The sequence below is a fragment of the Stenella coeruleoalba genome, assembly GCF_951394435.1.
Source record: "Stenella coeruleoalba genome assembly, chromosome: 6".
Classification (NCBI taxonomy): domain Eukaryota; kingdom Metazoa; phylum Chordata; class Mammalia; order Artiodactyla; family Delphinidae; genus Stenella; species Stenella coeruleoalba.
Window position 1 is genome coordinate 44,529,927 of NC_137151.1, and position 72,089 is coordinate 44,602,015.

At 35.4% G+C, this 72,089-nt stretch overlaps 1 long non-coding RNA gene across 1 annotated transcript; it reads left to right on the forward strand.

The window, feature by feature from the left end:
* The first annotated feature begins 28,049 nt into the window (after positions 1-28,049).
* Positions 28,050-44,680, forward strand: LOC307187499. The gene is made up of 3 exons (XR_013828625.1): positions 28,050-28,481; positions 30,815-30,922; positions 44,043-44,680. It is a non-coding gene; the product is annotated as an uncharacterized lncRNA (long non-coding RNA).
* Positions 44,681-72,089: the final 27,409 nt, after the last annotated feature.

A 72,089-nucleotide genomic window follows, 5' to 3' on the forward strand; every position in this document is an offset into this window, starting at 1 on the left:
CACTAATTTGAAAAGTTACATGCACCCCAATGTTTATTGCTGCATAATTTACAATAGCCAAGATATGGAAGTGCCCATCAATAGACAAATGGATAAAGAAAATGTGATATATATACACACACAATAGAATACTACTCAGCCATAAAAAAGAATGAAATCTTGCCATTTGCAACAATGTAGATGGACCTAGAGGGTATTATGCAAAGTGAAATAAGTCAGACAGAGAAAGACAAAATAGTGTGTGTTTTCACTCATATACAGCATCTAAAAAAACAAAACACAGGAAAAAAAAAATAACAAAACTGATACAGAGAACACACTAGTGGTTGCCAGAGGAGGGGTATGAGAGAATGGGCAAAATAGGTGAAAGGGATTAAGAGGTACAAATGACAGTTATAAAACAAATAAGTCACAGGGATGTAATGTGCAGCCAGATAATGTAATCAATAATATTGTAATAACTTTGTACAGTGCCTAATGTATAAAACAATTGAGTCACTATGTTGTATTCCTAAAACTAATCTAATATCATAAGTCAACTATATTTCAATAATAGAAAAAAAAAAGACTGGGTTAGCTAACATATTTTACATTCCCATCGTACCTCTACTTTTCCTTTGTAGGATATACCACTTCAGTAATTATACAATCAAGTTTATGTTGCTTGGTTATCTAACCTCTCACCACACAGCTTCATAAGGCCAGAGATTGGGCCTATTTTATTAATTTATTCCCAGCATTTGCTGGAAGCTCAATCAAGCTTTACAGAAGGAAAGAAAGGAAGAAGCCTCTGCTGGAAACATCAGGACCATATTCTAGTCTAATCAACCAAGATAACTAGATTATCTGGGGAACTGGCAGGTTGTCCCCCTGTCATCAGCAAATTTATCTGCTGTACAGTAGCCTCTCTCCTCAGTGTTCCACTAGAGTTCGAGATCCTCATAATAGATTCTTACACTCTAAAGAGACAAGATTAGCATGTATGGTAAATGAATATAATTTACTCTAATATTGTGTGTTTATTTTTTTCCCAAAGTTTCCTGTAAATTCTTATATTTATTTCTGTGGGGAATGTCAGAAAGGAAAAAAGAGAAAATACATTGAAAATTGAATTCTGTGCATGCACACACACGTAGGTAAATTGAATCCTACTTCCCATTTCCACTATATTACATAGAATAGTATTTAAAAGATGTGTAGTCAAACTACCTGGTTTCAAATTATAGTGCCATTATTTACAAACTGTATTACCTTGGGCAAGTTACTAATGATTTCTTTGTCTCAGTTTTCTCTAATGTTATCAGTTAAATTGGGGTAATATTATTCACCTCCAAATAACAGAAGAGTCAATGTTTGTTAAGTCCACAGACCATTGCCTGGAAAACTATAAATGCTTAATAAGCCCTGACTATTATAGTGATTATTTTGAAGAAAAACTTGAAATAGAATAAGTGATGATTTGAAGAAATCTAGAGCATCTTAGCTCCAAAGACTGTAAAAATACCCTGATATCATCTTCACTATACAAGTAAAAATATCTAACTTTAAACTGAATCATAGTGTGGAATGCAGAGACAAAGTAGGATCAGGAGTAAAAATACATCTCAATATGTGAGAAATGCCTTTTTATTCCCTTTCCTTTTTCAAAACTCATCCTAAAACTACAAGAAGAACAAGAAAGAGAAATAAAAACTTGACTTTGTCAAAGATAGGAGACATCTTTAACTATTCAACCAATACTATCTCATGCCAGAGAACATGGAAAATAACAAATGACTTAGCAGAGTGGGAGAAAGTCATACCTAAGGGCTGCGAAGGGGGTTCCACATGGGAAAGTCTTCTCAGGTTGCAGATCCCTATACAGTCCTTGGAAGTAATTGGGAGGAATTAGTCACCAAGTTAAGTTCTTGGAGTAAGCTAGATCCTTTTGAAACTTCATTTTAAGTTTTTAGGGCAGACACGGAAAAGCCTTTTGTCCATGGTTAATTTTGCCCCACCACCAAAGTGACATTCTGAGGACTCTATTTGTCTCATTTATTACAAGATTTTTGCCATGATGGTTTGTGAGATTATGACCCATTCCTTGACCAGAGTATGTCTACTCCATTCTAGTGGTTCTTTTCCTGTGGATTCTTCTCACAGTTATAGATCAATACTCAGTCAAAGGCACAAGGGGACCCTTCTGTAGAACATGATGATTTGAGAAATTCACTAGAATAAGGAATTAGACAAAAAGTGTCTCCTAATGGGAAAAGAGATACACAACATTCCTTTTGATGCTAATTTAAAATATATACTTAACCTCCAAGAATAATTTTCTGGTTATTATTCAAAGGCCATGATACCATATAAAGATGAAGAATCAGCTAGCATTTTAATTTTTTATCAATAATAAATTGTTCCTCCATCAGAAAGCTAAGCAAATAGTTACTTCCAACTTAATACTTATTTAGATTTGATTTTTTAAAGTTAACTATTGTGCTAGAATACCAGGATGCAATTGTGCTAAAAACTGTTTTTTTCTGTATATGAATGAATAATTTTTCTCATTATATTTAGGGAAAAAATTTCCTCTTTCCCAATAGGAGATATGAAATCATTCAGTAAGCTACAGGAATTTCTCAATATCTACCAAATAATTCTGACAATGCTAGCTGACATTTATTGAGCTCTTAGTATGTGCCAAGAACTTTGCACACATTATTGTGTTGTGATGCAAAGAACCTTGGAGTTGATGCAAAGTACTTGGTTTTATTTCTCAGCCTGTCCATTTCTAAGTGTCAGTGGGAAAACTCACAAAGTTTTCCGAGCATTTGTTTACTTATCTATAAAGTGAGGAGAATGAGACCCAGAGAATCTGACCAGAAACAAGGTGTGAAAACCCTTCTAAAACCCTATGATACAATATTATCTTTGAAAACATGCCATCATGACTTGTATATTCCCTTTGATATTCATATTATATGCAATGATATTTTTCTTTATTTCATAATACATGCTCCATAACATAATATGTGTATTTGCATATGGGTATGTATGTATATGTATTTCTTGTGTTTATATATATATGTATGTGTGTATAAATATGTTTACACAATATATACATATATGTGTGCACACATACACACACACACACATATTTCTTAACATATACTTCCAACTGGTTTTCAAGAATAGAAAACAATGACCAGTCTCTTCACTAAGACTGACCTATATGTAAACTCCTCTTTTCATATATAAACAACCTGCATATTATCCATAATTGTAACAGAATTTATTAATTCAATAAATGGGAGAGTAGGTCCCACTTTAATGTGACACAGTCCTAATTTGTCCTTTTTCACTTACCAGTTTCCTCTTGTTCTAGTCTTCCGAACTTATACTAAAAAACATTGCTTATCTGAATTAAAAAGAATTCACAATTTTTCATACATCTCGAGTGCCAGCAGTAGAATGACAGAGTCTCTTGTGTTGCTCAAGAAATTACCTTAAATTCCAAGATCAACCCCCACGAGTTTAATTTTATCAAAGAATAGATGTCTTGTCAAATACACCCCAACCAACATAATCAGAAGCTTTCGAAGTATGTTTGACATTGAGAAGGACTGAAAAATAACATAGGAGTCAGAGAAACAGACATCGATGGCCTGTCAAATTTTTTGTAGACATCATGCTATTATCAAGGCACATCAGGATAAAATAAAATGACCTAGCTGACCACAAGCTTACAAATGTCTTGGGAAGGAAGGAAAAACGGTGAATCAAAAGGTAGCTTTGTTGCATGTCCCCCCAGGCCTTCTTATTGACAGGAATGACAATGGTCCCAAGATGCACCATTATCTATGACCAGCAAGCAGACATCAAATGCTCCTGAGCTGTATCTGTCAGAATAGAAAATTCTGCTCAAAACAGACAAGCTTGTTACATTTTGTTCAGCTAAGGTTTGTCAAAAGCCAGGGTCAGTCGGATGTGCCCTGCCCTGAAGGGGAATTGAAAAGCGAGAGAAGTACATTATTCCTCAATGTTTCTTCTGTGAGGAGACTTTGAGTCTGCTTGACCAAAATGTTTTGAAAGTCAAGTCATGACTCAAAGGAAGTGAAAGACAAAGTTAATAGTTTGTCTTTTAACTACTTAGGAATGAAGTTCACATGCAAAAGAGGCAGAGTTTAAAAAGATTCCTCCATTTAGAGAACTTCTGTGCTAAGTGTGATTTGTTATTTCAAACTCAAAAGAGAAAATTCTACTGTTACTGAAATTAGAGAGAACAAGTTAATGTGTTCTGGCCAAGCATTTTTATGCCATGGCATTATGGAGCTTATTACAGTCTGAAATATTTACACTGGTAAGAGGTTCCTCTAATTTGCTTCTTTTTGACTAAAGAGAGATTTTATATACAAACGTCCAGCCTCTGACACTTAAGTAAACTCACAAACTTGGGGAAACATCTGTTAACCACTCATAAGAAAATGCAAGTTGAGAGTATTTCTTTAATTGACTCCTTAAAAAATTAACCCAAACTTTTTTCCCCTTTTAACAAATTTGAGGGTGAAAATGTAGCCACCACACAGACTCTGAACAAAGGGATTTTTTTCCTCCCCTCCCCTCCCTTATCTTTTTCTTCCCTTCCCTTCTCAAATCCTTCTTTCCCTCTCCTCCCCTCTTCTCTTCTTTTTATTGTTTTCCTTCTCAATTTATAGTTTAGCACTTTTCCTAGGTCCAAAAACAAGTTCAATTATCATCAAATTTGTAAGTGGTCTGGTTAAAAAATGTTATCACATGTTATAATTCCTAAACTTAGGTAAATTTAAAAAAATAGTTTGCAAACCGAGGCCATGATTATTCTATTTTAATAATCTTGATCTTTTCCAAAAGTCTGATTTGTCATCTTTAAAAATTGAGATATTTCACACAATAACTTTAATTTTCAGATACTTAGAAAAGTTGGTAATTTGACAGTACTGAGCTTGAATTTCTGCATAGCAATGCTCTGCAACGCAGGAGGGTGAGGAACATGGCCAGACAGGACCTATGATCTCTAGTGCATCATAATTCTCACTAGGTTTAATTCTCTCACTTATCCAGAGAGGTTTGAGCTGTGAATTCTGCTCAAATTCAATTAACAAATTAAACTGATCAGTTATATTCCATATTCTACATGACTGTACAGTTCTACTTAGAAACTCACAGGTCAGAATGTAATTATCTAATTCTTTAATAAATGGACATTCTATCTCTATCACTAGACTGTAAGCTTTGTCAGGGGCGAGATCATATTTTAGACCTGGTTTACTATTTAGATTCATACAATGAATGCCTGTGGAAAGAAGAGAGGAAGGAAGGAAAGACAGAAGGAAGGGAGGGAGGGAGGGAAGAAATAATTTTTAATAGAGAAAATCCATCTTTCATTCTTTTTTCATCTCCAAAAGTACCAATCATGCTGTAGGTACTTTAATTGATACTCTTGTTCAACTGGTTAAATAGGAAAAAATATGGGCCTTAGAAGTCTGTATCACCCAACTAATATTATAGGGAAGCTCACATGAGATCTTATATTTCTCTAATTAATTTTAGAGAAGTTTCATGATAATAATTTATGACACATTTTTTGATGGTACCTTATTTCTAATATTATTGTGCAAGGTCATCTATCTGCCTTAAGTGTTTCTCAACTGTAAAGCTGGAAGAATTACCCCACTCTAACAATTAAGGCAAGAAAATGTTTCCGTGTTTAAAATAACAATGTTTTATGAATTGGAATATCTTTTAATTATTGGTGGCTCTAAAACTCTCCACACAACATTCCATTCCTTTGCACTAATTAGAGAAAAGCAATACTAGATTTGGAGTCAGTAGTCCTTCAGTTCAACTCCTAGATATGTCACTTATTAGTAGTACTACAGTCAAAATTTACTTAATCCCAATGTGCCTTAATCTTTCCATCAGTAAAGTGGAGTCAAAGACACCTTCCTCACTTACATAACTACTCAATTGAAAGTGCTATGTAAAAATGTAAACATTTTATGTTTTTCCAATATCAACAGTCCTACCATAAGAAACATAAAATTTAAGAACAAGTTTTTGCCTTTAAAATAAAACATACAATTTGATCTTTTCTATTTACCACTCAACCTGATAATTGATCTAACCAGTCAATTAATCTGATGGCCAGTTTGACTGAATTAACCAATTAATTGTGAAACAGAGCCAAACAGTTGATCAGTTCATCCTAGCAGAGGAATGCAATGTATCAAAAGTTGTGTTTTAGGATAACCTAGAGTAATTTGCTCATTGATTTATTTTTGATTCTGAGATTTCTAACACTAAAGTAAAATGTGTGAGTCTCTGATAAGGCACAAAAAGTCCTATGGGAGCACAGAAATTCTAGTCAGACAGTAGTAACCTTGTCCAATAATCTCTAAAATAATTTCGCTCACTTTACCTTGATACACCTTTGAAATTCCTATTGAGTTCTCTTGAGCATGATCAAATGACCAATTCCATGAAGCTTTTATGGAATTCTCTAGACTAAGTTGAACACTCTATTCATACTATTCTATTCATTGTTATGGCCTTCAATCTATTACACTCTAGTTATCTGTTATCTGGCTGCCTTTAATAAAATTGTGAGGATCTTGAACACAGAGACTGTGTGATCTTCATGTTGAAACCAAAAAAAATCTAGCATAGCATCTGGACTTTTCAAGTGTTCAGTGAACATTTCTTTAAAGAGAAATGTAAGAGTTATTATACTACTAATCAACATGTAAAATAAATGTCTAAACAATAAGAAGGAACAGACTGTATGAAAGGGAATAATATACAGGGGCTTTAATTGAGGGATCTTCTCTTATCTCCATTCTCTGTCCTCTTGTAGCATCTTTTGGTCCACTGTACTTCCTTCTAACTTAGAGAGAGCCAATTTTTGTATTCTTACAGGTTGGTAGACACACTCTTGAATGGAGAATTATCTTGAGAGCCATGGCTTTTGATTGCAGGTGTGAGAGAATAATCTTTTCTGAAACTCTCTGACTAATGATCAAAACTGAAAGCATATGACTGAGGGACTGGATTACAAACCATAAACTCTGTAATATGTGACAAATGAAAAGTTATTTTCCTTTCCAAAGAGAGAGAAGATTCTGACTAACCCGAAAGAAGCAAAGCATTGTAGGGAATATGACTGTAATTTAGGTACTTGTCAGTACCTGAGAAAGGGTCAGCCTCTCAAGAGGGTAGATCTTTTTGTTTTAAAAGATTAACTAAGCTTAGAGGGATATAGCAAGCTAAAGTAACCTTGGTTCAATTCTCAAGTTGAACTCAGAAATACTGGCCAACTAGAAGAGGAATTTGGATGATATTGTAAATGTAGACTGACAGAGCAGAGGCTATCAAAGAATGGAGGATATTATTAATGGATGCCAACACATGAGGATAACCAAAATCAAGACAGCCAAGCCACCAGGAAGCTGAAGGCAGCATGGCTAGAGAAAGTCATATAAAGCCATGGCCCTTTGCTCAATGCAAGAGATAGGTAAGCTTCTAGAAATTTACACTGTTCATAGGGAGAAGGGAGGAAGAAGATAGGAGAAAGAAAAATATTGTATTGATTGAGTTAAAATCTGAATACACTGAGCCTAATGCTAGCAGTGACTTTGTAATCTTGAATTAAAAATGGAAAATTTTCATATGCTAATTGAAAAAGTAATATCAAGAAAACTTTGGTTGTATTTTAAAAAAAGTGACAAGGGGGAAAGGGGAGGGGGAGGGATAAATTGGGAGATTGGGACTGACATAAATACACTACTATATATAAAATAGAAAACTAATAAGAACCTACTGTATAGCACAGGGGACTCTACTCAATACTCTGTAATGACCTATATGGGAATAGAATCTAAAAGAGAGTGGATATATGTATATGTATAACTGATTCACTTTGCTGTACAGCAGAAACTAACACAACGTTGTAAATCAACTATACTCCAATAAAAATTAATTAAAAATATAAAGCATGAGGATAATAAAAAATAAATTAAATACACGGGATACTTCTTTTTATACTCAAGTGTGTGTACTGTTGCAACTACACAATTTAAAGTGGCTACATACACTTCTGCGTATAGTTAGGAGTTTAAAGTGTTCTAGTGGGTCATTTAGAATGATAATAGTAATAAATATTTGGTAGGAAAAACAATAGTTTTTACTAACTTGGATTATTAACTACTATTAACTACATTATTTTCATTTAATTAACAGTTTGTGCTACGTTTTGTCATTATTCATGATTATAAAGTTATAATGTTATAATAATGACTATTAATATGTTCTATTTTTATTTTAAATGTTTTATGGGAAACAAAACCTGGGCTTCCACTAAGAAAACAGCTATCCCTTCATTCTTTTTGTTTGGTTTATTTACAAATTTAAAATTAACCTGAGCCTAAGCTTAGACTCAGTCACTTACAAACTGTGCCTTGAGCAAGCTGATTAAAAGGTCAGGACGGCCTTGATTCTTTAGTTTGTGTGATAGGGATAAATCCTTTTGCCCTAGCTTTGGACAGTTCAAAACCATTGATATATGGGAAAGTGTACTGAAAGCAAAAGAGCTGTGCAATACAGTTTATTGTTTTATCAATGTGTTATAAAATATTGCTAAATATTTCAAAGGTACTATTTCATTTTTCATTACAACAGACTACTTCTTAATCATTCATGAAATAAAGTCACCTGACCATATAAGTTGGTTGGTTCCCTTGTAACACCTAATTTTATCTTCATGATTGACAAGATACTTTAATAGGACGTCATTAGACATACTTGACTTAAGAACTACTTTAGTTAAAGATAAATATAATTTTAACATTTGCTGCTCTCTTAATCCTTATAAAAACAAACAAACCCCCCTAAACTTTTACTGGATATCTAGGATTAGAAAAACCCCAGAATGGAAAATTAACTTTCTAAGTCTTGGTCGATTCAAATATGTTTTGAGAATCCCCAGAGGAGGCTACAGAAAGACTTGTGCACTGAGGATCTTTAGTAATTACCTTCAATTTTAGCCCAGGTTTGTACCCACCCATTTTGCCTGTTTATACTCAGTCTATGAGAAGGTAACAGCTAAGACTTTCATAGATAATGGAAGAGTTCGTCATAGAACTGTCACCAAAATAAAAAATTAAATGTAAAACATTCAGCAGAATGACAGTAACATTTTCAGGTAGGAATCTGAACTGAGACTTCAGTCATTATCATTGTGTATCCAGAAGAGTAACTTTTTTCTCTCTCCCATTTCCGCCCTCAATAAGCCAAAAGAAGACACTTACTATTGCAGAAATTCATTTGCATACCAGAAAGCTGAATCTGTTATCTTTTATCATGCACAGATCTTACAAACTTATAGGAGGATGTGCATAAGAAACTGATGAAGTTGCAGGTGTGACAAGATGGGTTAGAGAAAACGTTGGGTTGTATGAAGGGTCATTTGCTGACTGTTCTGTGCACTTAATCATTGTGCCTATATTTCTAGGTCTCTACTATAAGCCTCATTTAACCAAACTAGAACCAGGAAATGGTGATCCTCATGTCAGCTGCTACCAGCCAGAAGTACTCTGGGAAATAATTTTACTTTTTATCACTGGGAAAAGAAAATAAATGTGGAATTAGAATCACTACAAGCCACTCTAACTGTGGTCCTTTACCTTACTTTTGCCAAGATGTATGAAGTCCTTTATCTCTCATTTTTACTGTTTGGTTTGAATTTTACCCATTGAGTAGCATGTAGAAATTCAATGACTATAAACATTGTTCTGAAGGAAGACAATTTTTTTAAAGTGCAAATTAAAAGAGTTTCTTGAGGTTTAGAGTTAAAATGCAAGATGCCATTAATCTTCCAATGGAGTAGGTTTTAGTAGAAGGCACTAATGAAATTTTTCATACTGTAATTCATCTCTTTTTTCCATTAAAATGGAAGGTATTCTAAAGCTTAGATTTAAACATCCCATCATCCTCTTAGTTAATTTGGAAAAAAAAAAATTGAAAACATTATTGACTCCTGGGACATTGTGTGCCTGGTATTTGTTATACAGTTATAAGTGAAGCATTAGGAGATGACATAAATAACACAAACTTGATCTCGTAAGACATCTAAAAATGTGTAATAAATGTTCTTGCCTTTAAAATGGATTCTACAATTCATTTATTCTGAAAGTGTTTATTAAGTGCCTGTTATATACCAGGGAATACTTTGGAACTCAGAAAAATTGTATTAGCCTAGGTTCTGTCCAGAAAGCAGAACCTGAGACAAGGGTTTGAGTGCAGCCAGTTTATTTCAGAAAGAGATCCCCAGGAAGAAAGTAGAGTGAATACAAGATTGCATCACCAATAAGTTACCATCATTGGCAAATGGTTTGCTCATGCTGTGGACAGTTTGAGGCACTGTGTGAAATATGATTTAGATGGTTCATGGAATGGAAGCAGGGGCATTTACACATCAGCAACCATCCCTATTGGTCAGCTGTTGCCCTCTCAAGTGTTAATTCTCCCAGAATCCTAGGTTTGCCCAGGGATCAGAATATTCAAGTCAGTTTCCACACCAGTCTATCATGAAACCAGGGCAGGAAGTAAGATTTAACCAGTGTTGTTGAGGAAGTGCTGTCAGTAAAAGGGAGGCCAAGAAGCTATTGGTTAGGTAAGTATATCACAAAAAATGGGGGAATGTATCATATTCTTATTAATAGACTTATTTGCTTATTTACTCAAGGTGTTTACTGAGTATTTATTATGTGCCAGGCACTGTTTTAGGCATGGAGATACAGCAGTAAAGAAAACAGACTCTAACCCCTGTTTTCATAGAGTTAAATAGAGTGGGAGAGAAGGTAGAAAAATGAGAAAATTGTGTTTAATCAGATGATAATAAAGCAGAGTGGGATAGGAAGCCCTGCAGGTATCTGGAGGTCTAGCTGACAGGATTTGCTGATGGATCCAATAAAGGGTATGAGAACGTTAAGAGGACTCATGGATAACAGTAAGAATTTCTGTTTTGTTTTGCTTTGTTTTTGCTGGAAGAATGGAGTTGTCATGTACTAAGGGGAGAGAGGCTAAGAAGAGCAGGTTAAAACAGAATTCTGTTTTGGACATGTTTAATGTGAGAAACATATTAGTCAGCCACATGTAGACGTTTTGATATACATGAGTCTGATGTTAAGCGGGAATGACTGGTCTGCAAATAAACATTTGAGTATCTTCACAGTCATAGTGGATTAGGACCCATCCTAAAGACCTCATTTTAATGTAATTACCTCTTTAAAGAGGTAATGAGGTTAGGGCTTCAACATATGAATTTGGGGAAAGAACACAATTCAACCTATAACAAATGGTGTGTTTTGGTAAGTGAGAGGGAATGAAATTTAAAGAACAGGTGGAGGAACTGGCCTTATGGTGACACAGACAAATTAAAGAAAGGCAGAGAATAAGATGTGCTTGCTGGTAGGAAGGTAGATATGATGAAGAAGTGTGTAGATATTTCCTGGTTATTCATATTTTCTCAATGAAATTAGAAGCAGCAACTAATAATCTCACTGAGAGTGAAGGGAAGAAGATGGAGGTTTGAGAAACGAGGACACAGTATAGTTACCTAGGAGAATAGGAAAATAAGAAGAATTAAAAAATACAGTGTGGTTACTGGCTCCCCACTTGAATATAGTCATCATGAATTTGAAGTAAAATTGGTCATAATGTTTTCCCCAAATCTGCTCAGTTGCCAAAGAGCAGGCATGAGATTGGTGATGACTTTGATTTCACCGAGGTTTAGATTTTGCCAGGTGAATACAATGAATGGAGAGGGGGCAAGGAATTATTTTAATAAATGATAGACCATGAAATCCAAGCTGGTAAAAGAGGAAATTGAGGAATGAAGTCAGAGAGAAAGAGTGAAAAAGTAGTAGAATCAACAGAATGTAAGTTAGAAGGGTAGAAGAGCTGTCGGAGGTGGGTGATTAGAGGAAGTGGTGCTATGCTGGAAACTGAAATTTGGAGAAAATACAGTTGTTGTTAATGTCAATCTCTCAGTCAAAAGTGGAAGAGTGAAAGGATAAAGTAGGATGAAAGACTGTATGTATTATGGAGGAGTGAAAGTCAAGGAACTTTGAAGCCAAGGAATTACTGAGAGAATCATCTGCATGGATAATTTTAAAGAATTACAACAGCAGGACTTCCCTGGTGGCACAGTAGTTAACACTCCACACTCCCAATGCAGGGGGCTCAGTTCCATCTCTGGTCAGGGAACTAGATCTCACATGCATGTCGCAACTAAGAGTTCCCATGCCACAAGTAAGGAGCCCGCGAGCTGCAACTAAGGAGTCTGCGAGCCGCAACTAAGGAGCCTGACTGCCGCAACTAAGACCCAGCACAACCAAATAAATAAATAAATATTAAAAAAAAAGAAAAAAGAATTACAATAGCACTGGAAAGAGTGACAATAAACCAGAGGTTAAAATATTACATGGATGGGGCTTCCCTGGTGGCACAGTGGTTAAGAATCCATCTGCCAATGCAGGGGACATGGGTTCAAGCCCTGGTCCAGGAAGATCCCACATGCTGCAGAGCAACTAAGCCAGTGCACCACAACTACTGAAGCCCACGTGCCTAGAGCCCGTGCTCCGCAACAAGAGAAGCCACCACAATAAGCCCGTGCACTGAAGCGAAGAGTAGCCCCTGCTCGCCGCAACCAGAGAAAAGCCCACACGCAGCAACAAAGACCCATCACAGCCAAAATAAAGAAATCCATTAAATTAAATAATAAAATAAATAAATCTATAAAATATATTAGATGGATGAGGAAAAGTGATCAGGGTCCTGTAAATAACTGCTCTAAGAGGAAGGGAGTATAGTATTTTTTGATGGCATAAGCTTTAAAACTCTCTTTTTAAGTAAAAGAGAAGAAACAACAGTCAAAAGTGGCAATGAGCAACAAGGAAAATACCTAACTCACCGCTAAGCCCAAGAGTATGATGAATTTAGGAGAAGAATATGAAGACATGGATTCTCTCCCTGTACCTGGAATTGTGAAGGCTGAGGAAGGAGTAGGGTTTGTATAGTTACATTGGATAAATATGGATAGTTATGAAAGTGATCTATCAAAGCGTGAGCAGCACATTTAGAATGGATTCACCCTTACACTATTTTTTTTTTAAAGGGTTTTTTTTGCGGTACGCGGGCCTCTTGCTGTTGTGGCCTCTCCCGTTGCGGAGCACAGGCTCCGGACGCACAGGCTCAGCGGCCATGGCTCACGGGCCCAGCCGCTCTGTGGCATGTGGGATCTTCCCGGACCGGGGCACGAACCCGTGTCCCCTGCATCGGCAGGCGGACTCTCAACCACTAGCGCCACCAGGGAAGCCCCCACCCTTACACTCTTTAGAGCTCATATTACTTTCTCAGAAATCTCTGTTGAGGAATGACTTGTTTGTTCATTTATTTAGTACTCATTTAACAAATACTGGTAAAGGGATTACTTTATCTGGAGACTGTTCAAAGAGCTTTGAAAACATTAACCAGTTAATTTTCATAAGAACCCTAGGAAGTAGAAACTGTTTTCTCCACTTTAAAAATGAAAAACAACTGGGGCACAGAGAGGTTAAAGAAAATGTTCAAGGTTATATTTTAATGGTAATAAAAATATTTCATAATCTCAGATTTAAGTAAAGGAATTAGATATGAGAAGTAAACGCTCCATCAGGGTTTATACCAAAAGCATTAACTATTTAGTTATTGTAATAATTAATTAGTAATGAAAAAAATCATACTTCTTAAAGTAACCAGTTTTTAATTGATTTGAATCAACAATTCAGGCCAACATTATTCCTCCTAAGTGATCAGAATGAGGCCTGAAAGACTGAAATGATTCTTTAGTTTGGCAAGAAATGTTCATTGAGTACCAGGATTTTTCAGACACTTATCCTTGTACACAAAAGAGGGAGAAGGGATCCAGGATTCTGAGGAGCTCACTGTCTCTTGGAATGCATTGTACACAGAGCTGTGGAGAAAGGAGCCAAAGGAAGTGGTGCAAGCCCAGAGGTGAAGATTCTCTGCTGTAGGAGTTACCAGTGGCTCAACTAGAGTGAAGTTTTGAAATGCAGCAGGACCCTATGGTCCTTCCCCCCATGTCCTCCACCTGCCTTTTGTCTGTGGAAAAACTTTAGCCAAAGAATAAGTTTAATCAGAGAAGTGAGAAAATGCAGAAACAAAGGAAAATAGTCTAACAAGACTAAATAATAATAAGTTTACTCAATAAGTGTAGTCAAGGACCTTTAATTCCTCCTCAAGGGCTAGAGATAATCTTCTGAGCCGTATCCTGTGAGCTGTCTGGTAGATACTGAAACCCCCGCCAGATGGAAGAAGTTAACTACATGATGACCAGACTGTAGTCATGACCTAAGCTGCCACAATTCCGAGAACTGGCTTCAAAGAAACGGGAGCAAACTGACCCTGGCACTGAAGATTAACTGTACTTAAAACAATCAAGATGACACTGGTCAGACCACTGCATGCCCAATTTCAAGATGACTGTCGAGCTGACTGCTGTTTCTGCATGTAGCCCCTTCCCTCCATCTATAAAAGCTCTTGCCCACTGGTTGTCAGGGTGGCAGAGTCAGCCTTGGGACAGAAGTCTGCCCTCCCCCGCAGCTGCTGGCATCCGAAATAAAGCAAACTTCCCTTTCCACCAACCTTGCCTCTTTCTTGGCTTTAGAGCAGCGAGCAGCTGGACCTCACTACCGAGTAGAGGACTAGATTGTCAGGCTGGTAGCAGAACAATCCAGGGTCAAGAGGGTATTTAAAGGCAGGATGTGTTTTGTCAATGGTGTGACCCACACTGTGCCTGAGTGCAAGCTGTCTCCATGGGGGGTGCTGGAAGGGGTTTACCATGGGGGGAGAGGATCATGTTTACTTTAGTAAAATACAGATGCCAGGACTGAATTGGAACGAGACTAGTGTTATGCTGAACTGGAGCATGTCCAGCAATAATCCAGGAGAGAAATAATCAACCTCACCTAGCACCAAACTCCTCCTTGCTTTCCTTGATCTACCTGTTGGGAAAGAATAGTCTTTCACTGCCAGGTACCAAATGCCCAAGCTCAATGCAGTATAAGTCTGAAAAGAGCATACATTATATTTATCAGCAGGCATATCAGGATTAATACAAAATTGTTGGTTTGGAAAGGAGTTTAAGCTCTAAGTGAAAAAACCTAGCTAACGTTGAACAAGCCAGGTAGTTAACTTGCATACTTTTAATTTCTTTAGCTAAAGGTTACGCATACTTCTCTCTAGAGACGTGAGAAGTATGATGGCTTCCGTGTTAGTTTTCTTATTTATTTGTTTTTCCTATCTGTCCCTAGTCACTTTGTAGAAAGCTAGAAAACAGTGGGTTGTACACAGTGCAGCTCTTTGTAAAAGTGGTTTATTTTGGTCTCTGGAGAAAGAGGGGATTGCAAAGTCAATTTCTTGCCCCACAGAAAACACCGTTCCTATAGTAAAATAGTATAATGCTATGAGGAGCTTGGCTCCTAACAGTGAGGACCAGAGCTTTGTACAGGAACTCCCAAGAACTGAAAGTTTTCATTCTGGTTTATCAGAGGGCATAAAGTTCCTATTTCAGAAAAGGTAAAACAGCCACTTACAAAAGAAAGTCAATCTGTATCCTAAGCATTTGAATAAAAAGTTAAAGCAAAAACAAAATCCAAGAAACCAACACCTGTCATAGGATGCTAGCAGTAGGCTGTATCAAGAATTGCAACGTCCTGAGGCTGTTTTTCAGGAGAAATACTTGAGGAATAGGCAGGGATGCTCTCCTGGGACATATTCTAGACATCTTGCTGCTGCCAGGAAGAACAACCACCCTGAGGAGAATGGAAAAGCAGGTTTGGGTTGCTGTAGCCTTGGATCTTGGCAGACTGAAACCAAGCAGGAACCTGTGGAGCTCCTGGACACAGAAACCTTTCTGTCCACCTGTTTCTTGACTTCAGCCTCCATGACCTTTCTTGAGTTCCAAAGGGCAGATTTGAACAGTTGCTAATCCAGGAAGGGAAGGGAAGGGATGCAAAGACAAGGGAAGGGCAGCCAAGAAACAGCAGTACAGCCTTGCGACAGGGTCCTGGTTCCACCTCAAGGGATACACATAACAAAGTCTTTAAGCTCTTTAAGATGTCAGCATTCTTCATACCAGAGAAAGACCACCTAAGGTTACATTAAAGGACGCAGAGAATCTCAACAAGAAGATTACCTGAGACCAGATTAGAGGAGTACAGGCCCTGAACACACCCTAATCTTATCAGCAATACCACCCTTGAACCATTGCTGCAAAACTCCTCAACAAATCAAGCTTGCAGTGTCCCCCTTTGCGTGACAAAGCAATAAAGCCATTCTTTTCTACTTCACTCAAAACTCTTGTCTCTGAGATTCAATTCGGCACCAGAGGCCGAGGTTTCTGCATTAAGATTTTGGATTAGGACTTCAGTTTCTGGACCAAATGCTCAGGTCACTGCCCCCAAGCCTCTGACTACTTGGCCTGAAGGCAATATGTTTTTGGCCCTTGTTCACACCTACCCCACCCTATTCTGACCTCAAGTCATCTTGTCTCTGCACAGCTTTAGGGCCAGAGCCAGGTCCCCCACACCTGGCTCCCCCACACCTCTTACTACAAACTTTTGCATATGGTTTGCCTTTCATATGTAATGCTTTTCCCTTTCTAGTTAATCTCTTCTCCTCCTTCAGATTGAAATTCAATTTTCAGTTCCCCAAAGAAGCCTTAACTTCCCTAACTAGGTCAATTCCCCCCTTCATATGCTCTGACAACACCACACACATCTTATTCTAGCACTAAATGCAAATATGGATTTACAGTAGTCCCTCCAGTCTGTGTTTTTTTCTTTCCACAGTTTTAGTTATTCACCGTCAACCTTGGTCTGAAAATATTAAATGAAAAATTCCAGAAATAAGCAATTCATAAGTTTTAAATTCTGGGCCATTTTGACTAGCGTGATGAAATCTTGCACCATCCTGCTCCGACCTGCCTGGGATCCCCAACTATTGACACTGTCTTCTCCTGACATCCAACCACGGACACCGTCATGGGTCAGTGATCAAGGATTACCCAAAGCAGATGACCCTTCTTCTGATGTATCATCAAAAGGTCAACAGTAGCCTAGCGCTAAGTGACAATGTCTAAGTCATTCACCTCACTTCATCTCATCACATAGACAGTTTATCATCTCACATCATCCCACGAAGCCAAAGGGTGAGTACAGTATAATAAGATATTTTGAGAGAGAGAGACCGAATTTACATAACTTTTATTACAGTATATTGTTAGGATTGTTCTATTTTATTATTAGTTATTATTGTTACTCTCTTACTGTGCCTAATTTATAAACTAAACTTTATCGTAGGTATGTATATATAGGAAAAACATAGTATATATAAGGCTTGGAACTATCCAAGGTTTCAGGCATCCAACTGGGGTTCTTGGAATGTATCCCCTGAGAATAAGGGGGGACTACTGTACATCTATTAATAGAATCATTTAATTAATTTCTGCCTCCACTATTATACTATAAGCTTCCTGAAATCAGGGATTCCTGTCAGGTTTTACTCATTCTTATATTCCCAGCACAGTGCCAGGCACATAATAGATACACGGAAATATTGGTTGAATAAAGGAAAGTATGGACTAAGGGAGTGGAAATGGGAAGTGAGATGTGGGTAGGAATTTTGAATTAAATGAAGGTATGACTGAGTACTCCTTGATGCTATTTTAAGATTAACTCACATTTTAAAAGTAACTCTTCAAAATTATATATTAGCATGTTTTCATATTTATAACATTTGCTGGAATGAGAAAAGAAGGCAGGTATATTCAGTTTTTTGATTCTGAAAAAAAATGAGTAGACATACAGTTTTCGACGGTGAATAAGGAAATTATGGAAATGTCATCTTTCCTTTAGCTGAAATTTTTCTTGTATCCTTGTCTCACCCCATTGTCTTCTTGCCCTTCCCACCTTATGCATATTACAAGACAGAGCTAAAACCCATCTCCTTCATGATGCTTATTATAATATTCAATCAATATTGATTAATAGATTGCTATGCTCAAACCCCTAGGTCTGGTTAATGTGTGTTTAATTACCTTTTCGCCCTGATTTCACAGGTGATATGTTCACAACAGTAATGGATCTACACAACTACCAGCAGGAAGCTAACTGGATGATTGATTAACAACACATGGAGTCATTTTTCCACTCCCAACAAATATTTTTCTGAGTGGCAGAATATCTGAATTTCAAATATAATAATAACTGTGTACCTTGCCTACACTGTTTCAGTGACAAAAAATTATTGCCACAGTGACCAATTATTTTACTATTTTTATATTGCTGACTTTTACTCTATGCTACCTTGGATTTTTTTTTCCTCAAATTTCTATGCAAGAATCAAAATTTGAAATCCTAAGTTCAACTTTAAGAGCTGGTAGTCGTATCATGAAGTCAATAAAGAAAAAAAAAACAGTTTGATTAAATTAACTAAATTGACTAAATCTGTGAATTGTTACGAACAGTAGCTTTGTTTTTTCAAACCTGTGTCTTATAAATTTTAACAGGACAGGGCTTCCCTGGCGGCAGGGTAGTTAAGAAACCGCCTGCCAATGCAGGAGACACGGGTTCAAAACCCTGGTCCGGGAAGATCCCACATGCCGTGGAGCAACTATAGCCCAGGAACCACAACTACTGAGCCTGCGCTCTAGAGCCCACATGCCACAACAACTGAAGCCTGCGTACCTAGAGACTGTGCTCCGCAACAAGAAAAGCCACTGCAGTAAGAAGCCCACGCACCGCAACAAAGAGTAGTCCCCGCTCACCTCAACTACAGAAAGCCTGCGAGCAGCAACGAAGACCCAATGCAGACAAAAATTAATTTAAAAAATTTAAACAGGATATAAGAACTTAATCTCATGTCATATTTCACCTACTCTGCCTCTGCTGCTTTTTTGTGTGTCCGATATTTTTCTCTGCCAGGTATCTAAGACGTAGCATTGAACAATACTTCTCTCTCTCTCATTAGTCAAGGAGCATGGATATTTTTTTAAAAGAATAAATAAAAGGCTTTTTGTTTTTAAAGGCAAATAAGACATGACAGATCAGTAACAGAATATTCTTGTTGTTATTAATATTTCTTTTATCTTTATGTCCTTATCAATGGAATTGAGTATAAAGTCTCAAGTTTAGAGTTCAAAGTTATTTTGCTATTTTTCCTCTTGTGATATCTGACAAATATTTTTAATGTAATGAAACACACCCAATTAAAATGTAAAAAACTGGAAAAGTGGACTTTGCCAGACTAAAAGAAGTTCAAATCAATCAAGAGCTTTTGTCAAGAACCATAGGCTACGTGATAGATTGAAAATAAACAGGGGTTTTATGAGTGTGTGTGGTGTGTGTGTGTGAATACATGTTATGTTTTAGGTAGCATTGCACAGCGTATCAAGGAAAATTTATGAGTACAACATCATAGTAAAAATTAAGAAAATCTTTTCAGTCTGAGATAATAAAATGAATACAGGCTTTGGTGAGAAATATGTGAATCTTTATATAGACTGAGACATTTACTTTCTTCTTGTTTCTCTTATCTGTAAGTTGAAGACAATAAAATCTTCCATTCTAACTTGGATAATTACTGAGGATGCAGTAAAAGAAAAAGAATCACATGTGAAACACTTTATAAATAGGAGGGACATCTGGCACAGTAATGACATGATGTATTAAATAGTAGAACTAAGTACTACTACTACTACTATAATTGGCATTTATCTATAGAAATTTAGATTTATCTACTCACTAAGCAAGTCACATGTATTATTTCATTTAATCCTTACAAGAACCTTATGGTATACTTACTATTATGTTCCATATTTCAAGATAAGGAAACTGTGCATAAAGAATTAAATTATTTCCTCAAGGTCACTCAAGGAGGAAGTCAGAGTTGACCCATCACCCTGTGACCTGCAAGCCTAAACCTTTTAACTTCAGGCTTACTGCTTTTTTTTTTTAAACCCATGATATTCGTAAATTTATTCATGACATGCATATCAGAAACAAATGCTGTGTTTGGTACAGCTTATGCATAGCTCTTCAAACGAGATTTTTTTGTTGTTGCTGTAAAATAAATATTGTATTTTAAAATCACCATACAAGAAGACAAAAGTCAATACAGATTCTGAAAATGAACTGGACAGAGACTAGAGGGTGGCATAAATGAAAAACTCAAGGATTGCTGGTGAGATTGTGAAATATTATTTTTCTTATTTAGATTTTTCTAATGTGCTGTACTGTGGCATGTGATTAAGAAGCCAGACCTTCAGGCAGCAGCTTTTAAAGCAGGCAAGTATACATAGTCCTATGGGACTGCAAGCGTATGCCCCACTGGCCACCATCTCCGGGTGTCCCCTGGGCAGCAGTCCCCAAAATTGGGGCTCCAGATGAGTGTGCAAGCTCCTGTCTGGGAGACACCTTCGAGCTTATAGTGAGGCAGAGGGAGAGCGCAAAGACGACATGCACTAGCCTACCTGCCCCGAGAGCACATCCACGTCCATAGCGCCCTAGACATGCCTGCCCCTCCGGCCAAAGCTCCAGGGCCAGCAAAGAGGCTGCCCTCGCAGAGAGCCTGGGAGGCGCCTCAGACCGCTGTCTGCGCCCTGCCCTGGGTGGCAGTCGGCACAGAACCATCTCACAGATTGCCACACTCCCATGGGACCCAGGAACGCAAGCCCTGCTGGCCATAGAGGAAGTAGCCCCCGGGCAGCAGCTGCAAAGATGGGGCACCAGGTGTGCATAGAAGCTCCAATCAGGGATCCCGGCCCCTGGAGGCGGTGGAAGGAGAAGAGTGAAGATGGCGGCCGCCAGTCTCCGCCGGAGAGCGCCAGCAGGCCCCCAAATGCCTGTCAGATCGGATGGCTGCCTCCAGCCAACACTCCAAACAAGCAAATGGGCCTCCTCCACACCAGGTTGGGGCACCCTGGATCCACGCTTTGCCCTGGGCCTTGGGGCTGGTGAGTCCCAGCAGGCGAGCCCTTTAAGAGCCCATGTCCCTATAGCCTCGTGGGGCTTGTGGACAGAGCCCTGCTGGTTTTCAAAGCTAGATGTTTTGGGGGCCCATCTCTCTCAGGTGCAGGTCTTAAAAGTGAGGGAGGCCCAATGTGGGGTTCAAACCTTTTGCTCCTCAGTGACCAGCTGTGGGTCTCCACACATGGGCGGGGGAGGTGGGCGTGGGGAGGTTTATGGCGAGACTGTGTCCCAGCCTCTCTTACCCACTCCGATGCGGACCTTCTCTCTCTCTCTGGATGCTAGGAGTGGCTCGGGCAGTTTTTAGGTTTTCTCTGAGGAACTTGTTCCATACGTAGCTGGAGACTTGGTGGTGTGCCTGTGGGAGGAGGTAAGTTCAGGGTCCTGTTAGGTTGCCATCTTTTTTTTTTTTTTTTTTGGCTGATGCGGCATATGGGATTTTAGTTCCCCCACCAGGGATAGAACCTGAGTCCTGGCCAGTGAGAGCACAGAGTCCTGACCACTAGACCACCAGGGAATTCACTTCGGTCGCCATCTTGAACCAGAAACTTTGGCTTATGGCTTTTTTCTCTCGTTTTAATCTTAGTGAGGACCCCCCAGACCTCTAATTCATTGTGTACATGTTATCCTCCAGTACTTCCATATTGTATTGTAATTAATTGTGTACCTAACTTTCTTCCCCACTAGACTGTGAACACATGAAAAGCAGTGTTGGAACCTCACCCATCTTTGTATCCCCAGAACATAGCTTTATGCCAAGTTCCTAAAAAAGAGTAGTAAATATTGGCTTAATGACTGGTTAAACACAGTTCCATTTATTGTTTTAATCAAAACCACATCATCTGTAAGTAATAATGATTATCAAAATGCACTGGGTAACTCAAATATGCATCACAGTCCTTATAAACATTTGGTTGTCAAAAGAAAAAAAATTAAACACATCTCCTGCTCTCAAAACAAACCATTACTTTAAAATGTCCCAATATTTAGGGCTGCCTTTGATTTGTATTACTTAATTTTGTTCAGTAAATTAATGGATATGTTTGTGACAATGATTCATTTTAGTTCATAATATTTTTTAAACCACTTACGTTGTGTTTCCCATATGTCAGGCACTGATCTGAGTATTTTATTAGTTGAATCCTCATAGCAATCCTACGAAGAAGGCACTACTATTATTATCCCTGTTTCACAGAGAGCAGTTCAGCAACTTGCCCAAGGTAACATCACTTTGAGTGGAACTACCACCATCTAAATGTCTGCAATCTGGACCTCACATCTATATTCTTAAACATCACACTATCATTTCTCTGTTTCATGGGGTCTGTATTTCACTTGTAATTCACAGAGCTCCAGGTTTTCTCCTAATATTTTTTGAGAATTCTTTCTCCACAGGAGCTTCCCTTCCCCCTCCTTTTGTGGACATTTAAAAAATAAGGTTCATTGACATATAATTTACAGTTAGTAAAATTTACCCTGTCTCAGTGTTCATTTCAATGAGTTTTGACACATGTATACAGTTGTGTAACTACTGCCACAAACAAGATATGAAACATTTCCATCATCACACAAATTTTCAAGTCCCTTTGCAGTCAGTCCCCAATCCCATCCTCATTCCTTGAAAACCACTGATCTGATCTGTTCCTATAGTTTGCCTTTTCCAGAATATCTTGTTAATGTAATTAATATTTCCTTTCCCCATTAATAGCCTTGGCACCCTTGCTGAAAATGATTTGACCATATATGTGAGGATTACTTCTGGGTTCTCTGTTCTATTCCATTGGTCTATACGTCTGTCTATTTATGCCAGTACCATATTGTGTTGATTACACGTTTTAGTTTTGTAGTAAGTTTTGAAATCAGGAAGTGTGGTACTTCCAACTTTGTTCTTTTTCAAAAGCGTTTTGGGTATTTGAAGTCCCTTGAGATTCTGTATAAATATTAAGATGGATTTTTCTATCTCTGGAAGAAAACGTCATGGGAATTTCAGTAGGGGTTGCTTGGAATGTATAGATTGCTCTGGGTAGTATTGATATCTTAACAATATTAAGTCTTCTAATCTAAAAATCAGAATGTCTTTTTTTTTAATTGGTGTCTTTAATTCTTTAAGCAGCATTTTGTAGTTTTAAGAGTCTTTTGCTTTGTGCCTTCTTGTTTATTCCTAAGTATTTTTTGATACTATTGTAAATGGAAATGTTTTTTCAATTTCCTTCTCATATTATTCATTATTTGTTTAAAGTGCAACTAATTTTTGTGTGTTGTTTTGTATCATGCAACTTTGCTGAATTCATTTATTAGCTCTAATTTGTGTGTGTGTGTGTGTGTGTGTGTGTGTGTGTGTGTGTGATCTTTACAGCTTTTTAAACATATAAGATCATGTCATCTGTGAGGAGCGATAATTTTACTTCTTTCTGTTTTGAAAGTTTTTTATTTTTTTTCTTGCCTGATTTTTCTGGCTAGCACTACATTGAATAGAAGTGTTGAAAGCAAGCATCCTTGCTTGCTTTCCTGATCTTAAAGGAAAAGTTTTCAGTATTTAAGAATGCACTTATAATCTTAGATGTTTTGTCCTAACCCTCTTATATATCCCCCCACTCTCTGCCAAAGATTAAAGAGTCCATCTGTCCCATCTCTCCTCAGAAAGGCTTGCCACCGTTTGGAGTTCAGTTCTCCTGGTTACTCTACAACCTCAAAAAACATAATAATTTTGTAGATTATTTGACATTTTCTCCTTGGTAGATGTTGAGGAACACTCTTTCGAAGCTTTCTATACCTTACTTGGAAGTAGAATCCCCTCCTTTTTTCCTGTTTTATCCTGAAAATTATCCAAATTGTAGTTGATTTAATTTTAGACTCAAACATGTCCTTGGGGTTAGCAGCATATCAAGGGTTGGCAGAAACATACTTTTCTGGCTTCATTATTCTAATTCATTCAAATTCAATCAGAGCAATCAGAGTTATTTTCTCCCCTCTTCTGAGCCTTGTTCTTTTAAAACTAATCTCAACCAAAAATAAACTTGAGATAGAGGTAATGTAGAAATTATACTTTTGTTGCCCTCTCTGCCTAATTCTAATTATTTCCCTGATAGAAAATACAGTCTTCCCTTATTAGGTTATAAATGAGATATAGACTGTATTGAAATGGTCTTTTGGCTCTATATCTTATAATAGAAAAACAATTGAGTTGAAAATAATTTAAACAGTTTTTGAACTCTTTATTTTTTTATTAGGAAGAACATCAGAAATAGCACTAAAAGTTTAGTATAAGATTAGTAGCTGGGCTTCCCTGGTGGCGCAGTGGTTGAGAGTCCTCCTGCCGATGTAGGGGACGCGGGTTCGTGCCCCGGTCCGGGAAGATCCCACATGCCGCAGAGCGGTTAGGCCCGTGAGCCATGGCCGCTGAGCCTGCGCGTCCGGAGCCTGTGCTCCGCAACGGGAGAGGCCACAACAGTGAGATTAAAATCATTGTATACATAGTTCCATATGACTTCTTGTATGCCTCAGGGTTTTCAATTGCTTCGACACAATTATGATTCACTCACTTGCTCTAACTAAATTCAAGCACATACAGTGAAAACATCCTCTGGACGGCTAATTTAATAAGGAGTTTCAAGTTTTTTAAGACAGAACAACTATGAGGATATCACTTGGCTTACTGTGAACACTATATATATGTAGATATATAGTACCCTATGGACATTATCACAGACAATAAGTAAACAAGTCACACAGAGATTAAAGCAAGGAGTTGTTTAGACCTACAGGATTAAAATGAAAAATCTTTCTTTTCCTTTATTATATTCTAAATTAATTAATTTTTATTTTGTTATCTAAACTTATCTCTCCCCTTAAACAGTAAAGTAAAACAAAAGTCACAATCAATTCAGTTTTACTCTACAAGTCATTTTTTATTCAGCAAAGAGTTCCTGAGCATCTATTTTGTGTGAGTCAGCACTCTGTTAGGTATTGGGGATTTAACTATGAACAAGGCAATGTAGTGCCTGACTCCCAAACTTCATTTAGAGTAGTAAAAATAAACAAGAAATTAATATGAATTTAAATGGTTATTGAATCAGAAGAGGGGGAAAAGGATTTTGTAGGTGACAACATGGTAATTCAATTTATTCTAGGGATTTTGGAAAAATCATGTTAGTGTTTGACAAGTTGCAGACTTGCTATTCTGAATGTTTACAACAGTGCACATCACATGGGAAACACCCAAAAATACTTATAGAATTAAAATGCAAAGCTATTGATTTGCTGGAGGTCAACTGACCTACAAGTTTTGTTCAGTCATTAAATAGGATGGTTTTGCTGCAACATTTACCTGCATTTAGTAAATATGACCTAGTTCCTAGACTGCAGAACAAGTCAAATGAGGATTCTTTTCAGGCATCTTTCCCAGCATTACATTTGAGGTAGAGGGGCCACTGGGAATCTTGCAAGGCATGCGTGAAGAGTGAAAAGTTCCAGAGTAAGTACTTTGACCTCTGCACTCTCTTTCAACAAGTCTTATAACAAAACAGAATTACTTAGAATCAAAAGGTAACCATTTACATGTAGTAGGAAATCCATGGTGTCTGTAACTATAGCATAACAAAATATGATTGCCCAAAATATGAACCCAAAATATGATTGCCCAAAATATGAACCCAAAATATGATTGCAATAATAAAATCTAGACTTTCTGTATAACACATACATCATTTAGGGGACTGATTTTCAAAATATGGCCCATGAATCACCGATAGTCTTAGAAATCACATCATGAGGTTCCCAGCTGGCTTATTGTGTTCAGAAGAAAATAAACATCAATAATTGTTTTTGTTTACGTACATTTTATAAATTTGAAAAGCAAGATTGTTTTTCATATTCATGGAAACTTCTATATTTTTAAATAATTATTTTAATCTTAATATTTCTCATGAGCTAGTCAGTGTGTCTCAACTAACATTCAAGTAATAGAAAAAATTTCCGTAACATTTTATTTGTTGTAGTTTTAAATTTGCATTTTCTGTTATTCTTATTGTGCTTCATTGTATCTGCAATTCATTAAAATAGATCAAGAATTTAAAAGTGGTTCATTAAGGCAAATAGTAATTAATTTAATAAATATCTGAAGGTTGAATTTTATTAGAAAGTTGATCAGTTTGCTCTTCCTTGACTTTAAGACCAATGTATCACCAATTACAAATTCATATAATAGTGACAGAAAGTCATAGACGATTTTGCAGTGTTTTGAGTAAAGTACAGGGCCGTCTCTAATAATTCAAACTATTTTAGAAAATAGGCACCAAGTAAAAAATTTCATTGAATTGATTATCTTCACCTCATAAGAAAAAAAAAAAAATCACACAACTAGAAAGATATCAGCCAACATTATCAATGAGATGTGAAAATTCACTCTAAAAAAGAAAGCAAACCAAACCATCAATTTTTAATCAGATTATTATATTAGACACTGCATGATATCAATGTGTTTTAATAGAGATTACCAATTAAATTCAACTATTTGTTTTAGCAGTTTGCTTTGTAGTGGAACAAATTTTCTGATGTTCAGTCTGTATGAGGAGAAAGGCTCAACTACTTTTTGTGCTGTACATCAGACAACCATTCTGCAAGAGAAATAATAATTTAGTTTACAGTACTTTCTGAGCTGTTACATAGACTGGGAAAAGTGTTGGGTTCATTACTGAAGGAATAGCAGCTATGTACATACCTGAATATCAATCCACATTCTGTTTTTGCTTAATTTTTAATAATGTATTGAGGTGAAATTCATATAACATAAAATTAACCATTAATAGTGAAAAACTGAGCAGCATTTGGTACTTTCAGAATGTTGTACATACACCATTTCTATCTAGTTTCAAAACATTTCTCTTACTCTAAATAAAGTCCTTCACTCATTAAGCAATCACATGCCCCCCCCAACCCCTGTAACCGATAAATCTGTTCTCTGTTTCTATGAATTTATCAATTCTGAACATAATATAACTGGAATCATATGATATGTGACCTTTTGTGTTTGGCTTTTTTCATTTAGCAAAATATTTTGGAGGTTCATCCATGTTGCACTTCATTCCATTTTATGGCCAAATAAATTCCAATGTATGTACCACATTCATTTATCCATTTGTCCATTGACAGACATTTGGACTATTGTAAATAGTGCCACTCTGAACATGCATGTACACGTTTGAGTACCTGTTTTTAATTCTTTTGTGTAAACACTCAGGAGTGAAATTGAAGTGGAATTGTGGGGTCATATGGTGATTCTATGTTTAATTTTTTGAGGATCTGCCAAACTGTTTTCCACAGTAGCTGGACCATTTGGCATTTCCACTAGCAATGTGTGAGAGTTCCATTGCTCATTTTATATTTTTAACATAGCTACCCTTGTATGTGTGAAGTGGTATCTAATTGTATTTTGATTTGCATTTTACTAATGCTTAATCAGCTGAGCATCTTTTCATGTGTTTTTTAGAGATTTGTATATGTTCTTTGGGGAAATGTCTATTCAATCTGTTGCCTGTTTTTTAATTGATATGTCTTTTTTGTTGTTAAGTTGGAGGAGTTCTTTTTATATTCTAGATTATAAACTATTATCAGATATATAATTTGCAAATATTTTCTCCCATTCTGTAGGCTGAATGAGTTCTGAGTTAGGCAAAAGAGAGACAAGTGCTTTGCATTAATCCTTCAGGTAGCCCCCAAACAAGTTAGAACCAATCTATACAATAATGTCCAAATAAGGCCTGTTCTGCTCCCTTTGGAACCAGGGGCAAGGGCACCTTAGTCTAAGTGGGCCTTCCTTAAATTAATGTTGCATAACACCTGACATATGATAGGTAATAGATAAACATTTTTATTGAATTAGCTTAATGTATCACTGCTATCATTCTATCAAATCCTGTTTATAACACCCCCAATTTTTCTTGACAACCTGTACTTCACCTTACCTCTACATCCCTAACCAAAGGCACTGTTATTTTGAGCTTAAACTACTACAATTTTTTTTTTATAACTGGAAACTTGACCCACTAGATCCATTCACCACACAACTATTAAAATGATTCTTTTTTATAACACAGCTCTGACCTTTTTTCAAACAACTGAGTATGTTTCCCTATCTCCTAGTATAAAGTACAACACTCTCAACATTCTCAAAATGATCTTACAAGACACCTGAATTATCTCACCTAACCTTCCTCTTTATTTCCAGGTTTTTGCCAAAATAACTCACAAAAGCCAAGATACACTGGGCTTCATTCACTTCTGGAAATTGCCAAGATTTTTCTGGTTTCACCAGAACCACACTACAGTATATATAGCCATGCAAGTTAGTGTACTGCATAATTCTGGGAAGAGTACCAGGTAAATAGAACTTCCTCAGCCAATACCTACTTGCATCCTTGCCTTAGAGTTGTGTGTGTGGAGATGATGACCTACCATATGTTATATTCTCTATATGATATTTCCATGGACCCTTCTCCCTTTATTTAAGTGTCTGCACTTATTCTTCAATTCTCAGCTTAAGTGTGACTCAATCGGGTGCTTAATAAGATTCTTTTGAATAAATGAACCAACAATCATATATAGAGAGTTTTCCAGTTAATAAAACTCTTGTCATAGACACAATTTAGTTAGCTCTTCTCAACAAGTTTATGTGATTATTTATGATTTTAATTTTATCCTTATCTATAAATGAGAAATTGAAGTTCAGTAAGTTTGTGGTATCCCACATCACTGACAGTAGGTGAAGGTACAGAACACATAATCATTAAGTGTTCCAATTCTAAATGGTTAGTTTTTTCCCACCAAACCAAGATGATTTTTGCTTGCTTATATGTAATATTATTCCACAGTAGCATTCTTTGTAAGATTATTGTTTCCCCAAAAGAATTATATGTTTCTTGAGAATGTGCATCGTGCCATCTTTTAATTTAGTGATAGTAATTATAGTTAATGTTTTAACATTAGTAATACCATTATGTAATAACTTAGAAAACAATTCAAAACAAGAAATCTCTTCTATCAATATTTTTGATGGTTTCATTTAAAAACATTGACCACAGTAGTCAATCTAATGTGATGAAGTAATATAAAGTAATGATAAAGTAATATAGGATAATAAAGTAATATAGGATACACAAAAAATAATTTCTTGAAAACACTATAGAAATGTACTACATAGTTTTAGTAGTCAGGCAAGTTTTAAACACATAACCAATGCAAATAAGTTAATCAAGTTTTAATGACACAGCCGAAGCTTTTTGTTCACATCATATGTTGTATGAGTTGTCTTCTGATGGGATCATGGAACATTATTGAGAACACCAGCTAATTTCTTGTATATGAACTCAATTCACATGAAATTAACACCAAAGTGTAATTCCACCAATTTTTAAGAGTGTACTTTGTGTTTGTTAGTAGTGGTTAATGGATTATTTATATATAAAATACTAATGTAAAACATTGAAATTCTGAAAATACATGACCATTAAAGAAAACTGAGTCCCTTTTCATGAAGGCCCTAAACTTGTTACATCAGTAATTGAACCACTAGATATAGTGTTTTCAGCAAAACTGGATTTTCCACCTTATATCTAGGTTATTGGTTTTCAGGAATTTGCATTGTGATATATGCAAAGAATTCAATAAGTTGCAGTCTCTGCTGGTCACCCAACTTTCATGTTTAGAATTCATTTAGAGAGGTTAGTCTTTCTCTGTGTAAACATAGCAATATTGTCATGGTATTCATGCACCTTAGTACAGGCATCCTGAAGTTGTTCCCTTGGTGTCTTTGTGTCTAAGCTTTCCACTGATTTCTCTCCTGAAACAACAATGTTCTAATTGATTCCAGTATTCATATCACTGCTGACTTCTTATCTCTTCATTACAAACATGAAAAATAAAAATAAAAAAGCACATCAAATTACTTGTCATCTATTTTAGTTCTGCCAAGAACAAATGCTTTATTTTCATGGAACAGCATAAAGTATCCGTGGTAGAATACTTAAAACCAAAATGCAGTGGCTTAACATAAAGTTTTCAGATATTTAATCAAACATCTAGATTAAAAAAATATATTCTCACTGACTACCAAAGACAAGATTCTTATTACCTATCCTTGAGAAAATGGAATATTTGAGAAAATTATATGGTGTGTTTCACTATTGTACCTGTCACACACTTTTAATTAAAAATGTATTGATGCATGACTAAACTGTGAAAAACAGACCCATTTTAGTTCAATTGCAGTAATGTACATATAACCCAGTGGAGTAAGCCCATGTAATTATAACAGCAAGACAGCTCAGGCACAGTGAGCCTCTCACACCTCAATCTCAAAGCAGATGTAGATGCTGGGTGCCAAATATCACAAATCTTTGTGGACTCAGCATCAGTGAATTTACTAATCTAGTCTAAATACCTGTAATGAAGCCATTTTGCTAATCTATGGTAAATTAAATATGTATAGAAATGAATGCTGAATAATGAGTAACTTTCCTTTTATTCCCCCCTAGTATAGAATGTCAGAATTCACTAAAACTATCGACTCTGACTATCTGTAATGTCAGTGGCTGAAACTAAATGCAACATTTGCATATTTCAAATAGTGATAGATGCTTGGTACCCTGTGTTTGGAAACTGGACCTAAAATATTCTTTTTATGTTAACTGATTTTTTCTTTTTTTTTTTTTTAGTAATTTTACCCATAAAAACATAACACAATCAAGCTGAAGAAATGGAAATCAGAGACTAATGTTTGACGTACTAGCCTTCATCGAACAGTTTTGAAATAGTCACAAAGGGTAAGATGCTTTAGAAATCTCTGAAATCATAACCCAGTAAAGAAAACCCTAAAATAAAAAATCGTGCCAGTTTGATAGTTCTTTTCTTTTTTCTTTTTCTTTTTGTGGTACGCGTGCCTTTCAGTGTTGTGGCCTCTCCCGTTGCGGAGCACAGGCTCCGGACGCGCAGGCTCAGCGGCCATGGCTCACGGGCCTAGCCGCTCCGCGGCATGTGGGATCTTCCCGGACTGGGGCATGAACTCGTATCTCCTGCATTGGCAGGCGGACTCTCAACCACTGCGCCACCAGGGAAGCCTAGTTCTTTTCATTTTAAAATCAACTCTAACAGTTGCATTTTTAATAATGGAGTAACACAATTAATTAGGCCAGTAATCACTAATTTATAATTATGAGAATCCACTATCCATGTGTTACACTGAACAGTGGGAAAAAGCAGAAAACACTTTATTTAGTTCTTTAGAGGAGAGACTTCACATTAGGAGTTTCCACAGATGGTATCTCAGTTAATCCTAAGGACACTTTTGAGAAGTAGGAATTGTTTTACTGATGAGATAACTGCCACTATAATAGATGAACTGAATTTTTTACCACACCTGGTGAGTGACAGATTCAAACTTCTTATCCTCTCAAAACAAAATCTGGTTTCTTCCTCACCATTGTGATTAATTGGTGTTCCTACACTCAAGTAAATTAACAGTTAAAAAAGGGGAGCTGTCTTTAAGACAGCTTTAAGAAGGCCCTGGGCCCTTCTTAAAGCTTTAGTGGGCCTTTAAGAAGGCCCACTAACTTATGTGACCCTAATATTCTCCATGTGTTTGCATACTTCACCTTATTTTATTATCTTAAGGTTTTAGAGTTAACAGTGCAATCTTCATCTTCAAATAAGGAAATGGACTGAAAGAGATTATCTTGTCATCCAGAACTACTAATATGGGAGGCTTATTTCAAATTCAGGTCTCCCCAGTTTTCATTTCAAACTCAGTCTCCCCAGTTTTCAAAGTCCTGTTTTTTTCTGGAATTAATATATAGAAATGGCTTAAGTGGGAGATAAGTATGAGCATCCTACCATTCTGATTTTGGGAATTAAAGTTTAGGTTGAATTATCTAGACGTGGACAACTAATTGAAGGTTCTTAGGTTGGAGAATAATATTCACTGATATCTCACTGTAAAGAATCAAGGTAATTATAGGCATATATCTGGCAGCAACATAAAACTTGATTTAAAAAGGGAGAGAATTGGCATGGGGTAATGAAGTAAAAACTTCTGATGGCCCGAGAAATTGTGCAGTGGAGAAGTGAAAGCTGGGGTGGGGGTGATTGTTGAGGAGGTAGAACTGATTGGATCATTCTGACCCATTTAATGGCTGAGCAATATTTCAAACCTCGTTGAAAAGACACCGAGGCAAAAATATGGCACCAAGAAGGAAAAGCAGGAATGGGAAAATAAAATAAAACATCAATTTTGAGCATAATGAATTTGAGTCCTTATCTTGTGTGGGAATATAGGATTTCGTTAATGAAAGGCCAGAGCAAGATATAATGATCAATAAGTATGAATCAATTTGTATGAATCTGAGGGCCCAACCTGTTGTTTGACAAGAAATGGGAAAGATAGATGTGGACTTAGCTTTGGGGAAGATCTCTTTTTATTGGAAGGAAGAACAGTTCCATGAGTGTTCATAATCTTGGTGGAGAATCAAGAAAGGCAACATTAAGAATATCAAGAGATGAGAAAGTTTCATTTCAAACAAGCAATGGTAGAGCACTCAATTTATGCCAGGCTATAGTCTTATCTCAAGGAACCAGGAATTACAAGGGAGCTTCTATATTTTCTTCCACAAAAAAATATAGTTTGATGGCAGTGAAAAAACACATAGATTGATGGGATATTGTAACATAGACTTTTTGAAATGTTGCAGTTTTGAAGGGAGAAACTGGAAGTGCCTCCTCTTTCATGCCCTCAGACTTCCAACATGATAGTTTCCCCTGGTATCACAGATATCAAATGCTCTTTCTACATCTCCTTCATTAAAATCATTCGTCCGTTCATTCATTTGCTTATACATTTGTTAATTAAGCATATACTTTCTGGTAAAGTACATACTAGATACTGTGTAGAATCATAAAAAAAATAGAGAGAAAACGCTTGGCCTCAGAGAGGATTAAAATAACTCTTTCTCTTGGGGGCTTCCCTGGTGGCGCAGTGGTTGGGAGTCCGCCTGCCGATGCAGGGTATGCAGGTTCGTGCCCCGGTCCGGGAAGATCCCGCATGCCGCAGAGCGCGGCTGGGCCCGTGAGTCATGGCCGCTGAGCCTGCGCGTCCAGAGCCTGTGCTCCGCGGCGGGAGGGGCCGCGGCAGTGAGAGTCCCGCGTACCGCAAAAAAATAAAAAATAACTCTTTCTCATAAATGTGTGCCGTGGAAGAACAGGATGGCAGATCCATGGTACTTTATAATCTAATGACATAAAACTGCTGTGGGAAACCCAAAGCAAAGAAGCAGTGATTTTGAAGATGTTGCTATATTCTCATTTCTTTTTACTGTGAGACTGCAGTCAAGCTCAGTAGGGTCTTATTTTTCCTCTGATTCTGCCAAGACTATTTCTTTAGCTGTGGTTTCGCTGTTTGGGGACAATGGAGATTTTATTCATTCAGTCATTCACATGTAATATGCTACAATTTGTCCTTAAACTCTGTGCCCTCCATCTAAGAGTCTGCTCAGTTTTATGGAAGGCAAGATAAAAGAGTGAGATTATTCATTCCTCTAGTAATAGGATTTATTGAACAGATTAAGCAGCCATTTACTTATTCATTTCCCTGAACTCAGGGCTTCTGGAAGAATTAAAAGTTGTTTTTTTTCAAGGAGAAAGAGTAAAACACTTGGCTTTATCCTGAAAGCATACCTCATGAATCTCTAGATAATGTAATAGAAGAGATATGAGTAAAAATTTCCAAACTGATACTATTTTGGTTATTATACTCACTGGTTTTTGTAGTCTGCCTTAGAAACAATTACTTTGGAAGAGGTTTTATCAACAAATTGCAACTTCAAACATCATCACAGTAATCAGTTTCTTCATCTGGAGAAATCAGATCAGCTGGGTTTCTTAGCACGCCAGTGGAATTAAAGGATGGGGCTGCCCCTTTTCCAAAGTGAATTGCCTCTCTAAGGATACGTGGAACCACTTTTGTTTGTAACTCCTGTGACCACTATTATTCATTTTCACTTATACAAATTATTCAGTAAAAGGGAGACAGCATATATGAATAGTGAACTTTCAACGTAGTGTGCTGGAAGAGATTTATTGCTAGGAAGAGTTGAGTTCTAGGAATGCTGAGAGCCACAGGGCAATGCAGATGCAGGCAGAAGGATTCAATCACAGTTTCAGGTGCCTTCCTTCACAAAGCTGTTGATGACTGGGCATCCCCATAGAAGCCGTCTGTTCAACATCTTGAGAGAACATGTGGCATTCAGAGGGACATGCTTAAGATAGGAAGTGTTGTTGAGCAGCCCCTTTCCTCCTTACTATTTCATCCATTTCTCATCGCTACTGTTTCAAAAACTGCAGGTTCACTTGGCCTCCCCAGCCAATTTTCAACATGCCAGCATTTTGGAAACATTCATAGATCTCTAAACCCACCTATAGGTAGTTTTGCTCTAATGTAGATCCAAAAAAACTCTTAAGCAGTGTTCCTAAAGTCTCATGCAAATAATTACACACTACTATATATGAAAGGGATAACTAACAAGGACCTACTGTATAGCACAGGGAGCTCTACTCGATACTCTGTAATGACCTATATGGAAAAAGAATCTAAAAACGAGTGGATATATGTATATGTATAACTGATTCACTTTGCTGTACAGCAGAAACTAATACAACATTGTAAATCAACTATACTCCAATTAAAAATTTTAAAAAATAATTAACAGAATCCAACGAGTTGTTTGGCATGTCTTTAATGTTCAGGTTGTGTTTCATTGAAAATAAGTATTTAAAAATACAGAAAACCTTACATGGACCAACATAAAGCTCATCATGCATATCTGTTACCAAAAGATGTTAGGAAGCATGCTTCTTGAGTTCTGCTTCCCAAGGTATTATATTCCTAACGTTGCTCTAGTGGAAAGCGAAATATAAACTTCATCAGCTTCTTCATTTAGGAATCATGAATCAAAAGAATAAAAAACTTAGAGCAATTTCTAACTATGAATAAAAACTAGAAACACACATATAAAGATATAATACACATAATGTAGTATAGTTATATGATTATAGTTCTACAATTACAATAAATAAATGTGCATGCTAATACATATTATATGTAAGCATATGTAATGTAAATATATAGTGTATAATTGCTATTAGGTCTACTTGTCATATTAAAGTTCAGCTTATTTAATCATATTCAGTGGTCATGAAATGTGTAGTATAATTTTAAATACCTGCTGATTTGTATTTCTTAGGACAAACTTTATTACTATCTCATGCAAAGCATGGCTTTTTGTCTGGTTTCTCATGAATTTTTTTTTTTTTTAATATACGGCTCCTTTCCAAAGCACCTGCTTTTTTTTTTTTAATATTTATTTATTTATTTAGTTAGTTAGTTTTTGGCTGCGTTGGGTCTTCGTTCCTGTACGCGGGCTTTCCCTAGTTGCAGTGAGTGGGGGCTACTCTTCATTGTGGTGCATAGGCTTCTTACTGTGGTGGCTTCTCCTGTTGTGGAGCACAGGCTCTAGGCTCGTGGGCTTCAGTAGTTGTGGCTCGCGGGCTCTAGAGCGCAGGCTCAGTAGTTGCGGCACACGGGCTTAGTTTCTCTGCGGCATGTGGGATCTTCCCGGACCAGGGATCGAACCCATGTCCCCTGCATTGGCAAGCAGATTATTAACCACTGCACCTTCAGGAAAGTCCTCATGAATTCTTAAGCTGTATTTACAGAATATTTATCCTGATACTTTTCACTTATCTTCAACAGATCAGAAGCCTCTATTGCAATCCCTTGAGAAAATTTTCATGTTTCCTTCACTAAGCATAGTAAATGGATTCATTCTGCTAAAAAAAAAAAAAAAAAGCTGTCAACTTTATCAATGAACCTTAAATTTATAAGATGTTTTTCCCTATTTTTGTTGGGTGTGAGTCAAAAACAAACCATTTGAGACACTTCTCCAATTACTCATTTAGAACAAACAAAAAATACAGTGTGAGCAACTTATTATTGAATTTCTTTAGTTTAAGGCAATCTCTGAGTATGCATCCAGTACTTTCCTGGCCATCTTTGCCTGTTATTTGCTCAAGCAGTGGTGAATTGGAAGCATGGTCTTTTGATATGTAAATATAATCACTCTTTTTCTTAGAGTATAAACTTTACAAAGAGGCTATGAATATACACTGTCAGGATTTATCACCTACAACCAAGTACCAAATAGAGCTAAGCCTTGAATTTTTAACTTTCAAGTGCCAAATCTTCAAACTCATGTATTAATTGTCAGGGCCCCAACAGTTGCTGCCCCGTTAATGAGATCAAATTCTCCATGGTTCAAGTCTTGCTCAAAATGGAAAAGCTTTATAGTACTAACAGGTTTGGGCATATGTAAATGTGTTCTCCAGTTGTCAGCCTGTCTTTCAATCTTACTTTAGGAATAAGTCACTCTTTCCACAAGCTTCTGTGACTTTCCTGTTTCTGTCACTTCTCACTTGTTAACCAGAAGAAATCCATCCTGCTGTCATGGGTAAAACATTCTTTATCTGTCTCAAAACAGCTTTCCCTATTATTTGCATTTTCAAACCTTTTTCTAAACACTTCCATGCAATTACTTAGCTGTTTTCAAAAAAGTGTGCATTGGGGGACACCTTCATTGAACCAGCAGTAGTAGCAGTAAACGTCTTTTTCTTCAGAGAATTTGCAAGTTCAAAACCTCATAGTATACATGGAGAGTTTAGATTATAATTTTTCAATATTCCTTACTGTACATTTATCAAAAATGAATTTCATCTGCCACTGGGCTGCCCAATTCTCCAGTATGATTAGAGCCATCTGGAATATCTCCCAAAAGTCATTAGTTTTTAACTAACCCAAATAGTTTTGTGTTGTCAGAATATTTCACCATCTCTCTGTTTATGTTGTCTTCTTCATCATTAGCAAATACATTGAAAGACATAGGTCCCAACACCAAAAGCCACAATTCCAACTTTCAGCTCCTTACACTGAGGAGTATACATCTATTACTGAACATGGTTCTGATCTCTTAGTCGTTTCCGCAAAACATATATATTCTGATTCATTACCATGACATCTTCTGCAGATTAGTAAGAACTGGACAATTAGTATGATGGTAAAGAAAGCAATGTTTTATTTCCTACCAACTTTTTGGTAATTAGAAATCAGGAAACTGAGGACACAGTGGAAAGAGAAAGAGAAAATTTGGAAAATATTTACCAAATAATACTTGGTAGTATTTCACAAGGTCAAGTCTTTTGTAATGTCAAACAGCACAAGAGAATGCACCATGCGCTTCTCACCTCTAACAGCATGGCCTTCTATAAAAACTTTAAGGTTCTGCTTAGTTATGACTTTGACTTTGGTTTGGGTTGTAGATTAAGTCATCTAAGCTGTGTTTATATTTCTTTTAGTATACGGTTGAACAATGCAGGGGGTTAGGGACCCCAACTCTCTGTGCAGTCAAAAATCCATGTATAACTTCATTTTATTTTATTTTTTTGGCTGGGCAGCGCAGCATGCGGGATCTTAGTTCCCCAACCAATGGAAGCATGGAATCTTAACCACTGGATCACCAGGGAAGTCCAAAAATCCACGTATAACTTTATAGTTGGCCCTCCGTACCTGCAGTTCAGCATCTGAGTGTTCATCGAACTAGGGGTTTTGTAGTACATTAGTCTTTATTGAATACTTACTAATTTATTGAATGTTATTTATTGAGTAGTACATTAGTAAGTATTTATTGAAGATATCCATGTATATAACTGGACTCAAGCGGTTCGAACCGATGTTGTTCAAGGGTCAACTGTATTTGTGATAATGTTAGCCCAGGATATTATCATATTAGCTATTAAATTGTGATAAAATATGTAACTATTAAATAGGATGTAATAGTGTAATTACATTATTATTATATTAAAAATACACCTATATCACTAGCATAATACCATAAAGGAGGGGGAGGGGATAATTGAGTAATTATTTAAATCACCACTTAATTTCATTGAGCTCATTTTGAAAGGATAAAATTTCTGACTTAATTTACATAAATATTTTGGTTCTTTTATTTTTCATAATTTATTTGAAAAATAATAAATTGTTACAGTTTTCACTGTATTTACAAAGTACAGTATTATAATATTATCACTTTTCTTTCTTTTTTTTTTTCCATAATTGTCATTTTCAGTGATAGGCAGATATAAACAAGTTTTTAAAATTACTTATAGCTCCACCTGCAGCATTTGGTTGTGTCAGGATTCATTCTCCTTTCCTTAAATTTTAAAACTTTTTTTAAATTAATTTTTATTGGAGTATAGATGATTTACATTTATTATGACTTTTCTTGGATTATGTTTTTCTATATTTTAGGAAAAATATAATTGACTAATAACAGGCAAAGTTTTGCAAACACTGTATCAATCCAAAAAATATACGTGTATATATCTTTGTGTGTGTGTGTATGTATGTAATATTTACATGTGATATTCAACAGTGAGAGTTCACACATTTTGGATAACTCACACCTCTATGGAATCCAGGCCATATGGGCACTCCCGTGTAATGGGAAAATCTAAAAATCAAATGCTTACATGCCTTTTATATTCCAGTTAGCAAACTGTTTTGCACTAGGAATCAAAATGTTATATACCCCTTTGAACATACTCTTTCCTGTCACTCATTATTTACTATAGTATATGTTTAAGAACTGATGTCCAACTATCATGTAAAAACATTCATAGATAAAAGATTTAAGTAGTTTGTGAAATATTAAATACACACAAATTAATAATTGGTTAACAACATGATTTTGCTTTTTAAAGAACTATCATCCAATAAAAAAAGAGAAATAAAAAGTAAAACTAAACATCAAACCAGCAGTGCCTTAGGAGGAGATTTCCTTGTTTAGAAGTCTAAATATAGTTTAGTTGGATTTACAAAAGGAGAGCTTTAAAAGTGCTAATAATATGCCACTTATTGACATGCACAGTTTAGTCAGATTTTTTCATTTTCATATGCATTCTGATTTCCAGCACATCCAATATTCACTGCTAACCTGTTGTCTTTACCTCCTTAATTATAAATCTTTGCAATTAAAAAGCCAACCTTTACAATCATTAATTTAAATAAATTTAACTAACCAATGCTCCTGAACTGGAAGGCTTAGAATTCCAAAAACAATTTTTCAGACTACTTTTGATAGTGATGAGTATTATAATAATGAATGCTTAAAGATTCCTTTTCCCACCTCACATATTTCCAAAAATTTAATGTATGTTGTAGCATTTGTTCTTCCTGTTAAATGAGTATGCTATGCTATGTTACTTGCCTTTGACCACATGGAAGGTTCAATAGTTTAGTCATTTAGATAAACAGTATCTCCTGTATGTTATAAAGAAATTAAGTCTTTCCTTCCAGAGGAACACCATAGATGACTTGAAAATTGCATGAATTTATCTTTTAAAACAGCGTATTTGGATTAAACTTCCTATGGTCAAGTTTCTTAATTTGTTAAATAGTGAGAATAATCCATGCATTACCATATTATCAGGGATTATCAGTTAATGTGAGGATTATATAAGAATACATACATATATATTATTCTCCTCTTCCCAAAGGGTAAAACATTAATATTTTACCAAGCTATCATAAATTTTTTTTCTCTCGTAGGAACCTTTGAGAATATGGGTGAAATTACTGAGTGAGAACTTAGTTGACTGGAACCCAGTTAACCAAAATCTGTTTACATCAACTGAACTTTCATGCCCTTTATTTCTAATGTTGCTATGAATAAGACTTGTCATAATATACAAAATATTCTAGGCTCTTTCATAATGTATATATTCAGCTCAGTCATCTATACCAGCGGTCTCCAACCTTTTTGGCACCAGGGACCGGTTTCATGGAAGACAATTTTTCCACAGACTGGGGTGTGGGGAGATGGTTCAGGCAGTAATGCGAGTGATGGGGAGCGAGGGGGAGCAGCAGATGAAGCTTCGCTCACTCACCTGCCACTCACCTCCTGCTGTTGTGGCCCAGTTCCTAACAGGGGGTCCAGAGTCCCAGGGGTTGGGGACCCCTGATCTATATCTTCTTCATACTTTATGGTGAATATTAGAAAAGTTCAATTACATTTAGCTTACATAGTTCATACGTTAGGAAAATATACATATAATACAATGGCAGAGATTGTTGTTAACATTTTTGATAAATATAATAAGAAGATTTTTAAATAAACAGATTTTCTACCTAAAAATTCAATTAGCCACACCTTTTCTCCTTCCATCTGGTTAGTAGCTTATTTTTTGGTGCTAGGCATGTGCTTTTAGCTGTGTTAGAATTGAATCTTTATCAACTAATGTAAGCAGCTGGATTTCCTAGAACTTGAAGTCCTTATTTGTCCTCATTAGTGAAAAAATGTTAAAAACACCCACTGTTTTACATTTGCTTGGTAAATTTATGCTTTTATCCCCACTGGGGATTATCCAAATATAATTTTTATTTTTTTTACCCCAACTTTAATTTAGAAATATTTCCAACTCCACAAAAGTACTCTTTTCTTAGGTTCACCAACTGTTAACCTTTTATAACATTTGTTGAAACATTTGAGAGTTAAAGACATGGTGTAATTTTACCCCTTAATATTTAACCATATATCTCCTAAGAATAATAGTATTATCCTATATGAACAGAGTGAAATTTTCACACTAAGGAAAGTTAACATTAATACATACTAGTTTCTAATGTATAGTCAACATTTAAAATTTCCTAATTGTCCAATAATGCCTTTTTCAACTGTTCTTTTTTTCCTTTTTGTTTTTCTCCTCCTTCTTCTTCTTCAGTCAAGGATCCAAAAGTATGTCATTTTTTAAAAAATTAGCTATCATTTCTTTTATGTTAGAAGCTAAAGAAGTGCTCAAAAACCAATTAATCATGCTAAAAAACATAGAAGCCGTCCAGAAAGGACTTTTTTTCATTGGCCAAATTAAGACAACTTGTCATAAAATAAATATTGACAGAAATGGATTATAAAATGTTGGTTAAGCAAATGGTCCATGAGTCCTTACTGATACTAAAATCAAATCATTAAAATGGGTGACTTGATATGCAGGGCTTTACCTAACAGAATACTGTCTACTAATATATGCAGAAGAAATAATAAAGATTGAAAATGATCACCTTACCACACATATAGAAATTTTTACTGTAAATGAAAATTGCCAATGGATGCTAAAATTGTTGGTGAAAGACTGTTAGAGAGCAGAATATTCAGACAGTCTCAGTGTATCACCCCACAGATTATGTATTAGCACAAAAAGAGAAAAGAATTAGTGAATGGAGAAATTTTGTGGATTACCTGAGCCAAATGATTTAACTTACATCAACAATAAGTTAAATCAAACTGACATAATATGCCCCGATGTGCAAGGACATAACAATTTTATAGGAGATTCATGAAAGAACTACAATCTATTTTGCAATTTACACTAGCATAACAGAGTCCAAGAAGTTTATCAGAGATGGTATAACCTGCTGATTTAACTTATTATGATCATTTTGTTTACATGGCATGTATATCTTGTCTTGATTCATAATTGAAGAGAAATAAAACCTCTCTCTAGTTGAATATCTGACTCTCTGACTGAAAGGTTTAGCAAAATATTTAGATATTTCTGAGTATGCAGATGTTCCCTATGGGAAAGCAATCCAGGTATGACTCAAATTTTCAATTTCCCTGGATTGTTATTTTTTTAAAGCTTCAAATACATAAAGTTAGCAAGTTATGTGATTTTTGAAATCAGTTTACCTTCTCACATAGAAGTATAGAAACTTATGATTTTGAATCCTAAGCAATGGATGAGTGACAGGATGCTTACCAGTTTGTTTTATCATACCCGGCTATTTGCATATTAACTTTTTAAAAGATACTTGAAAAATAAATTGGTGTAATAAGCAGATATGTCTCTTTGCTTTTAAAACACATTGACTAGAGACAACTATAATCACATAATACACATTTACTACAGGAAGAAAATTCACACAGTTTCATAATAGTCATCAAGGCATTTAAATTTTGGTTTCATCTGCCTTTAAAGGACTTATTTTGTAGATACTCTTTTTTTTTTAATTGGAAAAAAAATATTAAAGTCTCCCTTTTCCCAGGTTTCTTCAGTACTTTGACAGCTTAAATACAAAAAAATATTTTTTCATGGCAAAAAGACCATGTAACCCCATGAAAACGAGGGTTTATGATGGCCTTCAGCAACAGGACTATGCGTGGTGCCTCTATAATTTTATTTGATCCAGCCAAAACAGCTTAAGTTATATAACGGACATTCCCTTCAAATGTCCTTTCTTTGCAGGCTTGCACATGTATTGTTTTATATATGCCAATGTCAGCCTTTGTGATACAATGCTGCCAAAAATACTGTTTGATGAATGCTAATAAATTCAAATGCCTAATATTACCCTGTAGTTTTTAAGGTTGGGGGTGGGAAAGAACAAAAGCCAAGTCTAAATAAATTATAGTCTACATTTGACACTGAAATTTGGGCCAAGTACTCAAGGCTTCAAAAGATGGAATCTGTCCAGTCAGAATACCTTCTTCTCTCCCTGTCCATGTTAATAATCAATGGGACCGCTTAATATAAAAGCCTTTATAGCACATACCAGCAAATATGGGATCATATGTTATAACACAATAATCTATACAGTTAATGGACTTGGAGAATTTAGCAAAATTCCATGACACGTCGGAATGCATATTATAGCTATGTTTCTTACAAATGAAACTTGTAGTACATGATCTTGATTCTGAAATATTCATTTATTCTGGCAATAGAATTCTATCAAGGCTTTGCTCTTGATGAAGAGGGTAGAATTTTCCACTCTCTATTTGCTGTCAGTTAATTATATAAGATTATTATAAATCATTATCCATGTGAAAAAAGCCACATACTACATCACTAGTAACATGGTGAGTAACTATTGCTACTCTCCTCAGAGCATTTCATATCAGAATAGTCTGGCATTTTTTTCCTATTTTATTTTATTTTAAACAATTTATTTGAGCAAAAATCCACTTGAGTCAGGCAGCAGCCAATCTACCAGATAGAAAGGAGCTCTGAAGAGCTGAACAAAATGAGAGTTTCTACAGGCAGAGGGAAGTGGGAACTAGGAAGTTATACTATACAAAAAAAGTAGGTTGGTTATTACAGAGTTGCTTTCCTTTAGGGGATGGCAAGGGTATCTCAGGCAGATTACCTAATTAGGGCTGATCAGGTGATTTTGATTGAATGAGTTAAGATTCCATTTCCTGGAGAGCTGAAACTGTAATTAAGTTTTAAGTCTTGGACAATTAAGTGTGGCTTAGCATAAGTGTCTCCATTTTGGGCCTGTTTTCTTGTTTTGAACACATCCTATTTATTTTCCTCAGAAACTTGGTGATCACCCCTTACAACTTGTTACCATGAAGAATTAGGTTGATGGATATAGCTGTCTTGGGTGGTTTTCCTTTGCTGCTGTAGACCTGTTTTCGTAGCAGTCCGTTCCTTTTAATGGAAGGACCAATAGGGTGTTTTTTGGAAGTTGGCCTAGGTGAGGGTAGAACAGAGAGGGAGCCAGGCTGTGGATCCCCACAGCTGCCAAAATAAAGGCTCTTCTAATCTCCAGGGAGAACACTTGCGTTTATTCCTGGGTAAAGCTGCCTTGGACATTTTTGTTACATGTGTATTTTTTTTTTCCAGCATCTGATAAAAAGTCCAGAGTTCCCTTAAGCTTCGCTCTTTTATCTTGGGCTTGACAACCCCCACTGGTTTGCTACACAGAAAAACCACTTTCTTTTGAGAGTAGTTCTCAAGTTTTACTTAAAAAGTTAAGGCTTTTCTTTACTCTACAAAACCCAGGAATACGGAGAGGCAGCACCCAGGTGGCCAGCTGTCATGAATCAAGGTTGGCCCGTGGTGCCCGAGATCCACACCTGCACCTTATATTGGAGGCGTCTCTGCTTCAGTTTGTTCCGAGCTCTTTCAGGAAGAACCAGGCTTTACGCTGCTCTCTTGGGTGAGTGTTTCCACTGTTTTTATTTTTTCGGTCAGTCTGTTTTTCAGTATCTTGGACTGTAGTTTTTCCATTTCATGTTTTCCAACTGTGTTATGGCTTTTCTGCTTCCCTTTATGTTTTCTTTTTGCTCTTTCATCGGGACCTTAAGAGATATGGAAGGTAAGCAGACATACCGGTTGTCTTTCTTCGGTTCACAATATTTATATGGTACCTTTTTTAGGGAAAAAAAGCAAACTAAAACACGAGAAAAATCTCATTAATCATGCTGATACAGTTTTGCGAAGTGTTCATAAAGTGTTTTAGAATTTAGAGAAATATTTAGCTACTGGAACCTTGTGAAATACGAGTCTTTTTTTTTTTTTTCCCCGGTACGCCGGCCTCTCATTGTTGCGGCCTCTCCCGTTGCGGAGCGCAGGCTCCGGACGCGCAGGCTCAGCGGCCATGGCTCACGGGCCCAGCCGCTTCTCGGCATGTGGGATCTTCCCAGACCGGGGCACGAACCCGTATCCCCTGCATCAGCAGGCGGACTCTCAACCACTGCGCCACCAGAGAAGCCCAGAAAAAATATGTATATGTTTTACATGGAAATATACTGTTTATTTTTTTAAGTATTTTTAATTGAAGTATAGTTGATTTACGATGTTGTGTTAACTTCTGCTTTACAACAAAGTGACTCAGTTATACACATATATACCTTGTTTTTTATATTCCTTTCCACTATGGTTTATCCCAGGATATTGAATATATTTCCCTGTGCTATACAGCAGGACCTTATTGTTTATCCATTCTGTATGTAATAGTTTGCACCTACTAACCCCCACGCCCCAGTCCCCCACCCCCACCTCCCACTTGGCAACCACTAGTCTGTTCCCTATGTCTGTGTGTCTGTTTCATAGATAAATTCATTTGTGCCATATTTTAAATTCCACAAATAAGTGATATCATATGGTATTTGTCATTCTGTTCTTACTTCACTTAGTATGATAATCTCTAGTTGCATCCCTGTTGCTGCAAATTACATTATTTCATTCGTTTTTATGGCTGAGTAGTATCCCATTGTATATATGTAGCACATCTTCTTTATCCACTCACCTGTTGATGGACATTTAGGTTGTTTCCATGTCTTGGCTATTGTGGATAGTGCTGCTATGAATATAGGGGTGCATGTATCTTTTTGAATTAGTTTTGTCTGGATATATGCCCAGGAGTGGGAATGCTGGATCACATGATAACTCTATTTTTAGTTTTTTTGAGGAACCTCCACACTGTTTTCCATACTGGCTACACCAACTTACATTCCCACCAACAGTGTAGGAGAGTTCCCTTTTCTCCACACCCTCTCCAGCATTTGTTATTTGTAGACTTCTTAATGATGGCCATTCTGACCAGTGTGAGGTGGTACCTCATTATAGTTTTGATTTGCATTTCTCTAATAATTAGCAATGTTGAGCATCTTTTCATGTGCCTTTTGGCCATCTGTCTGTCATCTTTGGCGAACTGTCTATTTAGGTCTTCTTCCCATTTTTCAATTGGGTTGTTTGCTTTTTTGTCATTGAGTTGTATGAGCTCTTTCTATATTTTGGAAATTAAGCCCTTATCAGTCACATCTTTTGCAAATATTTTCTCCCATTCTGTAGGCTATCTTTTCATTTTGTTTATGGTTTCCTTTGCTGTGCAAAGCTTGTAAGTTTGATTAGGACTCATTTGTTTATTTTGTTTTTATTTCTATTGCCTTGGGAGACTGACCTAAGAAAGCACTGGTACAACTTACATCAGAGAATGTTTTGCCTATGATCTCTTCTAGGAGTTTTATGATGTCATGTCTTATGTTTAGTCTTTAAGCCATTTTGAGTTTATTTTTGTGCATTGTGTGAGGATGTATTCTAACTTCATTGACTTACATGCAGTTGTCCAGCTTTCCCAGCACCACTTTTTTCTATTGTGTATTCTTGTCTCCTTTGTCGGAGATTAACTGACTGTAGGTGTATGAGTTTACTTCTGGGCTCTTGTATTGCATTGATCTATGTGTCTGTATTTATGCCAGTACCTTGCTGTTTTGATGACTGTACCATACTGGGTTGTATATCGTAGCACAATGATAGCATTTATTGTTTCTTCTTTTCTAATCATTTGCCTTTGTTTATTTCTTTTATATTTTCTTTATTTTCTTTTTACTGTGCTGGCTAAGACATTTAGTACACAATTGAATAAAAGTGGTGATAGAGACCATCTTTTTATCTTATTTTAGAGGAAGTGCTTCAAATATTTTCAGTTGAGAATAGTGTTTGCTGTTTTTGGGTAGATTTCTCTAATGGATTACTTTGCTAACAGATTTAATGATAAATAATTGTTGAATATTATCAAATACAATTTTCTACTTTTTAAAAAATTTATCATTTGATAATTATCATATGTTTCTCCTCTTTTAATCATTTTATGTGGTAAATTAACATTATGATTTTTCTAATGTTAAACCAACCTTTAAATTTGGGGATAAATTCACTTGCTTATGATTGATAATTATTTTTTACACTGTAGGACTTGGCTTCTGAATATAAAGACTTCTGGTCTATATTCACAGCAAGATTGGCCTCTGAATTGGTTTTCTCACACTATCATTGTCTGGATTTGGAATTAAGATTATACTGCTTTAATGGAAATGATTGTGAAATATTCTAACTTGTTTGTTGCTTATAACTGAAATTATCTGTTTATTGAAATGGTCTAGAATTTGCCTATAAAACCATCTGGACCTGAGATTTTCCCATAAGGTCTTTTAAATTACTAGTTGTATTTCTAACTAGTTGTAAGAACATTGATATGGGTATTTTTAAAGAATAAATTAGCTTTGGTAAATTTTAGCATCCTATGTATTTACCCATTTTATCTAAGTGTTCAGAATAAATTTACTAATAATATTCTTCATTGTAATATATAATTATATTACCATTTTGTCATTAAGATTATTTCTGCCTTCTTTTTTTTCTTCATTAACCTTGTAGATGGTTTGTCTATTTTACTAGACTCATCTAAGCACAAACTTGCTTTTTTGACCCTCTATGCTTTTTCTTTTCTATTTTACTTTCTAGTGTTACTTTATTTTACCTTATATTTTCTTAGATTTATAAGTTTATTTTTCCATGTTTTTTATTTTCCTCACTGCTCAAATAGAATGTTAGCTCATTTAATTTTCAGCCTTACTTATCTTCTAATTCATACGTTTAATGCTATAAATTTCCATTTAATATCCCTTTTGCTCAATTTCCCAAGTTGAGATACAGCAATCACATAATTTGTTACTAAGCATTTATGTTAAAAGCAATCCTCAGTATTTCTTAGAAAATGCTTGCTGTGATGTTATTGTAAATGGTTTTGCTTCCTATTTCATTTTACAAATGTTCAATGTTAGTATATAAAAACAGTCAATTTTTGTTTATTGGCTCTATAACCTTGTATCAAAATATTTCAGAGTCTTTTTGTGATCTCCATATTTTTGCACATGAGCTATTTGAAAATATTTACATTACCAAATGTATGGAGATTTTTTAATTTATATTTTAGTAACTTCCAACTTAATTACATTTTGTATTCTTTATGTTTGTGGGTTTTTTTTTTTTTCATTTCTGAGGACTGATACATGGCCAGTTTATATAAGTATTCTGCACATACTTGAGATGAATGTGTGATCTTTAACTGTTGTACACAACAGTATTTTCCATTTCACTTCCCATTTCTTCATTCCTAATATATTCTGTTATCAGTAAGTTCTTCAGATATAATTTTCAGATCTAAAATTCTCTTTTGAATGTGTCTAATTTATTATGTATTGCCATCAATGCATTTTGAATTTATACTATATATTTATGATTTTTAAAAAATTTAGTCTGCCTAGTCATTCCTGAAAGTTTCCTATTGCCTTAACTGCCAATATATTTTTTAAACATTTTATAATTTCAATTCTATATTCTGAATTTAATCATATTAATATCAAATGGAAGTGGATGAATATACATCTGTTTTTGTTTCTGCTTTTGCTAACTCAAACTCATGTTTGGCGACTTCTTAGTATAGGTTTATATTTTCTTGGCTTTTATCTATAGCCGTCTTAGTCTGGCTTAAAAAGGTCTTGTTTCAACTGGCCCAAGACATAGTATTTAATGCAAACCATTGCATTACAAGGGCATTTCCCCTCATGGCAGCTGTGTTTCTTCTCCTTGCTCCTGGATATTTCGTGGGCACATAGTTGAATCCATTTTTACGGGATATCCTTGAGATGTTCCCTCTTTATTATGGTCCCAGCAAAGGTAAAATTTATTTAGACCTAGTAATTTTGCACAAGGAGACACTCCTAGGGTGTCCTGTTTGCCATATTGCCAGAAACAGAAAACTATATATATATATATAAAATCTTTTTAAGATTAGCACAATTATTTCTTTAACCATGTATATATAGTATGGTGCCCCAATACTTTGTAATGATGACGTGGGCCCACATTATTTCTGTTTTCACCACAGTACCTCCTTATAGTAGTTATTCTATAATTATGTATTTATTAACTTTATTATTACAGCCTACTGTGGAAGAGTATTCTCATCTAGTAAAGCATTCCAATTTAAATTAACTAATCTGTTACAAAGTATGAAAGGTTATTTATGCACCATTTAAAAGAAGGAAGAATATTTTATTCATTTCTGGATTCCCTGAATCTAACAAAATTGCTGTTGTATAGGAGTCATCTAATAAATGTGTATTGAATTAATATAAATGTATAAAGGAAGGAAGGGTAAGAAGGTAGGATGGAGGGTTGTGGCATAGTCCTCAAATAAATAAAAGTCCTTATTTCCTACAATATATAGATTATATAGTAAAATTTCTGTAAGTGACTTCCAAGTTAATTGCTCAGATACAAAAGTTAAAGTGACCAGAGAGCATAATGACCTCTCTATTGTGCATGTATTAGTTTTGTTGCATAATGATGCCTATTCCCCTTTGGATCTACTGGTGGATTATGTTGGTTGCAAGTAGGTTAAAGGTTATATAGATGCAAGTAAAAGCAAGGATTCAAAGAATTCTCATTAAAAATTGCTGTGTCCTCTGATTATTATAATCAGATTATTAAATTATATATTATATATAATATTATAATTTAATATTATTAAATTATAATCTGATTATTAAATCCACATGGAACGATGTTGTAGTGTTAGAAAAAGTATTATAGTAAATAGCCAGACCTCTATTTTTTGTGACTCTACTACCCATCGTTTGTCATTATAATCTCTTTATTTTCCTTAATTGTTTATTATATTCACAGTTCATAAATAATAGTTAATGATTTGTTTTACTAAATTGTCTGTGGCATATCTTTTAGGAATTAATTCCTGTAAATCATATATAAGTAGATTAAGGGTGATGAGAATCCTCAAAAATATTAAACAATATTAATAACACACTTAACCCATGTCTGTTAAACTAAAACAGAATTCTATAATTCCATCAATGCCAAAAGTCAATTTAACGTTTTTGGGTGATGATGTAACCTTATTCCAGTGCTCACAAAATTATTTTACCAGGTATCAAGTCCTGGCTGATTCTGCAGTTGTGTTGGAGTGTGTCCTGATATACTGTTATTGCCCCATATATCTATGGATTAACAGTTCTGTACACATAGCTGGGATCCACCCTACTTTAAAGCTAAATATTGTCAGTGGATTAAGAAATTCCAGATTTTTAAAAGCCCAGATGAAAAGAGGCACTAAATAGATTAGTAAATGATACACGATAGATAGGTAGATAGATTAACTCTGGCATTTCTTTGATGTCTGTACTAATCTATTTCTAAGCTCTTATTCTAAACTATATGCTTTTTGAGGGCAGATACAATTCCTAGTGGAATAATAAGCAATCAGTCACTACCACTGCAATTTTAACTCAGTTCAAGAATAATTTACTGTCCTCTATTCTGTTGAATCAATTAAGAAATACTAACAAATTTACTTTTAAAGAACATTTTGTTACCCCCTAAAAATTTAATCGTAAATGTATGATCATTAGTCTTAAATATATCTTTCAATAACTTTAATAGAAACTCCTATTTAAACACCAATAATGTTGACCTACATTTGTAAACTATTTTTCAGCATTTACTAATCTCATTTATTTCTCATATTAACTCTGAGTTGGGCTGACATAACCAACCATTTCTTTGCTAAGGTTCCTGATACTTAGAAAGGTTCAATAATGTGTCCAAAGTCATAGGGCCCTAAAGACAGAGTGATGACTGTAATTCAGGCCTTATGATTCTAAACCCCTTACACCTTCCACTACAACATGCTTATTACATTTCCCTCATAAGCCTCAATAATATACATCAGTCTACTGATTATATCCTTTGATCAGGAGCACCCCAAGCAAAATATGTATGGCCCACCTTTATGATAATCATTATTTAAATATTTTTCAAAAAATATATTTAAAAACTTTTAAACCAATGTGTTTATAGATAGCTTTTTTTTTGCCAATTACACCTACTATATTTATTACTACAATAGGGAATTGTATTTTTTATGGTTCTTCTATCTACAACAATTAAGAGTTCAAATGCTTATAAAAAGCATTTATAAAACTTAATACAGTCTGTAGTTTTCTTTCTTCTAAGAAAAACCTGAGTGATTTCTTCACTCAGTTACAAAGTCTGGAAAAAAGAAATATTGATTTCCATTCTGTCTTCTTAAATTTTTCTTCAAGCATTTGGCTTTAGAGGCTTTTCTGGAGTTTTGTTTCTATGGAAGCACTTTGGATCATAATTTATGAGGTAGGTTGAATCAGATAATAATGTATGCCATTTATACTTTATCATACTCACATAGCTTTATGGGTGTGTACCTTAGAGGCACAGAAGCAAATTTTTATTAACACATGTTTATACATAATTGACCAATTGGGAAGTGGTAAGAAGTAATGGCTGTGATTTACATAGACTAAGAAATGTCTTAGAGCACCTCACCCTGTCTGGAGCCCCCACTGTGACAGATGAGCCAATGCCTGTGGGGGATGACAGCATGCTATTTATGGCATTTCCTTCTGAGACAATTAAGTAACATATGCCAAGACCATAGGGATTATCTTTGAGCTACACAGTATGTAACTCTATCTGAAGAGAAATATAATATTTTACAAATTTGACAAACCATAAGAAAGCTTAAATTGATCCACCCATTTTAATAAATGCACTAAATTTTTTGTGCCTTAATAAGATTTATTTCCTGATAAGCGTATGTTATAAAAGATTAACATGTTATATACATGTATTATTCAGAAAATATGGCATATTTCTTTTGTTAGGGTACATTGTTCATAATGAACTCTTACACAGGCTACTTATTTTAACAGCTGCTTTCCCTGCCCGTGTTCAAACCAAAGCAAATGGAAAAGTTGGTTCACTATAGAAGTAAAAACTACTTTCTTATGGCTAGTACTGCACTATTACGCAGCATGCTAGTGTTTGGAAAATACAGTAGGTGGACTGGGGCTAATGAGGGGTAAGGAAGAGAGAATTTAGGTGTCAGCATGGATACGACTATTGTAACATTGTCTTTGGTGACATAGTTGAAGATGACTCAGTGCAGTGCTGGGTTCATTGGTTAAAATTATATGGTCCAAGCTATGGCCTCCAGGAACCTTAGGCTTATTGTTCCCATTTTATTATTGAAGTCATTGAGTCCTATAGAGATCTATCTAAAAATTTAAGTTCCTGTAGGAAGTTGATTATAAATTAGAAAGAATACATTAGAGAATGCTAGGAATAAAAGGTGGTCCATTAAGGATCAGTAAAGTAACTTGGGGCCTACAGATCTCCACAACCCAGCTCATATAGTAACCCAGTACAATATAGTAACTCAAGAAATATTGGTTAGCTGAATAAACAGAAAGCAGTAGTATTTTTTTATATATATAATTTTTAAGGTTAGATTGTTTATTTGAGATTTTTCTTGTTTCTTGAAGTAGGCTTGTATAGTTATAAACTTCCCTCTTAGAACTGCTTATGCTGCATCCCATAGGTTTTGGATCATCGTGTTTTCATTGTCATTTGTCTCTAGGTATATTTTGATTTCCTCTTTGATTTCTGCAGTGATCTCTTGGTTATTTAGTAGCGTATTGTTTAGCCTCCATGTGTTTGTATTTTTTACGTATTTTCCCCTGTAATTCATTTCTAATCTCGTAGCGTTGTGGTCAGAAAAGATGCTTGATATGATTTCAATTTTCTTAAATTTACTGAGGCTTCATTTGCGACCCAAGATGTGATCTATCCTGGAGAATGTTCCGTGCACACTTGAGAAGAAAGTGTAATCTGCTGTTTTTGGATGGAATGTCCTATAAATATCAATTAAATCTATCTGGTCTATTGTGCCATTTAAATCTTGTGTTTCCTTATTAATTTTGTGTTTGGATGATTTGTCCATTGGTGTAAGTGAGGTTTTAAAGTCCCCCACTATTATTGTGTTACTGTCGATTTCCTCTTTTATAGCTGTTAGTAGTTGCCTTATGTGTTGAGGTGCTCCTATGTTGGGTGCATACATATTTATAATTGTTATATCTTCTTCTTGGATTGATCCCTTGATCATTATGTAGTGTCCTTCCTTGTCGCTTGTAACATTCTTTATTTTAAAGTCTATTTTATCTGATATGATACTTTATCTGATATGCTACTCCAGCTTTCTTTTGATTTCCATTTGTATGGAATATCTTTTTCCATCCCCTCACTTTCAGTGTGTATGTGTCCCTAGGTCTGAAGTGGGTCTCTTGTAGACAGCATATATATGTGTCTTGTTTTTGTATCCGTTCAGCAAACCTGTGTCTTTTGGTTGGAGCGTTTAATCCATTCACATTTAAGGTAATTATCGATATGTATGTTCTTATGACCATTTTTCTTAATTGTTTTGGTTTTGTTTTTGTAGGTCCTTTTCTTCTCTTGTGTTTCCCACTTAGAGAAGTTCCTTTAGCATTTGTTGTAGAGCTAGTTTGGTGGTGCTGAATTCTCTTAGCTTTTGCTTGTCTGTAAATCTTTTTTTTTTTTTTTTTTTTTTGCTGTACGCGGGCCTCTCACTGTTGTGGCCTCTCCCGTTGCGGAGCACTGGCTTCGGACGCGCAGTCTCAGCAGCCATGGCTCACGGGCCCAGCCACTCCGTGGCATCTGGGATCTCCCCACACCGGGGCACGAACCCGCGTCCTCTGCATCGGCAGGCGGACTCTCAACCACTGCACCACCAGGGAAGCCCCTGTAAAGCTTTTAATTTCTCCATCAAATCTGAATGACATCCTTGCTGGGTAGAGTAATCTTGGTTTAGGTTCTTCCCTTTCATCACTTTAAGTATATCATGCCACTGCCTTCTGGCTTGTAGAGTTTCTGCTGAGAAATCAGCTGTTAACCTTATGGGAGTTCCCTTGTATGATATTTGTCGTTTTTCCCTTATTGCTTTCAATAATTTTTCTGTGTCTTTAATTTTTGCCAATTTGACTACTATGTGTCTCAGCATGTTTCTCCTTGGATTTATCCTGTATGGGACTCTCTGCTCTCCCTGAACTTGGGTGACTATTTCCTTTCCCATGTTAGGGAAGTTTTCGACTATAATCTCTTCAAATATTTTCTCTGGTCCTTTCTCTCTCTCTTCTCCTCTGGGACCCCTATAATGTGAATGTTGTTGCATTTAATATTGTCCCAGAGGTCTCTTAGGCTGTCTTCATTTCTTTTCATTCTTTTTTCTTTATTCTGTTCCGCAGCAGTGAATTCCACCATTCTGTCTTCCAGGTCACTTATCCGTTCTTCTGCCTCAGTTATTCTGCTATTGATTCCTTCTAGTGTAGTTTTCATTTCAGTTATTGTATTGTTCATCTCTGTTTGTTCTTTAATTCTTCTAGGTCTTTGTTAAACACTTCTTGCATCTTCTCGATCTTTGCCTCCATTCTTTTTCCGAGGTCCCGGATCATCTTCACTATCATTATTCTGAGTTCTTTTTCTGGAAGATTGCCTATCTCCACTTCATTTAGTTTTTTTTCTGGGGTTTTATCTTGTTCCTTCATCTGGTACATAGCTCTCTGCCTTTTCATCTTGTCTGTCTTTCTGTGAATGTGGCTTTTGTTCCACAGTCTTCAGGATTATAGTTCTTCTTGCTTCTGCTGTCTGCCCTCTCTTTGTATATCTTTTCACATTTCTTGTCCCACTGAACTGATTCATGACCTCCATTTCTCCTTGTGTTCCTGAATTTCAGGCTGCATGGCCCTGGATTTCAATAGGTATGATGACTTCCTATCCTACAGTAAGGTGTACTGTAGCACTTTTACTGGAAATTAATTTTAACCATGACCTAGTTTTAAAAGACCTCTAGAAAAACCAGTGTCTAGAAATTGTAAAAGGAGAAAGAAAGATATAGCAATGGGGAGAGAAAGGAAGGAAGGAGAGGGAAAGGAAGAAAGGAAAACTGGATATGGAAAAGGCAACTTTAATGGACATTAACAGACTTTCCTGCCCCCCTGCCCCCAGGAGTTATTATTTGGTCTCTCAAATGGTAGCACAGTTTAGTAGAGTTACTTTATAGCAGCATATACATTATTTGATCCATAATGATGCATATACATGACTCCTTATGATACTATAGTGACATAACATTCCTGTTTTGCCAGTTGAACAGCTGAGAGACCATGAAATTGGTGGTAAGACAATGATAATGTCATATTTGAATATTGGCCCCATAGACCTTACAGTGGGCTCTGCTGGATTTCTAAAAAATTATCATGTAAGACTATCTTATATAATGCTTTCATGTTGAGAAATTATTTCCAAGATATCTTATTTAACCTCTGTTCCAGTGTCTTTGGTAGCAATTTATTCTAGAATTCATACAGTTCCTTAACTTCCTCAAAGAACAAAAAAGAAGGAAATCTTTGTGATGTTCAAAAACCCACCTTGCATACATTCTTTTTCCTCCCTTCCTCTTCTTTCCTTTATTCTGTCATTCTTTTTTTCCTTTCCTCTCTCCTTCCTTCTACACATGCTATTGAGTTTCTTTTATGATCCAGATGCTACAGTAAACATTGCTCTTCTTCATGAGGGGCAGCTCTTCCTGGTTTCCTGAAACCTGTACCCTCAGAACCACAGCACGCTTTTGGCTCCACAATCCCAAACATCTTTATGTAAAGCATTAAGGCAAAGTAGCATGAAAAATATTTATTGGCTAAGCTTTATCCTCATTGATTTTCATCTCATCCCATCTTCTAGGTGGGTTAGGAATGAGAAAAAGCAGAGGCAAGCTAGCTATATTATTTTCTCTAAGAATTGTCTAATATTAATATATGACACATATAGTGAAAGAAAAATAGAAGGTTGATTATACTAAGTGTCATATTTTTAGAAAATGGATATGTCAAGCAGAGTAGAGAACATTGTGGTACTTATTACAGTGGTGTCAACACAGGATCTTTTACAAATATTACTTCATGAATGTTGCCCTTCATATATTAGCCACTTAAGTAAGTGGTTTCCATCAGTTATTTCTAATTATATGCACTTCCTTCCAATTAACAAAAACTGACAATGATGTAGTCTTGTAACATAGGGTTTTATTGTCCCAGCATTTTTCACTCTTCATTTTCACTCTTTTTCAATGGAAGTTTTCCTTATTTCCAATAATTACTCCTGTGTTAACAAGAATAGACTTCCTGAGAAACAATGAGCCACTGGAGAGGCTAGATATAATACTCAAGAATCCTCTAGATTACAAACAACAGACAGTAAGTTTAACTATTTATTGGAAGGGTATTGGGGGTTCTGAAGATTGTTGGGAGATTGGAGAAACAGCTTTGGAAAATTATCAGGAAAAAGTAGCTTCAAATGCTGTGAATTTGGAGGCTCAGCCATCAACATTAGTTGGAAAGACCAGATCAGAACAAAGGGGCTTCCATTAATTCATCACCCCTTTGACTTTGAGTCACTTGCTCAAGGCACAGAACCCAACTTAGGGCATTCAACTGGCTTATCCTAGACCACTGGTTAGTGCCTGGCTACCAATACTGGGCAGTAGAAGATTTCAGCTTCTAAAGAGGGATGAAGAGCATTGCCTTCAACCTACTATGGTAAGAAGTGGGGGCAGTGACAATCCCTAAACGAGAAAGAAAGGATGGATGCTAACAAAAAGGATTACTTAGGAGAACCTATTAAAAATACGAATACCTAGAAGTGACAGTGAACTTACTATAATTTATAGAGGGTAACTAAAAGAGATAGGTAAGGGGACTGTGGAAGGTAGCAGAGACCAGAGTTTGCTAAGAGATCATAGCATCCTAAATTGTGGAGTCTTGGAGCTAGTGGGAACTGAAGAGAGCCTGCCATTCACAGTAGTAATTTCATTGATGATTAATCATTTGTTTGGAATGAAATGATTTTAAATTGTCAATAGATTGTTTCAAGACAAAGCTTGAGTCCAGTTTTGTGGCATCTCTCTTAAAGTTTATTCACATTTCCCCACAATATCAGTCTCACCGTGATGCAAAGAACCACTCCCAGGGTCTCTCCTCACTCATTCAGTGCTGCTAATGAATCTGTAGTCTTACTTATTGAATCTTTAAGAATTCTTTTAAAGCAGCAACCAAAAGGAGATTTGCTGATTGTAATTAATAAAATTCTAGGGGGATATGTATAATGGTTAGGTTTACACACAAACCCAAGGTTTTATCATGTTGATTAACTGACAGTTTAATAACAGGATATTACTGTTAGTAAACTATTAATTAAAATCAGACTCATGCTTTTCAACTGCTATATTGTAATTCCATTTATTTCTTTGGGGTATTAACATTGTTACCTCCTTTACAAGCCTTTCTTTATTCCTCTAAATAGACAACTTCTCCTGGAAGCTTCTTATTTTGTTTCTAGCCTGTGTATCCTTGAGTCCAGGAAGTACGTCTTACTTATGTCTGCATATTTGCATTTCTCTCCCTCTCGCTTTCTATATGGAATATAAGCAACTTTCCCAGCACCCCTTTCTACCACCACTATAAACTAGAGAAAGATACACAGACGCTGTTAAGAAATCCATCAAAACCCCCAGTAGTATTCAAACATCAATTTCCTATGAAAATGGAAAACAAATGTTGGATTCTCATGGAACGTTAGCAAAGATCCAGGATAATTGTAAAATAAAGGGACAATTTGTACTATTGATAAAATTATTCATTTTTGACCCTTTAGTTGACCCAAATTTAAGTAAAACATTAAAAATATATGATGTGTAGAAAACAGGTCCTCTCATACTGTTTTATGACATGTAAATTGCTACAACAGTTTGGAGGGAGATTTATCAAAATTTAATGCAATTATAAATATGCTTCTCCCTTGACTCAGCAAATCCATTTCTAGGAATTCATCCTACAGAAATTCTGGTGTCAGTGCACAAAGATAAAAATATAAACAGATTCACTAAGACATTGTTAGTAATGTCAAAAACTGGAAACAATCCAAATGTCCAGAAATAAAGTAATAGCTTAATGAATGTGGTATATTCTCAAAATAATATGGAGCATTTATGGATAGATCTCAATGTACTGATTTGGAAAGATGAACAAAATATATTGTAAAGTAAAAACACCACAGTATACATAACTAGATAAAATCTATCTATATGGCTATATATGTAAAGGAAATATTATGTGGACATATGTAGAAAACTGAAACTGAAACTTTCTTTGTGGAAAAGATTACTTGATTATATTTATTTACATTTTTGTATTTTGCTAAAATTTTTCAAATACATGGTATTACCCTTACAATCAGAAAAGTTTAAAAACAAACAAAAAAAGTCATAGATTATCCTTTTTGCATGTGTATAGTCACACATGCATGAAGGTTTTTTTTTTGCGGTACACGGGCCTCTCACTGTTATGGCCCCTCCCGTTGCGGAGTACAGGCTCCGGACGCACAGGCTCAGGGCCCAGCCACTCCGCGGCATGTGGGATCTTCCCGGACCGGGGCACGAACACGTGTCCCCTGCATCGGCAGGCGGACTCTCAACCACTGCGCCACCAGGGAAGCCCTGCATGAAGTTTTAAAACCTTATGTGTAAAGGGGAAAAACCAGATTACAAGACAATGAGCATAATGTATTCATAATTTTGTTAAAAATAGGCTTATTTAGAAAAAGATTAGCAAGGTATAATCAAAATTTAACAATGTTAATTGCTGAAGGGAATATGTGACTTTTATGCTTCCCTATATTTTAAAAAATTTCTACAATAGACCTGTGTTGTTTTTATAATCAGAAACAGATACAATAGCACATCAATTATAAATGGCTTAGCTATTACTGTTTTATGCATGTTATGAAAAGATTTTCAGTTCAATTAATTGTAACAATCACATTGAAATTCAGAGAAAATTTGAGGAACTCATAATTTTAAAATATTTTTTATTAAATACTTATTCTAATTTATTTACAATATATACAAAACAATTTACATAAAACAAATCTCAGTATAAATATCAGATAATAAAGGTTAACATACATAAATTTAGATTGATGGTATGCTCAAGAAACTTGAAAATTATACTCTTTGCTATTTTACAAAGAAGTAATTCTCATTTTTTTATGGGGAAATGGAGGCGTGAGAAGGCAAACATTGAATATGATGGTGAAGTGAATAAGGATGATGTCAGAAAACAAATGTGTACATACATGCATGTATCATTCACATGCATAAGCAATAACTGTGTATCAGTATTGTTCTAAGCACAGTATAAACATTGAGTTATTTCATCCTTATAACAATCCTAAGAGTAGGTATCATTAGAATCCCTATTATTTTAATAACAGAGAAATTCATTTCTCAAGATCAGGATATCTACTCAATACAGAGAAGTTTTAGTCAAAGACTTTGGTAAAATTTGATAACCTAAATTTCTTCATGTGACTATGATGCTTCACAAAGTCTGTGCTTTGGGTCACTTAGGTTACCCACCAGTTCCTTTTCAGTCTCATATTACAAGCTGATCTGTAAGACGAGAAGCTTTCTAATTTATAAGAATTCTGAAGTTTCTACCACCCTGAGCTATAATCCCAATATATCTTTCCTTACTTAATTCAAGTTTCTGTAATATATGGATTATAAAGTTGAGTGAATATTTCAAATACTGTGTATAATGGTATGCACCCAAGCCAGGCCCACTTAGGAGATAAAGACTCCATCTGATATAGCTCCTTTCAGTCATTTCTTCCCCCGCTAAATTCTGACACTTCTTTCTTTTCTTCAGTGTTTATTTAGTGCAACATTTTCTCAGCCGCACGTTTTTAGTTAGAGATCAGCTTGGATAAGCCTTTAAAATATTCATTAATAAGCTGCTTTTCTCTCCTATGTATATATTTTTGAAATCATATGTAGAACATTCAAAGATGAAAAGAGAACTTAAAATGAATGATTTTCTAATGATAACACTTTTTTGTGACTGTGGGATGTTTTGGTATAAAATGTTTTTCCTGGCACGCTATAAAAACTGCCACACAAGCAAATCTTGATCATATTCTCAAAGGAATCTTACTTCTTTATATTTAATTCCTAGCAGAGTTACAGCATGAATATATGTCCCAAGAAAGTCTTACAATGCAGAGGAAAATTCTAATATTCAAATGCAGATATACTAAAATGAAGCTGTAAAACTTGAACTATGTCTGATTAGTTCTTTCTCTCTGGCACTTCTATTTACTACCTCTTCCCTCATCCCTAATCTCTGCAAAACACACATTTTATGAATGGACTGTAAAGTAAAACTATTTGGTTTGAAACCTACCTCCCTTTCATATTGGCTAGGTAGCATTAGGCAAGCTCTTTAACCTCTCAGTGCCTCAGTTCCCAACTATAAAAAAAGAATAATAATAACCCTATCAAAGGGTGCTTGTGAGGATTGAACAACTTAATACAGATAAAATACTTAGAAGGGTACCTGGCACATGAAAGAGTCATATTGTGTCTTGTCATTTTCATTTTTTAAAGATTAAACCAGGCATGCTGTAGTTTAACGTAGTTCTATAGACACTTATCTTTTTTTTTTTTTTTTTTTGGCGGTACGCGGGCATCTCACTGTTGTGGCCTCTCCCATGGTGGAGCACAGGCTCTGGACACGCAGGCTCAGCGGCCATGGCTCATGGGCCCAGTCGCTCTGTGGCATGTGGGATCTTCCCGGACCGGGTCACGAACCCGTGTCCCCTGCATCAGCAGGCGGACTCTCAATCACTGCGCCACCAGGGAAGCCCGACACTTATCTTTAATTATAGATTTTATGATAAAATCAATACATTTTCATTACTGAAAACATAAAAAAAATACACAAGGAATATAAAATTCACTCTAGTTTTTTATTGCCAGCTAATGTCTTACTTTTTATATGCACATATCACATGCATCATATGTAAACATGCAAATGCTATATATATTTTTTCTGATTATAAATAAACAACTCTAAGGAGACTTGGTTCAAGATTATGAACTGAGTATTGGCATCTACTTCCCCTTCTCCTATGCCTTTCTGTCCCCAAATATCTTAAAATAATCTGGAAAAAATACATCCATGTATTAATTAATAGTCTAGAGAAATAAGTACTGTGCCAAGAGCTATTATGATGAGTTATTACAGATAGAAATAAAAGGGATTGAAAGAATAGAAGAGAAAAAAAATTAAAAAAGAATAGAAGAAAAGCACAGCCCTCTATGCAGTATACACAGGAAAACTATTGAGAAGGAGGGACTATAACCAGAAAAGTTAAACATGTGAAATCAACAAATATACAGAAAAAGATGGATCCCAAAATAGAGAAATTGCTTTAAATTCTGTATTCAGAAGAGTAGTCCTACCTCTGTAGTCCTAATGACATCACTAACCAAAGGAGCAGCAGGCCCCAGAGACATTTGATCCTGAGACCTGTGTGGACAAAGTGAATTGCTTCTCAGGTTGTCACCCATGTGAGTGAGAGAGAATCTTTGGTCATAGTACATGAAGAGAAACCTCCATGAAGGAGAGAAATACTTGAGTTCCTCCAATATCAAGACAAGTCATGGTCACTTTAGAATCTGAAGGATTCTAAGTGCTATCTATCTCTACATCTAAGCACCCTAAAGCAAAGCCTGTAGGTCATGATGCCCACTCCATCCTTAGAAGGAGCCTTTAGGCACCCATCCCATTTATGGGATAGTCTATTTTGGAACACTTCAATAAACTTCAGAGGAAACCAACACCAAATACCCATGATAACCAACTGAGTTCATCATTCATAGCTATGAATATTATGGAAACAAGTCTCTTAAAAAAGAGAAGGACCAAAATGAGCATATAGAATAGCAGATATGTGCATCAGGAAATATGCAATAATTAAAATGGGAGCAGGACACTATGAAAAGGAAATATTTAGAAAGCAAGGACGTTACTAGAAAATAAAAATTAAAACAAAATCTCAATAATAGAATGAACTTACTTGACAACATATATCTTTGTATTGAAAAGGTTTCTTAAGTGCCAAGCAGGCTGAATTTAAATATGTACTTAGACATCTGAAATTTCTAAAGTTACTAAAAGCTTTCAAAGAAAGGGGAAATAGAATAAAGGTCAGACTTCTTATGAAGTAGTTGAGGGATGACAGTAACTAGAAATAAGATCCTGTGGCACAGTGCTTTAAAACTAAACACCACAGGCCTAATTCAAGTTAAATTAAAAGCAAAGGACAAAATAAAAACATTTACACCGAGATTGCAATAAAAGTATTTCCTTCCAAATTTATTTATCTGAAATAATTATTTAGGATGCACTGAAGCAAAGTGAAAAATACATACAAAAAATATAAATGTGTGACGTTCAAGAAGCAAAACAGAAGTACAAGTACTAAATGATTTCAGCATTTACAACAGAGGCACAATGCATGATTGTCTCTGCCACAGATCAGGCAAATATATATGCCACAAATAAAAGCTAACTTTTACTACATAAAGAGTTTCCTAAAAACAACAAAAAAGACAACCCAATAGATATATTCTTAAATGGTCAATGTAGCAATTTACTGATAAGGAATACAAATGACTATAAATAAATGGATATATGTTAAAATTCAATAGTATGGGGCTTCCCTGGTGGCACAGTGGTTAAGAATCCACCTGCCATTGCAGGGGACACGGGTTCGAGCCCTGGTCCAGGAAGATCCCACATGCCGTGGAGCAACTAAGCCCGGGTGCCACAGCTACTGAGCCTACACTCTAGAGCCCACGTGCCACAACTACTGAAGTTCGCACACCTAGAGCCCGTGCTCCGCAACAAGAGAAGCCACCGCAATGAGAAGCCCACGCACCGCAATGAAGAGTAGCCTGGGCTCACTGCAACTAGAGAAAGCCCGCGCACAGCAACAAAGACCCAACACAGTCAAAAAATAAATAAATAAAAATAAATTTTAAAAATTAAAAAAAAATTCAATAGTAACTGGGATATGCAAACAAAAACCATGTTATTTCATATTATTCCATGAAAATGGACAAAAAAATTCACATATCTGACAATATCCAGTGTAAAAGAAAAGGCACTCAATATGGTGGGAGAAAAAATTAGTTAAGATTCTCCAAATATCTATTAGTATTCAAAATATACATATCCTTGAACCCAGGAACCACTACTACTACTCTGTGTATCTACCTCAAGAAATATACATGCAAGCACCAGGATATTAATTTCTACATTGATTTCAATAACCAAGTATTGTGTGCCACCTAAGCATCTAACAAGTTAAATTTAAGCATTTACCAAGTTAAATTAATGATGTTTCATTAATAGAATTGAATAGTCCACATAAGTTAAAGGTAGATCTGTATATGCTAAAATGAAGATAACTTAAAAATGTCATTAAGTGAATAAAAACAATTTGAAATTGAATACCTTATAATGTCATGTAAAATAAGAAACAGAGCTATAGTTTTAAATGTACCTAGATACCTTCAACTAGGAATTCAGATCAGCTTCTTGCAACAGAAAACATAAATAACATTTGCTTAAGCAAGATAGGGGCTTACTATTCATTATCTTGTCTCATAGAACAAAATGCAAAGATAACCATTCAGTATTACAACAATATCAGCAAGAGTCCAGCTTTTTTTTAGTTAGTTTTTTGTTGTTTTGTTTTGACTTATCAAAGGGTATGGCTCTTGTTATTGTGTTTGCAAAACAGGCTGCTGCCAGCAACCCCTGCCCCCCCCCCCCCAAGCACCTTGACAGCTCCAGACAGGAAAAAGGGAAAGATGAGGGATAGAGGGGAGTAATGCCCCTTTGGGTATGTCATACTTTAATAAGTTTCCCAAAGCCCAACAGAAGGACTTCTGCTTCTATTTCATTGACCAGAGGATGTCACACGCCTGTCTGCAAGGAAACTGGAGGAAAGATTTTTTTTTTCTCTATCTTGAGAGGCTGAATAAGGAATAGCTAACCTGTAGTCTTGCCACACATAGTATATATGAAAAAAAGTAGAAAATAAAGGTCTGGGTGGTGCTCACAAATAATTAACATCAGTTGCATCTGGGAAAACATTGGGTTATTGGGGTTAGAGGTCAGAAGGAGGATGGAAAGTGTAAAGACATCAAGAAAAATTACTTTGTTTTTACTGTATTTTTGTTGTTGAAAAATTTTGAAACATAAACAGATTTTTGTATTTCTTGCATAAAACAAAAATAATTATTCATATTGTATAGAATTTGAAGGCTATAGAAAAATCTAAAGAGGTAATTAGAATCCCACAAAAATCCACTGCATCTCAGCGAACTGTTTTATGTATCATTTTAACATTAATCATAGGTGTGTGTGCATATATGTAACGCACATGCTGGATTTTATTCATAATAAATGCATAGGCTTTTGAAAGAACATGATGTATAAAGGTTCTTGATGGCAGGTAATCTTTCCCAATTAAAAAAAAAAAACTATTTTCAATGATTTTTAGAGATGTAAAGTATCGTTCAAGCTTCCTGAAATAAAAAGTCATTATGTTGTTCTACGCAATTTTGCTTTGGTGGGAGGGGTAGATACTCATTGGTTTGGTAATTCCACATATAATGCCTCAACTGTGTAAATAGGTAAATTTTAGTTAATAATCACTTGGGACTACAATAAATATTTTAAAAAGCTAAATCTCATGCTATCAGGATGCAGGACACTCATTTTTTAAAAAGTGTTTTAAAGTTTAATTTTACATCAACTGCAAGGGATACATGGAAGAAATTTTAATTTAGTTTATCATGGACAGTTGTGATCACTTTAATGTAATTTGTTAATCCCAGCACTGGGGTATTTTTCTCCACCTTGGGCTCTACCCACTGTGTCCAGTATAAAGGAATTAAGGGTGTGATGGTTAAAGTATAGCAAGGTATTACAAAGTCACTGTAGCCTGTTTTCTTTCTTCCCTCTTATCCTGTTCTCTTAAAATTATCTACTAAAGGTTTATTTTTAAATTTTCTCTTCCTCTTAAGCTAGCTAGTCATTTAGACTTCTAAATACTTCATTTGAATAAGAGATGTGAAAGTAAGAAAGTAGAACTGGAAAGATGTACTAAAACTCTGTCATATTTCCATCTATCATTCTACCCATCACCACCACCCCACCTAAGCCTCAGTAAGTAACAAATGGAGTGCTGGAGCTTAGCACAAGAATTGTCTTTCTACTATTAACCTAAGAGGTGAGGATGAACTTAAAGCCAAAGGAATTTGAAGAGACCACGTAGGCGTGCAATTTTTGATCTGGCCATGTGTGGAGGGATGAGCCCTCTAGGATATGGTTAATAAGGAATATGTATAAATTATAACTGTGTGATCAGTTCTTGGCAGGGTAGGACAGACTAGGCAGTTGATACACCTTTGGTTGTTATATTAATTAACCTGAATTTTCATTATACATGTTAGCTTTTTGATTCTTTAGATGGGACGTATGTCTGTGTCTGGGTCTGTGAACTGTTTATATAGGAGAGACATGGGAACTTAAGCCATTTCTTCCTACTGTGGTCATATTAAAAAAACAAAAAATAAAGAAATCTAGCAATGCAATAGACTTGGGAAATATTTACTGGATGTTTACATAACATTGAAAACTTTACCTATGTTTGCATAGAATTCTCCTAAACTTAACAACAAATATTTCATTCACATGACTGCAATTAATTGGTATACATAGAAACAGTAAAGAAAATAGCCCCTGACCCTGATTCCTGACTGTCACTATTTTTTTGTTCTGGATTTTAATAACGGATCATTATGGTTCCATGAGATAGAATATTCCTGAAAGGACATTTGCAAGTGTTTTTATTAGGGGAAATTTTAACTGCCATAGCAATACAAAGCATAAACTTCTTGCCAAGAAATTAGAATATATATTTTAACAAATTATTGACAAATCATGCTTTCACCAGTGTTCAATATTTTGAAGAGGAATCTGGGAGATAAAAACATATGATCTTTATCTTTCTCAGATTATTGTCTCATTCACAATTTTAAAAATATACCCAGTAACTTCATGATTCAGAAAAACATTACCAAAAGTGAATTCATTTTTTATCTTTTAAACTTGGACAGTTCCTTCAATACATACTGTAAATATTGAGTTAATGCTTTTTATCTCATAGGTGAGAAAATGACATACTTTGCCAATACTATATTTTAACATGAGTTCAGTTACATCAATATTATTATAATTAATGATTACATCATGTTTTAGAAGGGAAGTACAGAGAAGGTTGGTATTAACATGCACAGCACACCATTGTGATATCAATACTCATTTTACTGTTCAGATTTTTTTTAAGCTAATAGCTGTCAAAAATACCCATTATAGGCTAGTCTATAATTTGTAGAAGTCAAGTAATACATTTTTTCTGAAGGTATAATGGATGCTCCATGGAGCAATTATTTTAGAAAGACAACTTCATCTCAGCTGTCTCGTGCCAGCAGAACTATTTAAGAGCCTGAGATGCATAATTCAACATGGAAGGGCTGTCAGAGTTGAGAATACCTTTAAATTATAAAAACTTAGCACCACGAGTCAGTTATAATTATAATGGAAATGTAGTTTTCTGTCATTTTATCATGGCAAACATCTCTCAAGAGCAATTTCGCGTGTTAAAATATTTTGGCAAAGTGACTTTTGATTCCAAAGGGATACAGATTATCTGGTTTTATACCTGAATATTTTTCTTACAAATTGAGTTTAACAGCCTGTACTGCTTAAGATGGCAAACATAAGAGTATTACTAAAATCCCATTGGAAAATCTCAGGGAGACCATAAGCTACAGTAACTCACTAAGGCAGGTCTAGTTATGAACCGAAATATATTATTTTAATAGCAAAATATGACAGGCAGTTCCTCATCTGACATCCAATTATTTTACATGGCAAATATCTGAACATAAAAATGGCTGCTATTTAGATAGTCTTTTTTCCTAGCAAGTATTTTCATGATTAAAAATAAAGTGAAAGAGTAATAGTTCAAGATCTTCCTGGATTCTTAGATTCATTGCCTTTGATGATGTACCTAAAACTTTCTCTCTCCAGATGGTAGCTCTTGTCTTCCTTTTGTTCCGAAAAACTTTTATTATTGTGGGAGATTAAAAGAAAATTTATATATATATATATATATGTATATATTTAAATTATATGTATATATATTTAGGAAATAAGAAGAGGGCAGCATAATCAAACTTCAAGTATGTCAATTGCAAAAGATGAAATGTTCATATGAGTTCAGAATCCACAGTTGTCTTCTATTATTTTGAACAACAAGGGTTATACTGAGCACTCAATTTTGCAAATTGCCAATACAAACTCTTCTTTGGACAATGAATATATTAACTTTATGTTATCATTCTTCTCATATTGGTAAATATTATTTACCAATAAATATGGTAAATATTTATTGGTAAATAAATTGGCAAATATTATTCTTTTTTCCAAATAGTTTGAATAAACTTTGAATGCTTGATTTATTTCCAAAAAATGAGCAGGCTGATACGTTAATTTTCTACTATATACATCACCTTTTCCATTTTGTACTTTAAACTAAAATGAAGATAATTGTACATTATCATTGAAAATATTAAATTGTCTATTTTTAAAAATTAAAAAAAATTTTATTGGAGTATAGTTGATTTGTGATTTATTAGTTTCAGGTGTACAGTAAAGTTAATCAGTTATACATATACATATATGTATATATATATACATATACATATTTATATATATGTATACTTATATATATATAAGATTCTATTCCCATATAGGCCATTACAGAGTATTGAGTAGAGCTCTTGTGCTATAGAATAGGTCCTTATTATCTATTTTATATATAGTAGTGTGTATATGTCAGTGCTAATCTCCAAATTTATCCCTCCTCCCCTCGTCCCCCCTGGTAACCATAAGTTTAACTTGTCTATTTTTAATAAAACCAAGTCAGGACAGTTATTTCCAATTAAAATGGATTGAGGGAAATGGGTAACAGCTCAAACTTGATTGTATTTTCAATTCTATAAATATTCCTTGAGTGCATATGTCTGAGGTGTTTTTTTCTAGCCACCAGGGATATAGCAATAAAGACCAGAGACAAAAATTCTTTTTATCATGTGGTTTACATTACTCATTTAAAAGAAAAATAGAAAATCCATTTAGCTAAATACAAATCAGAGATAATTGATATATTTAATATATTTAACTTAGATTATTTTATCATAAGGCTTTTCTACTTTCTAGAAATGAAGGTATAACTCAATAGAACTAAAGAGAGTCATTTTTAAAAAGTTATTTATTTTTGGCTGCGTTGGGTCTTCATTGGTGTGCACGGGCTTTCTCTAGTTAAGGTGAGCGGGGGCTACTCTTTGTTGTGGTGCACGGGCTTCTCACTGCGGTAGCTTCTCCTGTTGTGGAGCACAGGCTCTAGGCGCCTGGGCTTCAGTAGTTGTGGCTCGCGGGCTCTAGAGCGCAGGCTCGGTAGTTGTGGCACACGGGCTTAGTTGCCCTGCAGCATGTGGGATCTTCCTGGACTAGGACTCGAACCCGTGTCCCCTGCATTGGCAGGCAGATTCTTAACCGCTGCGCCACCAGGGAAGCCCGAGTCTTATTACTGTTCTTATTTTAAGAGTTATAAGAAAATAATTACCTTAACACATATGAATTCCCTGAAAATAAGGTCAAAATGATATTCTGAAAGAAAGGGGGCAAGAAAGAGAGAAAGGTGTGTTGTATATTCATGCTAGTTGCTTTTTTATTATATCCTTTAATCCACACAATAACATTGAGGAGTGTAGTCTCCATTTTTTAGTTAAAAACTGAGAATCATCGGGCTTCCCTGGTGGCGCAGTGGTTGAGAGTCCGCCTGCCGATGCAGGGGACACGGGCTCATGCCTCTGTCTGGGAAGATCCCATATGCCGTGGAGCGTCTGGGCCCGTGAGCCATGGCTGCTGAGCCTGTGCATCCGGAGCCTGTGCTCCGCAACGGAAGAGGCCACAACAGTGAGAGGCCCGCGTACAGCAAAAAAACCCCTGAGAATCAAAGAGTTAAGTAACATTCTCAAAAATTTTTAAGATTAAAAATAGTAATTACATCCAAGTATTTCTAACTCTCCAACTTAAATTATTTTTAGGAAATTTTCACAGATAAAACAAACAAATGATATTTAGCGATGCGTTAATTCATTTCTCTGCCTCTAGAGAAAATCCATCATTCCTAAGGAAAATGAGTTCTCCAGGAGAACATTTTATAAACTACTTTAATATTATTTTTGGTCATATCTGGAACATGTCCTTTTCTATCTTGTGTTGAACTATTGCCTACACACACACACGTTCATCTTGAAAAACATGTCATCAAGGACTTAAGTTAATTTTGGAATGCCAAACTTTTCCCCACTATCCCCTACTTTGCCTATTGTAATTCAAGATAGTACACACTTGCAATGAGTAACAAATTTTTCCATATTAAGGTATAGAAAAAGGTATAAATGGTGTATTCTTCTTGTCCAGTTACGATACAGTCTTATAGATACTGTAATGCACTGATTTCTTATCATTACCAGAATTAAATGTATTTTGCTGAAAAATTGAATGTAGTGACAGTATTATATCATTGTATCACAGAGGCAATCATTATCTAGAAAATAGGAAAAAATGGATTACAGTAATGCACTACACATATGATTACTTCTAGTATAATGCAGTATAATGCTTAAATTAATTCTAAGAAGCTTCCTAATTTTATTTCAGTACAACCAGATCACAAGTCATAGGGAAGTAGAATATGAAACTTAACCAATATTTTATTTGATTCATTTTGACTGAATCACGAACTGCTATAATGCATGAAGTTTCTGAAAACGTTAACTGCTTTAGAAGGAAATGTAATAATTTGTCTTTGGTGATCACTGTGAATAAATGAATGGAATTCAGAACTGACATAGTAATATGCAAAGTTCTACTTGTATGGTAGTAGGGTGGACAAAATTTAAAAGGAATAAGGAGAAAAATTTAAAAGGAATAGTGAAAAAGAAAATGGAGAGAGGGCAACAGAGAGGGAAATAAATGAAAACGAAGTAAAAAGTTAAAGGAATTTAGAGAGGGGTAGATATGAGGCGAGAAGAGTAGAGAATATGTGTGTGTTCAGCAAATTGGAAAACTAGGCAAAGCTCTCAGTTTAATTTTTAGATTTACTTTTTTTTGTTTTCTTCTCTAATATAGCAGTTCAAATGGGGACTTAAAATTAATGCTATAAATACAGCCTCTTAATACAATGTTACATTGTGCAGATTAACAAATTAGGTCTTTCTAATGAGTCAACAAAATTTCTACATTGCCCACTAATACTCTAAAATAAAAAAATTTAATAATAATAATAAATATATGCATGTTAATAGAGGAAGATTTAGTTGTACAACTTTTATAATGCCAGGCTTTGCATTCAGCTTAAACTGCAAGGCAGAGTGTTTGTGGTATGAGATCTTGGTAACAGTATTTTTCCTTTAGAGGACACAGAGACATTTTGTATTTGACTCATATTCACATCAACTAAAGGGACAGTGTGTCAAGCTTTTGATCCAGGCATAGGATTCTGCCTAATGTTGCTAATGTGACTTTATCTTTCTCTCTACCTCTGTCTCTCTCCATCTCTAACTCTGCCTTTCCATCTCTCCCTCTCTGTATCTCTCCCTCCCCTTATTTCTCTGACTTAAAGATCACTAAAATAAAATCTAACTATTAATTCAGTAGAATTAAGTATTTACATTTACTATTTTATGTCTGAAGTTATTGAGAGGTAAATATTTTTTTTGTCCTGCTTTACTTGTGAAATTTGTTTTAAAGCTGTAAGTTTGTGGTTAAATTAACCTTAAAACATGTTTCGCCACAGTTTATTTAGTATTGTGGATGCCGTATATTGTAAGGTTTAAAATAGCAAATGATAAAAGTAACAAAGACATATTATTGATGAGAGAGTGATATTTAAATCACAGAAAATTTTAAAATGCTAAAAATGGTAGAAACTACCTGAGTAGTACCTTATTTTGGATGACCTGGTATCATAAAGCATTCATCTCCTATGACCTTATCACTGTACTCTACTATACATTTTTGTTAAAGTAATGTAGGCACTTTCAAAGTTTATTTCTTCACAAGAATATTTCTGAATTTTACGAAGCTCCAGAATAATACATATTCAAGCAGAAAATTGAGAAAACATACAAAAGCACAAAGGCAAGTATCCCCAAGTCATTTGATATCCCACTAACCTCCCAAATGTAATAACATAGTCCTCTAATTGAGTTTTCTATACATGTATCATGTATGGATATGGGCTTACACATAATATTTCTTACGTATCTAAGAATTTTTTGAAAGCTGGAATTCTGTAGTGCATAGAGAAAAACCATGAAAATAAAATAATATTTGTTCAAAATCAGCATTTGAATGAATGTAAAGAGATGGAAACAGTATTTTACTGTTGAATGGAAAATATTGAGAAGAATTAATACTCAAACCAAGTTTAAAGTGTATTCAACAAATAGGACATAATATGGATGGGAAAGGAGTGGAGATTGGTTACAAAGAGAAGACGGTAACAGATACAAACCTTGGATTCTTAGTTTACTATGTTTTTTTTGTTGTTGGTGGTGGTGTTTGATTTAAAGATACCATTTTGTAAATGAAGCAAATGTGGCAAACGTTCTTTGTTGTACTTCACTTTCTTTATATCCCAGAATTTTCCCAGGCTCAGTATGACGTTTAGAACGTTCTCCCCTTCCAGATTCCACTTTCTTTGTCTCTCCCCATATACATACACTTCATAAGTCCACGTAACTTTTTAATATGAACTGTAACAAAAGCTACAAATATCTCCTTTGTAGCCCAAGGACTGATAAAACAGTTATGTGGGCTGCATTGAGAGAGCAGACCCATCTAAAGAGAACTCTATGCCAATCTACTGTTCTAAAGTCAGTAGTTTTATCCTGAGTTTCATTTTATTAGACTGTGTTAAAGCCAAATCCCATCCTAGTCAGGTCTAGCCTTTCCCTTTCTTTCCCTTTTCAGAGAGCCTTTATGATCTAAAAAATGTCTTGGTCCAATATTCGTGAATTCTATTAGTGAAGGCATTCTTGCAGTTACGTCAAGTTATACTGCATATAAATGGAGGATAAAAGGATTACCAGATTATAAATCAAATGAGAGTTTCTGGCAATATAAATCTCAGCTATGTCAGGCTCTTGTGTTAATGGAATTGCAGAATTCCATTGGCCACTAAGAATTTAAATTTTGTGTTAGAGACCTTGGTAATTTTTCACAGGACTCCTTCAGTAAAACA